Source organism: Hypomesus nipponensis, chromosome 19 (assembly GCF_054491055.1).
Source record: "Hypomesus nipponensis isolate SF chromosome 19, ASM5449105v1, whole genome shotgun sequence".
NCBI classification, from domain to species: Eukaryota; Metazoa; Chordata; class Actinopteri; order Osmeriformes; family Osmeridae; genus Hypomesus; species Hypomesus nipponensis.
Window position 1 is genome coordinate 9,704,213 of NC_140379.1, and position 69,004 is coordinate 9,773,216.

Consider the following 69,004-nt stretch of genomic DNA (forward strand, 5'->3'; position numbering starts at 1 on the left):
GTTAGCACCAGAGTGGAGTGTGGCCCAGCAGGTGACAGAGGCACCTGAGGCGGAGCTGCAAATCCAGCTCCGTATTTACAACCAGCTACCGGGGCAGCATCTGGGTGGGTTGGGGGCGGGTCTTCACCACTAAACACACACAGTATCAAAGACACTCAAGGCTGAGAGTAAGAAAACCAAAACATTAAAAAAAAACATTGTGATAAACAAATTCAAGAAAAACAATATTGTAAGAAACATTACATTCATAACAATGAACTAAGCAACTTATGATGCGACACAACTGTCTTTGTAACATATACTGCACAATGGAAAAGGCCTTGATGAGATCTTCTACTGTAGTTGTGTGTGAATATGTAAGTGGGTTCAACCTGAGAGCAGGACATCTGGGTTGAGGTAGGTTACCGTGGAAACATGCTTCAGAGCTCTAGCTATATGTGAGAGGGACAGAGTTGGCTGGAGGGGGAGAGGGAGGAAGGAGAGAGGGAGGGAAAGAGGCAGGAGGGAAGGAGGGAGAGGGAGGGAGGGAAGAATGGGAGGAGAAGGACGGTGAGGGCAGTGACTGGTAGCAATCTAGCGTTCAGCAGCATCTATGGAGGTGTGTGTTCATTATAGACAGGTACTGATGCATCATTCTGGGCTCTGCTAGTCAGGCCTGATCTCTGCTATGTTCTGGACCATGAGGTGGTTGACTGTCAGGCAATTACATTTGTGCTTAGTTTTCTCTTGATATATCTTAAAACATTTCCTCTCACACACACACACACACGCACACACATACACATTCGCACACACACGCACGCACACACACACACACGTAATAGTTTAAGTACCGGTGTGAGTTGAAGAACAAGTGTGTCCTGAACATCGTCATCAGCGTTACAGTTCACAACAGTCTTAAAAATCAAAACGCATAACTAAACATCCAAATAAAAACTTTATAAAACTACATGTACACTATTCCTATGGTATGCAAACAAATCAAAGATCTAAGTCTAAAATCTGCGGGGATTGTGGAAATTGGGAAGCTGGGTGGAATGCTGTTGTTCTCGTCCAACAGCAGAGTTCTGACCACCCTTGGTGGCAGTCTTACGGCAGAAACATCATTATATTATGGAGAAAAAACAACAACAACAACAACAACAACAATAATAATAATAATAATAATAACATGTTTATCTTGAGGTAGAACATTGAAGCGTTTGGAAGTGCTTTACGTTGGACTTACTCTTCTTTATTTTGAACAACTTTTTGTTTGGCGCTCTCTGTGAAGCGGGCGAGCGGCGGTGACAGCTGAGGTAGGACGGCGCGGTCATTCATCGTTCCGAGTTCGGAACAATAACGGAACACTAAGGGACCACCACACATTCATTCCGGCTGAGGTAGGTTTCAGTTGAGGCTCGTGGGGGCCAGTGCCTGTGTGAAGGCTGACAACTCATAAAAAAAAACACTGGTGTCACGGAAACACAAAGTCCTGAGACAGAGGACGCAGACACGCCCAATCCCTGGGAGAAGAGCCAGTCTTCAGACGGTACAGGCGGAGTCACCGGTAGGACATCCACACAGGAAGTACAAATAAGACCAGAACTCATAACCACTTAAGGAGATAGAGTGATATAAAAAAAAAAAAAAAAAAAAAAGTCCAGTGAGACGAACTGGACGTTCCAGGCTTGTGTTCTGTGTGCTGCCGGTCGCCACAAACCAGGAAGTACCAAACCAACAGAAACAGGAAGAAACACCGTCATTGGTCCACCGAGATGTCCATCACCGTGGTCCTGGGTTGTGGACATGCCCAGGATTGGTCCTCCAATCCTGGACCTACTTACTTAACTTACCAATAATACAAATCTCTGCAAAAAAAATAAGAAGCAAAACTACTATGAAAGGAAACAGCTGTAGACCTGAGTGAAGGAGAACAGTCTTTAGGGGCACAGGAGGGGGCAGAGCCTCCCCAACAGAACAGGGTCTCCCTGAGAGGGCAGTCCACCCCGAGGTGTGGCCTCTCAGCATTGGCCCCCTGTTGGTGGCTGCTGGAACTGCGTCTCAGCCTCTCCCTCCAGACAGAAGCCATCCAGCGGCAGAGATGACACCTGGGTGTCGTTCAGCACACAGGAGACCAGGGAGTTATCCAGCTGGGAACAAACAGACACACACAGGTCTTTCCTCTGAAGTTCTTAGTCTCCTTTTTCAATCTTTGATGTCTACCTTCTTCTCAAAGTGTTTGTTGTGCTTGTGTTTAAAACATAATCTGTTTGTGTGTGTGTGTGTGAGTGAGTGTGTGTCTCTCTACTCACCATGTGTGTTTTGGGTCTCTCTCCACAGTGGGAGGGGCCTGAGAAGAGTCTTTCCAACTCATTAGTGTCCCCCCTTCTTTTATTGGCTACGCTGCCATTGCCCTCGGCAACACCCCTGGTGGCCCCGTTTAGCCCAGGTGCACCCTGGGAGGAGGAGGAGGATTCTCCCATGTGACGCACGGTCTGGGGTGTTGCCTGCACCGTCTTACACATCACCAATCTGGGAAGACACACACATTGTGAGATTTTACACACACACACACACATACACAGATTGTTACATTTTCCCCACACACAGCAGCATGGTGTGGTCCACTGCCTACCTGCCACGGTAGCTGAAGAGCAGGAAGAGGACACAGAAGATGATGCAGGTGACACCAATGTGGATGCCGATGATGATGCCAGTGGTGGAGGACTTACTCTGGTCATCCTTCACACAGTCACACGGCGTGTTCAGGACTGAGGACACACACAGCTAGTCGGTCAGAGTGTGTGTGTGTGTGTGTGGGGTGTGGGTGTGTGTGAGTGTGTATGGTGTGGGGTATAATGTGGGGTGTGAGTGAGTGTGTGCCTGTCACCTGATTTCTCCACAGCCTCCCTGAGAGAGACGAAGCGCACAGTGGCATTGCCGTCTCCATGGTGATTAAACGCCAGCAGCTTGATCTCATAGACAAGTGCTGGATCTGGAGGGTGGGATGGAGGGGGGGGGGGGTATTAACACTGTAGATGGTTACACAATATAAGGTTGTTGTTATACATATGATGCTGACTGTATGCTTCCTGGGCTCACCTAGATTAGTGATGTTGTAGTGGGTGGCATTGCGGGGAAAGGTGATTGGTCCAGTGAAGATAGGTGTGTGAGCTCTCCTATAGAAGAGCCGGAAGCCCTGGTGAGGCCCCATCTTATTGGATGGCTCCCAGACTGCCTGAACCACACTGCTACTCACCACTCTGGTGAAGAGAGATGGTGGGGCAGGCACTGCACACACACACACACATACACACTTAGTTTGACTAAACCCAAAAGTTTGCCATGCGTGTGACCTGACATATATTTCAGACTATAACTGGCCTGTTTAGGAAAGCAAAAATTCGTAACGTAAACATTCATGGAATAAAGTGGCCATCATTTTTTTTCTTCAAATTGTGTCACAAATTCCACACAAAGTTTCTTCTCTCTCTTCAGAATGTGCGTACGCATGGTCTAGAGCTGGCGTAGGAATGTGCGTAGTCCAACACCAAGTAGTGTTTCATAAAAGCTAACTTGCGATTGCGTACGCACCCTTTCCAAAGAGGCCCCCGGTCAGTGTGTGTGTGAGCGTGTGTGTGTGTGGCCTCACCCTCCCCCAGGGTGCTGTGTGTGACCGCGCTGGAGGGCTTGCTGGCTCCGCGGGACGTGTAGGCTTTGACGTAGAACACATAGCTGGTGGAAGGATCCAGATCTCCCACCACCTGCAGGAGCGTTGCCTTGGAGACCGCCTCCTGGTATTCCATTTCCACTGGGTCTGGGGGGGGGAGGGAGGATTGCGGCAGAACACGGGAGGATGAAAGCGGGGGGAGGGGGGTGGAGGATAGGGGCAGGAGGGGTGAGGAAGGTGAAAGAGACAACAGAATTACAATATGTTTCTGTGCCAACAGGTTTATGGTTATAGTACTGGTTTAATTTCACACTCACATTTTACTCTCCCACAATGGCCCTGTGAGTGTGTGTTTTTGTTATGACCCTTATTGTTACGGCTCTTAAGTCAGATTTAGTCAGCCATAACCACTATCTCCCCGTCCCCTAGCCTATTGGCCGGCCTGTCTCAGTAAGGTAATTAAAGCGATCCTATTGGTTGCCCTGGGGGCCTTTAATTAGCCATCTGATAGTCCTGCAAAGAGGAGAACAGCTGGGCTGGGAACTGCCACCCGCTCACACACACACACACACACACACACAACCACACACACACACAACCACACACACACACACATACACTCTTACACAAACACTCACAACCCCCATCCCACAAACACAACCCACACACATTCTGCAGCTTTCTCACCCAAGGCAGATAAACATTAAAATGGCATTATAAAATTTAGTCTCGTTCAATTATCAATTAAAAGCTCCTTTTATGGTCGTGCAGGAAATACAGGTAGAGCGGCTCTCATCCTGTCTGACTGCAGAAACAGGTGTCCTTCTCTCCCCTCTTCCTCCTCTCCTTCCCCCTGTACCTTTCCCCTCTCCCCCCTCCCCCTCCTTCCCTCCTGCTCTCCCCTCTTCCTCTTCTCCTTCCCCCTGTACCTTTCCCCTCTCCCCCCTCCCCCTCCTTCCCTCCTGCTCTCCCCTCTTCCTCCTCTCCTTCCCCCTGTACCTTTCCCCTCTCCCCCCTCCCCCTCCTTCCCTCCTGCTCTCCCCTCTTCCTCTTCTCCTTCCCCCTGTACCTTTCCCCTCTCCCCCCTCCCCCTCCTTCCCTCCTGCTCTCCCCTCTTCCTCCTCTCCTTCCCCCTGTACCTTTCCCCTCTCCCCCTCCCCTTCCTTCCCTCCTTCTCTCCCCACCTCTCCTCCTCTTCTCCACCTCCTCTTCCTCACCTGTGGACCGGCGTATATGCAGAACGTATCCAATGATGTCCTGTGTGTTCTGGTTGGGTTCCCTCCAGGAGACCTGGATGGAGGTGGGGGACAGGGCATGGGCCTGCACCTCGCTGGGGGAGCCGGGGAGCCCGTCGGTCCACAGCACCGTCAGCCTGGCGCTAGCCTGGGTAGAGCCAGCACGGTTCTCAGCAATGCACTGGTAGATCGCCTCGTCATCCTGGCTAATGCCATTTATGGTCAACGTGCTGCGGAAGGAAGGTGAGGGAGTAGGTGGAGAGGAAGAAGGTCGGTGAGGAGGGGAGGATACAGGAAGAGAAGGAGGGTTAAACAAAGCAGTGAGATGGGAGAGAACACAGTGGAAGGCAGCACTGTGTCTCCTCACAGTCATGCTCCCTTGACTCCAAGTGTGTGTGTGTGTGTGTCTGTGAGTATCTGTTAAAGAAAGCGTGAGACAGTGAGTGTGTGTGTGTGTCTTCACCGCTTCTGATGCCAATCTGCATCAGTGAAACCTGCCATCTGTCACAAAAGCACACACACACTCACACACACTCTCACTCACTCACACACACACACTCACAGACTCCCTTCTCGCTCCGTTTTCCTTTTTCAGTTTGTCTTCTCAGTTCCTCTCTCTCTATCTTCCCCTTTAATGTTCTCTCTGCCATTCTCATATGAGAAAACGGAGAGATGGATTGATTTGATGAATCAGAGGAAAGAGGACGGAGGGATGGAAGGGCAGAGGGAGAAGGGCTGGAGGGATGGGGTGATGGAGGCAGGAAGGGGATGTTATTAGAGGTGAATACATAATGAAGCCCTTCTTCAGATAATCCTGCAGGGAGGACAAATCACATGCAACAGAGAGAACAGTCCCTCTGGCTGTCTGCTCCTTCCCTCCTTCCTCTTTCCCTCCTCTCTCCCTTCTCTCTCCCTTCTCCCTCCCTCCTCTCTCCCTCCTCTCTCCCTCCTCTCTCCCTTCTCTCTCCCTCCTCTCTCCCTCCTCTCTCCCTCCTCTCTCCCTCCTCTCTCCCTTCTCTCTCCCTCCTCTCTCCCTCCTCTCTCCCTTCTCCCTCCCTCCTCTCTCCCTCCTCTCTCCCTTCTCTCTCCCTCCTCCCTCCCTCCTCTCTCCCTCCTCTCTCCCTCCTCTCTCCTTTCTCTCTCCCTCCTCTCTCCCTCCTCTCTCCCTCCTCTCTCCCTTCTCTCTCCCTTCTCCCTCCCTCCTCTCTCCCTTCTCCCTCCCTCCTCTCTCCCTTCTCCCTCCCTCCTCTCTCCCTCCTCTCTCCCTCCTCTCTCCCTCCTCTCTCCCTGCTCTCTCCCTCCTCTCTCCCTCCTCCCTCCCTCCTCTCTCCCTTCTCCCTCCCTCCTCTCTCCCTCCTCTCTCCCTTCTCCCTCCCTCCTCTCTCCCTCCTCTCTCCCTCCTCTCTCCTTTCTCTCTCCCTCCTCTCTCCCTCCTCTCTCCCTCCTCTCTCCCTTCTCTCTCCCTTCTCCCTCCCTCCTCTCTCCCTTCTCCCTCCCTCCTCTCTCCCTTCTCCCTCCCTCCTCTCTCCCTCCTCTCTCCCTCCTCTCTCCCTCCTCTCTCCCTCCTCTCTCCCTCCTCTCTCCCTGCTCTCTCCCTCCTCTCTCTCTGCTCTTTCCCTCCTCTCTCCCTCCTCTACTCCTCTCCCCTGTGGGTTGCGCTCTGTGTACACTTGCTTTATTCAATATGGGGTCACACACATACACACAAGTACACAAACAGTAGCATGTAGGGTTCTGTTTGGAGAGAAAAAGTGCAAACCCACAATTGTGAACACGCACACACACCTCCTCATCAAAGTGTGCTGTTGGAGGGGCTGAAATTCCACACCCTCTGGTCACATTCCTGCCTGGTTCATATGGGGCCTGTTCTGGGGGCAAGAGACACTGTTCAGCCTGGTTCATATGGGGCCTGTTCTGGGGGCAAGAGACACTGTTCAGCCTGGTCCATTAGGGGACTGGTCTGAGACAGGAGACACTGGCTGACTGGCTGGCTGGCTGGCTGGCTGGCTGGCTGGCTGGCTGGCTGGGTGGCTGGCTGGGTGGCTGGCTGGGTGGCTGGCTGGCTGGGTGGCTGACTAACTGTAGGATTGCATGACCGGCTGGCTTACTATCTGTGTGTTTGGCTGGCTCTCTGGCTGACTGAATGCTAGCAAAACCTCTGAAATCTCCACATATTGGACACATGAAAGGAGAAATAAAGTGAAGTGAGTGAGAGGAGGAGCAAAGACAAACAGACAGACACAAGAACAGTAAAAAGGACCACCAATGCACAAAGGATTCGTAAAGAGAGAGAATGAGTGTGTGCGTGCTTGTGTGTGTGTGTGTCTGGGTGTGTAAGAGAGAGAGGCAACAGAAGGTTTTGTGCAGCAGAGGAGAGGCCAGTGTTTGGGCCATCTGCCTGCTCTCTCAGTCAGGACAGGGCAGCTTGACAGCATCGTTTACTCATCAGTTCAAGACCACTTCACAGATTGATGGATAGCCCCGACAAGCTGTGTGTGTGTGTGTGTGTGTGTGTGTGTGAGAGAGAGAGAGAGTGACTATGTTTGCCGGAGCACGACTATGAAAGGCTGTGGAGGCCATTCTAGTTTCACACCACTCTGAAGACGAGCGAGAGAGCAGACAAAAGGAGAGGAGGAGGAGAGGGAGGGGAGGAGCTGTCTGTGGTCTAAGGGGGATATGACTGATTGCTTCAGGGTCAGGGGTCAAGGCCAAGGCCTGGGTCCCTTCGCTGTGGAATGGGGGAGGGGGAGGGATAGAGGGAGCAGGGGAAAACAAGGAAAGGACAAAACAGAGAGCGAAAGAGTGGGAGAAAGAGTGGGAAAGGCTGCCTACAGCTCTACTTTGAGTAGAATAGAATTGAGTTGAATGTCCATCCAGTCAGCCCAACTCCTGGGCTTCAGAGAGGCAGCAGTCCCACTGCTCCTAGCCGGTACAGCAGGCTCAGACAAAGTTGGCAGGAGACACATGAACATGATGCTACTACAGTGGAGCTGTCTGAGGCTCCTGCTGCTGACGTCTCTGACACACACTGACCCAGGAGGATGTGTGAATGTTGAAGCGTGTGCGTGTATGTGTGTGTGCGTTGTAGTGCCTGTGGTTGATAATTAGCCAGCTATAGGGTCATGTTTTGGCCAGGTTGACCATTAACAAACTCCCAGGAAGCAAGTGTGTGTGTGTGTGTGTGTGTGTGTATGTATGTGTGAGTGTGTGTATGTGTACGCAGGGTAGATTGTGTGTGAGTAGAGGTTGAGTAGACTGTGTGTGTGGAGGTGGAGTAAAGTGTGTGTGTTTGTGTGGCCCGAAAAGGACATGGGGTATGTGAATATTAGCATGTTTAATCATGTTAGTGTATGCATGTCATTCATTATGTGTACTGGTGAGCTAAACTTGGTCTACGTGTTTGTGTTCATTTTCTAACATATCCTGTGGAATGTGTGTGTATGTTTGTGTGTGTGTGTGTGTGTGTGTGTGTATGTGTAGAACAACTGGTACCCTCTCCTGTTCGATGGTCTCTGAAGGTCAACAAGAATAAAGATCCCTGGGGGGAAAACGGTGCTGCAGGAGCCCAAGTATCACACACACATATCTGCACATACTACACACATACCACACTCTACCACACACATACCACACTCTACCACACACATACCACACTCTACCACACACATACCACACTCTACCACACACATACCACACTCTACCACACACATACCACACTCTACCACACACACACCACACTCTACCACACACACACCACACACATACCACACACACACCACGCTCTACCACACACACACCACACACACACCATACACATACCACACTCTACCACACACACACCACACACACACCACACACATACCACACACATACCACACTCTACCACACACACACCACACACACACCACACACACATATCTGCACATACCACACACATACCACACTCTTTACTCTATCTATTAAGTGTGTGTCTGCTGGATGTATTGCCATGTACAGCATAAACATAATAGCATTAGCATTTCTGTGTTGTGTTTGAGAGGCAGTACTACATGACCCAGGCTGGAACATAGTAGGATTAAGCTGTTCTTTGTTACACTGCCATAAGTGTGTGTGTGTGAGTGTGAGAGAGTAGGATACTGTAAAATTGTGATGAGATGGACCAGTTAATGTGCTACTATAATGAATTAGAATTGTAATGCCTCTCACTCACACACACCAAATTGAAACACAGACACACACACACACCTATCCAACAGTATGGACACACACACACACCAGAGTGACAGGATGTGCTAGTCGGGCTGAAAGCATTTCCTGGTCAGACTGCTGTAGCTGAGTTTATGAGCCAATTAGCTAATGGCTGATGTGGGGAGGTGGCTCCACTCTTAAACCAATCATAGGCCAGGAGACGTGATGCATGAACAGGTTTCCATGCATACATAGTGATGTCTGCCTACCTCCTCCACATCCCCCTCTCTCTACCTATATATTTCTCTACATCCTCTGAACATACCTTTTATCTCTCCCTCCATCTTTCTCTCTCCAAATAGCTCACCTTTATACAGCCCACTCCTTTCAACCTTCTACCTTTAATGTATCTATCTCTTTAGTACCCTCTATCCCTTTCTCTTCAGACAACAATGCCTACCACAGCACAGTAGCAGAGTTCATCAGTGAATAGAATGACTAATACACGGTCAACAGCATACTAGCAGACTGGACTGGAATAGAGAGAGAGAGCGAGAGAGAGAGACAGAGAGAGAGACAGAGAGAGAGACAGATAGTGTGAGAGAGAGACAGAGAGAGAGAGACAGAGAGAGAGAGAGAGAGAGAGAGAGAGAGAGAGAGAGAGAGAGAGAGAGAGAGAGAGAGAGAGAGAGAGAGAGAGAGAGGGATGAGGGAGTCTCCACCTCTCTGCTCCTTCCATGCACCCAACCTATCCATTGTCTTCTAAACTAGACTCACTTTATTGATTTTCCACTGCATATGAAATTGATTCACTTCATTTGAACTACTCTCTCTTGTGGGACACACCAACACAAACACACACACACACACACACACACACACACACACACTGTCACATACGTATGCCAGAAAAGGTTTCATGTAGGTTTTCCAACTTCCATAAATACCCTATAAGACCCTTACACCATATACCAACACTCCCATACATCGACACACACAAACAGGCCCTGTGCAGGCCGCAGCTGACCTGTTGTTGTTCCTCAGTTTGACGTGTCCTCCAGGCTCCAGCACCTCTCCGTTCCTCAGCCAGGTGAGCTGGGGCTCAGGCTCCCCCTGGGCCTGGCACGTAAACATGGCTGTGGTGCCCACTGGGCGTGAGATGGACTGGGGTGACTGCACAAACTCTGCTGGTGCTGGGGGGCAAACAGACAGACAGACAGACAGACAGGTAGTTCAAAAGGGATCTTGTCTGGTATGGAGTTAAACATACATTATCTCATTATCCCTGATCTTGCATTCGTTATGGGATCAACAAAACCCATCAGCACTGAGAGCATGTGGACACAGTGTGATATAATTGCTGGCCCTGGCTCTTTAACTGTCATTAACTGTTGGGCAGTTGGTCTCATGTCTCACATACGACCAAACGTCAATGCTATGTTTCATACTTTGATAAACTGAGTGATGTCTTTAGGTCAGGTTTGTTAATAGCACCAACTCCATTAAAACTGCATCAGCCAGCACACTGAGAGATCCTCCCACAGCCTGTCCCCTGCACACCGCCATTTCTCTGCTTCTCTCTTCTTACAACTCTCGGTCTTCTATTCCTCCTTCTCTGATGAAGATGAACTATGTTGTACAGTGCAGCACATCCTACTCGTCTCGCTGCGCCTTACTACCCCCTCCCTCTCCTTCTCTCTCTCGTCTTTATGTACGTATACTGTATAGTTATGTATCCCTCCCTCCCTCTTCATATCTATATATATTCCCTACTCAGCCTCTCCATCGCTCTCTCCCTGCGTTTCTTTCCCTCCCTACTTCTGTCTGTGCCCCCCCCCCTGCCCCCCGCCCTCAGTACTGCAGTGGAAGGACCAGCCCCTCCCCTCTCCTTCTCTTCTGCTGCACAGACAACAGTTATCTATTGCACATACTGCAAACTGGTTTCTTTCACATATAAATCTTGTGCATGTATCATGGAGATGCCCTTTGCTGCAGTAATGCAGACTGTACATATGAAGCACTGGACTGTTTCACTCTTTCAGTTGTCACTGATCAATAAGAGATATGAAATAATCAATAAGAGAAATGGACACATTGACTCTTAATTGCCAGCTAGGGTTACCTTTCTCTACAGGGAGATGGGTGGGTGGCTGGAAAATTCAATTAAATATTGAACAGGGGCATGGTTTTATTGGCTGGGTCCAAAGGCCAGGGTTTTCTATTGGCTTGTGCTAAGTGTGGTCCTCCTGATCCATTTAATCAGAAAATGGGAGGGACTCTTCCTGCTTGGTGACATTCACACAAGTACCTCCCAGATGCGTCTGTTTGATTTGTACAGAGCACCAACCCTTCCTGTAGCCGCAAGTGATTCCATGGTGGTTTTTCACCTCATCTCGCCATACTGTCTCACCTTACAGTTTAGTGGCTAGGGTCAAAGGTTCAGACTAAGGTCAGGGGTCAGGGCTGCTCACCTTGGACCACCAGTCGTCCCTGGGCCGTCCTGCGGACGCGGGTGCCAGGTTTGTTGGCGGCGCACACGTACACCCCAGAGTGCTGCACCCCGACGTCACTGATCATCAGGTTCCCCGTTCCCAACACCTGGATGCCCTCCACGCCAATAGGACGACCGTCTGGGGGGGGGGGGGGGGGGCGGAGAAACATATTAGCATCCGAGGGGATCAGGCTGATCTGGATCAGGCTGATCTGTAAGGGGGAGCGGTTCCCTTCATTATGTGCAGAACCCAGTTTCCCTCCCTTATGTAATCAAGGGAGTCCCTACCAGCATGTTTGCATTTCATCCAGGCAATCAGCAAGGATTATCCTCTCTACAGGGTGCATGTGTGTGGGTGCCCATGTGTGTGTGTGGCGGGAGTGCTTGGGACCGATTTGCATTTTGAACGGCTCATCTGATTAGATAAGAGCTCGGAAAAACTGATATCAGATTGCAAATTGGTAGTAGCAAAGTGGCGGTAAAGAAAAATGTGTTTGTGTCAGTTTGTGTGTTTCATCATGCATTAATAATGGGGTGTTGCCTGTGTCACACACACACACTGTTTACTGGATTCAGTACAGAGGCAACGCATGATACACACACACACTCACACACAGATCTGTGTCGTCTTACCAAGCCTGCTCCAGGACACAATTGGACGGGGGTAACCCGTGGCAACACACTCCAAGATGGCGGTTTGGTGAACAGTGAGAGTGAGGTTCTCGGGACCCACGAGGATCATGGGATCTTTGTAAACAGAAGACTGAGAGCCTGGTAAGAGAGAAAGACACAGAGAGAGGAAGGACACATGAGGAACAGATGGAGGGCATCTTTTCAACCTTCATGTAGATTTCAGCAAGTCCATCCTCTCATTGTGAGTTTGCGTACCTGAGACAGTGAGTCGCGCCCCATTACTGTGTTTGACCCCCGCACTGTTGTGGGCGACGCAGCAGAACACTCCGCTGTCCCCCTGCTGGACCCCGGTGATCTGGAGCACACCTGTGGGCAGGAGAGTGTACCTGTGGGGGGGGGGGGGGAAGGATGAGACTACAGCTGGGGGACTCCAGGTACAGTAGATAGATAGAGGTGAGGGAGTCAGTACCTCTCATCTGAGGTGTCCACTGAAAGGCCATCTTTCTCCCAGCTGATAACTGGTTCTGGCAGACCGTGGATCTGGCACTGGAACCTGGCCATGCCCACTTCCTCCGCATGCACAGACAGTGGCTGCACATGGAAGTCTGCCATTGCTGGGGGGAGAAGGAGTGAACAATCTTATACAGATCTTATACAGAATCAATAAAGCAAAAACACTGGCAGTGAATGAAAACCAGAAAATGAGTCTGCTGTAACACACTAATGTTTTCACCTTGATCATTTCCAGAAACAGTGATGAGCAGTAACTCAGATAGTCTAACATAACCTGGTCAAGCCCGTTCAGGTCACCACAGACAGTCTGGCATAGCTATGTTTAGGCTTCAACAGCTGGGTTTAACAGTTGGACAAGCTAAACAGTTGGACTAGCTGGGTTAAACAGCAGGACTAGCTGAGTTAAACAGCTGGGTGTGTTTCTGAGGTAATTAAGGCTCTCAGGACACCAACCAGGGCTCCCCATCTGGGACTAGCTACCTACTACCTACTAAAAGAGATAGTGCCTCTCGCTCGCTCACACAAGCACACACACACAACCAGCAAGCTTCTCAAGGCTCCTCCTTAACGCTGATGCTAGAATTGGTGAAGAGGAACAATGCGTACTCTGGCACAGCACGCACACACACACAGCCACACACGTCTGTTTGTGGAGCCTGTTCAGTGCGGTCACTCCACCAGAGGACCCAGCCACAGGAAACACAGGATGAGTGGAGCAGAAGAGAAGAGGAGGACAGGAGGAGAGAGGAAGAGAGAATCAGAGGGAGAGCAGGAGAGAGGAAGAGAGGGAAAGGCCGAAAGAGGAAGAGAGCTGTATGTTTCTGTTCCTGTCATGGTGTCCTCTGATCAGTGAGGATGTGTGTGTCCGCAGACCCCTCCCCCCCCTGACAGACCCCTGCCCTCAAACCTCATGAATAAAACATGAGAGGCACAGAGAGGCCCACATGCCTGCCCACAGCGCACGCACACACCGACACACGGGCAGGAGTGATCAGAGATAAACGTGAGTGTGCCAGCAGCAGACTCCTTCATTTCCTGTTTTATTATTCCTCCCCGAGTGTTCAGAAACACCACCCCTGCTCGCTGTGCCGCAGCACCCTGGGGGGGCAAATGAAGCCGATATAATTATGGGGATGGTGGAGGTAGGGAGGGCAAGCGGGAGGTAGAGAAAAGGGAGAGGAAGAAAGAAGGAGAGAAAAAGAAAGAGGTGTGAAGGGTTGATGCAGCTGGTTTCACAGTGGCAGTCACAGTGGGAGTAAGATCGTAGAGGATGTGACACGGGCTGGACAGGAAATGAGCCTGGTGATTTGGGTTGAAGTTGTAGTGGGTCGGAGAGGTGGTCAGTTTGCACGCATGCACACGCGATCAAAGACCATTTTCATGATACATTATATACTGTGTTAGGTCATATTCAAGACCTGACAGAGTAACTGTAAATGCTTTAAACAATGTTAAATGAGCCCAGCAGGAGATTATGTCACCCAGCAACGATCCCTTCTAAAGGAAACAAACCAAAGACGCACGTGGAGGATGTGAGAGCAATGATGAAGGCAGCGGGGGCAAGAAAGGCAGACACAGCTTCAACAATAAGACTTTGTGACTGAGGCCGTAAAAACCAGGGACCTGAGCACCAGAGATCCTGGCTGCATAGTAGGAGTATCTAGAGACCGAACATCCTCAAAATCGGGCCAAAAAGTATAATACCCCTCATATGGAAACAAGGACCTCTACCACACACACACCTACCACCTACATGCAGACACACACACACACAGACACACACATGCACACACACACACACTAATACCAGCCAGCTGCGGAGAAGGGTCAAGCAGCTCATTTCATCTGCCCCAGGGACTCCCTTACACACACACACAAACACATACACACACACACAACCTGAAACTAGCACCACAGAAGTTTTATGACACAGAACATGCTCAATGTCAGACGTGACCTGAAAATGTCCTCCACATGCACATACACTGACCCACACATTCATCCTGCATCCACGAGTGTGTGTGTGTGTGTGTGTGTGTGTGTGTGAGTGTGTGAGGGGGTATCGTGTGACTATATGGAGCTGCAGGTCAGAATAGGAGGACAGTCCCCCTCTGTTCTGGTTGTGGTGTGACCAGAAGCCCGCCTCCCCACTCTGGTGACATCACTTCATGTTGTCCTATCACAGACCAGCGCGGTTGGAGTCAGCAGAGCAGAGATGAACTCTATAAATAACAGAATTGCTTTAAGGAACTGTGAGTGTGTGTGTGTGTGTGTGTAGAGATGAGATCCATAAATAATGGCAGTGACGTAAGAGGCTGTTCCACCTGAGAGAGACTGCACTTACAGCCTTTAAACAGCCATCCTGGAATAGCTCCCCCCTCCCACTCCTCCCACACCTCCCCCCATCTTCTTCCTGGACTGGTGAGTGTATTATTACTTGGTGTGTGTATCTGTTGTTGCGTGTGGATACACAGGGGGAAGACAAGTTCTCTAGTAAACTCTGACTACCTCGTCAGTGTTTCCCTCGTTCCTGCCTTTCACACTGCACATCAAGCTCTATTACACTGGAAGCTACAGCCAATCCCACCACAGTGCTCTGTAAGCTTGACAGCACCAACACCAGCGCCAAATGCTGTCTCGGAACAAATTACAATGCAGGTAACTGTCGATTGTCATCACAGGGAACTGAGATAACACAAACCCTCTCTCCCCTGTCCCTGCCCCCCGGCCCTAGCCCCGCCCCTGATCCATAACCCCTCCTCCAAGCAGCCTAATTAGCGAGAGGCCCAATAAAACACAGCAGATGCTGGTAATTAAGAGATTATGTAAATGACTGACACAGAGAAGATGGAAGAGAGGATGGAATAGAAGTGAGAAAAACATAGAGAACTGTATTTTCTGTGATTCTTTTATAACTTGATCAATTACTGGTAACTGTGTAAACAATAATAAGTGCATTTCTGTTTGAACATAAGCTCTCCTTCATATCTGCATTCATACTGATATTGTTTCTTTCTTGAAAACAGCCCTGCCCGGCTCCTTTCAGTCTTCCCACACACCTTCTCTACTCAGTCAACCAACCATGCCCCTGTCTCACTTCCTCCATTTCACTCTTGTCCCTATCTCTCTGCACCCCCCCCCCCCCACACACACACACACACACACACACACACACTACTCTTCTGACAATGGACTGCCACTATCAAACAAATGATCATTTCCACCTGATTGTTGTCGTGACGACCGTCATAAATGTCTGTTGCAGTCTACTGTTGCCAGGGGCTACATATCTAATTAATATGGAATGGCCACAATGCAGTGTCTAACCAGGCTTTCAAATTCTAATGAGACTAGGTTTTGTAGTGCTGCAAGGTATTGAAACAGACTTCCCCCCATCTCACAGTCCCCCCTCCTCCTCTTTCTCTCCTTCCTGTATCTCTTTCTGTCTGTCAAGATGAGATCAAGGACTTACAGTGAGACAGACGGAACAGAGGCAGAGAAAGACAGAGCCGTAAAAGTGGCCCAGACAGAGAAGAAGGACAGTGCCAGTGATGGAGACTTGGGTCGGGGATGGCTGGGGTGGTAATGGATGATCCACATCTGGCTCTCCCAGGTCGGTCTGAAAGGCTCTGGGCGTGTCGGTGCAGTCCGCTCCACTGCACCTCACAGACACGCATTACTGACACCCCCAAATGTAGGCGGAAATCACTTCCACACCCATGCATACACATACACACAACAACAAGTATATACAGACACATACACAAAGATGCACAATGGTGTGCGTCAGAGGGGAGGGTCTCCCAAGTGGCCAGCGGCCATGTGTCACTGTCACTGGAACAGAGGGGGGACAGCCTCCAGCCCCAAAATGGCCTCTTCCGCAAAAGGCACAACAAAACCTCCCAACAAAAAAATATTCAACAGATAGGTAGACTGGCCAGCCAGCCAGCCAACCAGCCAGGGACTACAGCGCACCGAGGTAGTGAAGGCTAGAGGCTGGTGGTTGGAGGTTAGAGATTGAAGGCTGGAGGCTCATAGTAACAGCTCTTACCACAACATGAAAGGTCTGTCAGGTTGCCGTTCACACACACCTGGAGTGACCTTCTCTCTCTCCTCCTCCTCTCTTTCTTTCTCCCTTACACACACACACTGCTTAGTACACATGTGCTCATTCACATGCACATGCTCTGGACATGATGGTGCATTCACATATACATGCTATTAAACATAGATGCCACCCACACACACACCCACACCCACCACCCCCCCCCCCCCACACACACACACACACACACACACAGAGGCCGCTCCTTGCTCTGTCAACTCTGACAGCAGTAATGAGTTTCTTCTCAGTGTAAGCCAACTGGCACACACTCAAGGGAATTTTTCTGGCTGAATTGCGTCCATTAATCACAATCTAGAGCAACATAGTGGCATCACGTGTGAGTGTGTGTGCGCCTTTGTATGTGTGTGTGTGTGAGAAAGAGAGAGAGATAGAGAGAACTGTGCTTGCAGGGGGGCAAAGGGAATATAAGACAGATAGGTAGCAAGGGGTTCCAAAGAGGAGGGAGGGAAAAATGAAAGAGGCGGGGAAGGAGGAAGGGATGGAAGGAACGATGGACCTTATAGGATATCCTCATCGTTTCTTTGTTTGGATCCATTCTGGCAGGTAAGTGTAGAGGAGAAGAGATAAGACGAGAGGGATTATAAAAAACCAAGAGACATATGGCACACATGCGTCAGTGATGGAAGGCCATGGGCATCCATAAAATACATGACACAGAGAGCACAGACTCCCTATTTACACACACTCTCTCTCACACACACGCGCACACACACTATTCCTGAGGCACAGACCAATATAGGAGGACTCTGATGGAGAGAGAGGAGGGAGAAAGGGAGGTAGAGAGTGGTGTAACAGTGCAGCCATGTTATGGCCGCATGTTATCTTCTCCTCAGGCTTGTTAGCTGTTCTCAAGGCTATCCTTCCCTTCCTCCTTCCCTCCTTCCTCCCTCCCTCCCTCCTTCCCTCCTTCCCCCCACCCTCCTTCCTTCCTTCCTTCCTTCCTTCCCTCCTTCCCTCCCTCCCTCCGTCCGTCCGTCCCTCCCTCCCTCCCTCCCTCCCTCCCTCCCTCCCTCCCTCCCTCCCTCCCTCCCTCCCTCCCTCCCTCCCTCCCTCCCTCCCTCCCTCCTTCCATCCCTCTGTTCCTACAGACCTTCAAGCTGCCAGCTGACTGTCACCAGGGACATGAGAGTCACACACACAAGCATCACACACACACTTTAAATACACACAATCACACTCAAGAGCAGCCTAATCCAGATAAATGTATGCTAATTCATGTGCGTGCCCCCACTGTGTGTATGTGTGTTTGTACATCTGAGTGACTGTGTGTCTGAGTGAGTGATGCTGTTCAGAACCACTCTGTCAGACTAAACCACCAGCTCTGAGAGGAGGAAAAAGGGGGGGGGGGGGGGTCAGGGAGAGCTGGCCTGCTCTGTCAGCTCAGCTTTATGACTCACTAACACACTGTCTTACTGAGGTTATGTATCAAACAGACTACAGAAGCAAAAAACATGAGAATTATTTATGCCATACAGTAAAGCTCAGTGAAGACAGCAACATTGCACTACAGGGAGCAACCCCTGGGGTGGTTAGGGTCAAACACAACCTAGCATGTTGTGATGGTTGGCTGGCTGACTACCCGGCTGGCTGACTGACAACTTGGTTGGCTGGCTGACTGCCTGGCAGTTACAGTAAGAACTAGTAGTGTAATTCTGAGCTGACTGTCCAGGCAGCATTAACTGGTTCCCCGTGTGACCCATCCTCATCTGCCATTGGACATAACACACCAACCAGAGCTTTAGCCAGTCGCAAGATAAATGTAACAACTTGAGCCTGTGTGTGCATGTTTCTGTGTGTGTGTGTGTGTGTGTGTGTGTGCGTGTGTATGTTGTTGTTGTGCATGCGTGTGTGCCTGTGTATGTGTGGCTGTGTGTGTGAGTGTGTGTACTGCCTGTCGAGAGCTGTCCTTGAAACAAAGCTGGTGGGGTCAGAGGTCGTGGAGCAGTGGAGGAATGGAATGTTCCTTCGTGGTTCAAGGTCCAGCCTTCAGAGCAGACCACATGTTCCCTTCACCTCATCTTTCCCTCTTTCAGTCCCTTCCCTCGTCCCTTTTCCTCTCCTTCCTCTAACCTCACTCCCCTCCCTCTAATCATTCAACATTAACACCTAACCCTAAACCCAGAATAAAAAGAGACAATAGTGTGTTTGATAGAGCTAGAGCTCCAATCTTCTTCTAAATCTAGTGCTCCACTGCATGTGTCAGATCTTTTCAGAAAGTTAACCCTAACCCTACCTAACCGTAATATTACCCAATCCCATAACCATAATCATCACTCATCTTAAATTTGTTATAATTGTCAATAGTTTTGTATGGATGACAGTGGACACATTTATTGGAAAAGTCCATCAAGTTATGGGGTAACATTTGTGTTATTTATCCTTTTGCATTCAATAAATAACTCTTATAAGTGTTCAACAATTAAGATAAATCTCTCATGCTATTTGTATATTATTTAAAGCTTTGTTTTCTTAATAATTTTTTGTCACACCACCAGACATATTTATGGTGCAGTGAAAGAATTGACAAAGTTAGCGACCCCTTATATTTTCTCAAATAACAGATTTCACACTACATAAATACATGCTTTAAAAAAATTATTTTCAACTACCCATTTACAGTAGCATCTCCACTGAGCCCAGCAGGAGCTTAGCTGGTGAAGAGGCAATACACACACCTATGACTGCATTCAAACACAAGCTACTGATCAAACTGTGTATTTGTGTGTGTGTGTCTTAAAAAAAGCATCTAAGGACGTAATCAATTGCCAGTAATAGAAAATATAATTTGTGTTTCCTTAAGATCAGGCAGCCTATCCTCCTGTGACTGGACTCTCAGTCAGTGTGTGTGTGTGTGTGTACAACTTTTACACAAGGTTTATTGATATGGTCTCAGCAGGCAGAGGATAGGAGAGGAGAGAGAGAGAAAGAGAGAGAGAAAGAGAGAGAAAGAGAAAATAAAGCTCCTAGCCTTATGCGAAGAGGGGTATTCTGCCCCAGTGAACATACAGAGGTCAACGTCACCCCCTCCATCCCTCCAGTTCCCCCATCCCCCATCTCTCCCCCTGACCCCTGACCCCCCATTCCTGAGTCAATAGCGGGACAGCGCAGAGCCAGGGGGACCCTTCCCCCACCTCCAGCACAGAGTCACAAATGACAAAAGGGGGCCTCCCTCTCTTCCCCTCCCTCCCTCCCTCCCTCCCTCCCTCCCTCCCTCCCTCCCTCCCTCCCTCCCTCCCTCCCTCCCTCCCTCCCTCCCTCCCTCCCTCCCTCCCTCTCTCCCTCCCTCCCTCCCTCCCTCCCTCCCTCCCTCCTTCCCTCTCTTCCTCTCCCTCCCTCCCTCCCTCCTTCCCTCTCTTCCTCTCCCTCCCTCCCTCCCTCCCTCTCTCCCTCCCTCCCTCCCTCCCTCCCTCCCTCCCTCCCTCCCTCCCTCCCTCCCTCCCTCCTTCCCTCTCTTCCTCTCCCTCCCTCCCTCCCTCCCTCCCTCCCTCCCTCCCTCCCTCCCTCCCTCCCTCCCTCCCTCCCTCCCTCCTTCCCTCTCTTCCTCTCCCTCCCTCCTTCCCTCCCTCTATCCTTCTGTCCCTCTCCATCCCTCTCTACCAGTCACCCCAGTGAGCCCCCCAGTCGCACCGCCCCTAGAGAACCTGCTTCTGCTGCTCTGTCCACTGAAAGGGCTCAGCTTGGTTTGGTTTATGTGTGTGCACATAAGTGTGTGTGTGTGTGTGTGTGTGAGCATACATGTTTTTGTGCAGTTGAATGCATTCATGTTTGAGTGTGTGTGTACAGGGTTTGTGTTTGAGTCCCAGACATACACAGTGCAACACACTTCTCCTGCTCTTCCTCCTAGTTCATCTCCTCCTTGTCTATGGGTTCCACGTCTTCACCAAGCTCACTAGTTGCAGAACACGATGTCCACCAGGGGAGGACAGGAAGAAGTGTTTTTATTGGAAGATGGTGGGGGCCAGTAAAGCCTTTAAGGGCTGGTCTGGAGGGGGGGGGGGGGGGGGTCTGGAAGAGCGGTGACTGGACCCTGGGGAGAGCTGGCCTCATAGGAACGCACACACATAAACACACACTAGTTACACGTAGAGACGTACACACCCACTTACATGCACATGCATTTACAAACATGTGCAGTATTTCCAGACTGCTGTGTTTAATACGCCCCGCCCCTGTCTAGCCTCTGACCCCCCTCCGACCTGTGCTGTGACCTCTGACCTGTATTACTGAGGAATGCCCCCCAAGGCCAGTGTCAGGAATGTGTGGCCGGGCTGGTCTGGAGACACTACAGTAACACAACCCACCTTTCTGTTAGAACACACGCATACACCATACACACACCTCTCTCACACAAACACAAACACACACCTTTCAATGAGCCCACTCCCAGCCACCAGGTTTATGCCCTAGTCAAGTTTTGAGTGTCACATTCCAGGCTGACAAGGACACTGTACTAAACAGACAGGAGGCCTGAAAGAAAACTGACAGGGAGGGAGGAAGGGAGGGTGAGGCGAGGAGAAGCTAGGGAAAGAGAGAGGGGATTAGAGAGGGTAAGAGACATTAGGGAATGAGTGTGAGATATGATGAGGAGAGGCAGCAGAGGAAGAGAGACAGCTGTGCTACAATTCTCCACTCCAGCCTCTCTAATCTTTTAATTGGGCAATTTACTGTCTAGTATTTACATGTTTACTTTCATATATATATAGTATAGTGGGCGTGTATGTGTGTGTGTGTGTGTGTGTGTGTGTGTGTACATGAAGGTATAGCAGGCTGGCTGGCAGGCTGGAAGAGAGAAAAGATCTGGGGTTGGATGTTGTGTTGCTGCACTCAAGGTCAGTTGTGTTGAACAGAGCAGGTCCTTATTTAATGGACCTAACCTTCAGAGATACGGAGACTCACAGATAGACTATCAGGGAGCACTTTTGAGAGGAGGAGGGAGCAATGGGGTGGGGGGGGGGGGGGGCGGAGGGAGTTGAACAACATGCCGGGGAAGAAAAAAGTGTGAAAGAGAAGAAGACTAAGCCAGGCCCACTGTTGTGCTTCAACAGGTGAAGACGAGGTGGGGATGAAGAGGGCAGGGTTAGGAGATCTGACCACAGCAGTCTGATCTTCCCCGCATCAACACCAAGAGGAGGAGGGGGGAAGGGGCCGGCAAGCAGGCTGGAGGGAGGAGAGGGTTTGGGGGGATGGGATGAGAGAGGGGGGTTAAGAGGGGGCGAGGGGCAGGGTTTGGCACACAGACAAAGGAAGCCTGAGGGAGATGGAGGAATCGAGAGGCCAGGGAGGGGGGCAACACACCCACACACACACACACCACGCCCCTCTCTCCTCACACACCAGCCACAGCAACCGGTGACATCTGACAAAGCGTTGAGGACTATCCCTGACCCTGACCCTGAACAGTAGCCCACAACACACCACAGATAGAGTGTATGTGTGTGTGTGTGTGGACTGTATAAATAACCACACTCCTGAGTTAAAAGCACTGTCTGGTTAAAGACCAGTGTAAGGCTGGGTGTCAACCTGCCCCCACCTCTCATATGATCAAATCTGGAGTTGCTCGACAGGGTCTCAACTTGATGGCTCTCACACCTTATTGTGTAACTTACTGTGCATTGCTAGTCATATGTAGCCTGGCTGCCAGCCCAACTTTGCCCCGCCCACAAAAAAATTGGGTCGGGAAGTTGGGTCTGGAGGGTCTCGTATTGGGAACAACTACATAAAACCAGGATCTGGGCGGACCAATGAAATTGCCAGGGCGGGCTTTATACGATGATGGACAGGTGATCAACAGTAACGTAATCAACAGCGTCACGAAAGAGCCCTTGGGTTGAATTCGTTTTCAACAAACAACATATTACGTTGCTCTGATTGGTTGTAGGTCTATCCAATTGAGCGAAGAGGCATTTGTTTTACAAGTTTGGTTGAAACACGCCCCATAGTCACAGCCCAACGGAGAGTTTTCAAACTCATATTCTGACTAGAATTATGAGTATGACAACGCCAGGTTAAGTCATATGTTGATAAGTATGGGTCAAGATTTGGACTGATTGGTTGTTGTTGTGTATAAAAGGAATGGTGAAGCATTGCTCTGTGGATTCTTGATCTCCTGAGACCTTCTCCTCAGCTCTGGCTTGTCCTTGTACTCATTCTCTTTCCTCCCATCTTGCTTTCTATCTCTGGTTTACAATAATTGTGGTAGAGTAGGTAAGAGTTAACCTTTATTTTGTAACATGTTTGCCTTGAAATTTATTGAATTCATTTGCAACGTTATTAAATGTGTATTTCCTTATTAACTTTACTTTGACCATTCTTGCTCTGATTTAACCCAGAGTCAAATAACTGTAATTTCATTAGTATTGGCATTATTTGGTTCATGCTGTTCAGTTTCCTATCTACCTTTAAACCATAGGGAAATTAGTTTTGGTTGTTTGGCCAATATTAAACCCCCTACACCAGGGTGTTTCTGCAGGCATGCTCTGTCTCTCTCTCTCTCTCTTCCCCTCTTCTCTCCTGTCCTATATCCTATCTGTCCTCTCTCCTCTCCTCTCCCCCCTCTCCTCTTCTCTATACTCCTCACTCATGCTGTCAGACCCCTGGACTCAGCCTTTCTATTAAAGTCTCATTCAACAGAGTTGCGCTACAAAGACACTTCACCATGGCAATGAACCTGTTCACCCAGCCAGCCAGACAGAGCTGGCCCGGGTATAGACACACACACACATGCACACTAACACACACATACAAACATGCACATATATGCCATGGTGTTTTAAAGAATATCCTGTGTATGTATACTTATCTGTCTATTGCCCATTCCTGTCCCTCCAGCGTACCCCCCCCCCCCCCCACCCCTGCTGAGGTCAAACACTGCCCCTACCTCCTGAATAGTAACCACAAAAAATACATTTTATCCACATGAAGCTTAAACTCTTTCCAATTAAAGCAGCAGAATAGGACCAAAGCAAGTCATTACAATTCATCCTAAAGGCTATTTTGTAACATAGGCAGGTTGCCTGGCAACGGGGTATGTGAGTGGAAGGAGGGCGCATCATAGAGTGGTCTGGCTTCCTCTCTCCCCCCTTCCCTTCTCCCTCTATCCTTCTTTCCCCTTCCCTTCTCCCTCTATCCTTCTTTCCCCTTCCCTTCTCCCTCTATCCTTCTTTCCCCTTCCCTTCTCCCTCTGTCCTTCTAAAAAAAACATTTTCTATTTCCCTCATCTTCGGTCTATCGCTATCTTTTTTTAAATTTGTATTCTCCTTTTTCTGCCTTTCTCTCTCTCTCTGTCCTGCTCCTCTGCGTTCCTTTTCTCACTCCTTTTCTCTGTCTGTTCTGGGGCTCCAAGACTGATGAAAAGCTTCCTGAGCCCTAGCTAAAGATGCTCTGGGAAGGAGGGAGGAACTGAAGGACTGAGGGAACAGGGAGGGGGAGGAGGGCAGAGAGGGAGCAAAAAAGAGGCGGAGACAGATTTAAAAGCAGACGGATGGGGGGGGGGCAAATCCATCAAAGAGATAACATTTAGAAGAAGTGTTTCCTCAATAGATGATTGATTCAGCAGGCCATCAGGGAGCCCTACGTTTGCAGTCTTAACACACACACACACACACACATAGTCCAATATGATCTGTGTCTGTAGGATAAGAGCATCAGCCAGCCCAAGCCTCACAAGCCACACAAGCTTCACAAGCCTCATGCACCTCCCTCTGACATCCTGAGTTGACAGGGCGGAGGCAGGAGTCTGTCTGTTTGCCATCCTGTCTGCCACTCTGTGTGTGTGTGTGTGTGTCTGGAGTGTCAGGTATCTGACAGGACTTCACTAGGAAGCAGGCTAGGCTAGGTTCCAGATGCTCAACAAACCACCAATCCTGCACACACAAACACAAACAAGGAGGCATGGGATCACGCTCCCCTGGGAACAAGGGTCAGAATGTGACCTTTTGACCTTCTATAATCCTCTAATTAACAGCACAGTCAGTATTAACAATGTGTATGTTTGTGTGTGTTTGTGGGGAGGGTGACACAGCGTCACAGAGATCAAAGCCAGTCAGGGAGGAGAAAGACATAGATGGTAACAAGCTTGAACTTCCATAAGGGTCTGTTTTCCCCAAACAAAGCAGACCACAACTCTCAGTGACTTCCAGTGTTCCAGAGTAGCACTAAGGTTCAGCAGGGAGGTAGCTGAACAGCCCTAACACCCGTACCTGGGCACAGCCTCCTCTCTCTCCACCTTCTCCCCACTTCCATCCTTCTGCCTCTTTCTCTCTGCCTCCAACCCTACGCTTCCCTTGCTCCACCTCTCTCTCCACTTCTCTTTCTCCAAGCCTCCCTCCCTTTTGCCTCGTTCCATCTCCAGGGTGACCTTTGAGAAAGAGACCCCCTGCAGCGGGATTCAAAGGTTTCCCCTGTCTGACGGTGCCCAGACACTGAGCAGAGGCAACTTTTTACTCACACCTATACAAATACACTGTATCTCTCTCACTTACACACATACACACACTATTTCACCCCCCCCACACACACACACAGCTCCTGCTGAGAGAAACTGTGGCATTAACACAACAGCACAGCGGTCCTCTGTCCACACACAGCCCAGGAACCCCCCCTCCTCTCCCCCCAGTCTCAGCCGGCCTTTGTATTTGTATGTTGTGCGTTGTCATAGCACACAGCCTTCAGAAACACTCAACTCTACTGTACCACAAAGTCTACCTCCATTCTGCCAGCAGGACACCAGGCCTGTCTGTATACTGGAGAATATGTGTGTGTGAGCATGAGAGACAAGGATAACAATCCAGCCAGCCAGTCAGTCAGCCAGTCAGACAGTCAGCCTGCCAGAGAAGCAGTCCAGAGCAAAGCAGTGGCAGCTTTGACATGGACTGACATAGATGTCTACAGATCAACTAGTCCACACAGATAAGATTAACTAGTTCACTTAGAGCAGTTTCACTACTCTACACAGAGCTTCTTCACCAGTTTACTAAGACCAGATTCACTGGTCCAGTTTGAGCAGCTTCACTAGACCACTTAAAGCCATGGGCCTCATTAGCTACAACACCCACACAGACGCACAGCAGCACTTTGTCAACATGAGATCTGCTGATTGGCAGCTTCAGAAGGTGTACATACTGGCAGCTTGGACCCGAGCTCTGCGGCTGACCACCAGCCCAAAGGAGTTCTGCGCCATGCACTCGTAGTCCCCCTCATCCGACGAGCCGTCCGACTTGGTCTTCTGGAAGTAGCCAATCAGCAGCGAGCCATTGGCAAAGGTGGTGTGACGCCGGTCCTCTTGGGCCAATAATAGGCCGCTCCGCCTCCACTGCGTGGTGATTGGTGGGATGCCGTCCACCTGACAGTGCAGCATGAGGGGCTGACGCTGCACGGCGATGATGTCACTGGGCTCCAGGGTGAAGGAGAGCTCCGCCTCACACGTCACACCTGGAAGCATGAAAACACACAACTTGTTATATCTGTATAGTAATTCCAAACAGGGGAAACAAAACACCTGTGTTGGAAAGGGTGTTAGCAGGTGGAGACAACACATGAAATAATGACCTCAGTGTGGCTCTGATGCAGTAGTGTCTATTTTCTAACTCTCCTGACATCCCTCTTTCCCTGCTACCCTTTCTCTGCATTTCCCTCTCTTTTCCTCTTACTCCCTCTCTTTTTCTCCCTGCCACTCTTCCTCACCCTTTCCTTGCCTCTCGCCCCGACACTAGGGGATCTGGCTAGACCTCTGGGTAGGTGGTGTGGGTATGTGGATGTGTTACTGTATGTATACAGTATGTATTAGTATATTCATGTGTGTATCTCTATGTGGTAGTATATGTATGTGAAAGTGTGTCAGTGTGCATGTGTGTGTGGGGGGAACTTGGAAGAGCACCAGGGTTCAGGCCTGAGGACCTCCAGCATCAGGAGTCCTCCTCTTTAGGTGCCCACAAGGAATGCAATGACACGCTGCTCATCCCAGAAGATCACATAACAAACACGAGGGGAAATAGCCTGTCTCTCTCTCTCCCCCCACTCTTTCTCTCTGTCCCTCGCGTTTTCCCTGTTTCTCAATATATAGCCGCCCATCCCCCTTTCCCCTGGCTCATTTTCTCTGAGGTAGGGAGAGCTGCCACAGAATCAGAGAGACATCAGTGCTGCCGCCTCTGAAAAACAAGGGGCAGGAGGAGGTGGGGAGGGGGGACTGAACTATTTAACCCTTCCCCTCCAGCACTGGTGCCTCTCTCGGACTTGTGCTGCTCGTCAGAGTGTTGTGGGGCATGGCTCTATCTTCTTCTTCTATCTTTTCTCCTTTCTCTATTTTCCTCTGTCTCTCCTCTCCTCAAGATGGCCTGGACCCTCAGAGGGTAGAAGAGAGAGTGTCTGTTGGGGGAGGGGGGGGGGATCATGCCTCATATCTCCAGGCAGTCACAGGGCTGTGATTGATGCTACCAGGCCTCAGAGACAGATAACAGTTGAGTTGTGAGCAAGCCTCCTGGCCTGGGGCTCAATCAACAACCTGAAGCATCGTTATCAAGTCAATGATTCTTGAGAATAAATGTCCTATTAATAGGGTTTAGCTAGATTGAGTCGTTCATAGAAACATTAAGGGGCAGCATATTGCAGGGATGTGATTGGGTGAGTATGATGGGTCTTTGGTGTTTAGAGACTAAAGCATGTGGTGAGATCTGAATGATGTCTGATTGGTTAAGTAGGGTTGTCAAAGGGAGCCTGATAGGCCGGAAGGCAGAAAGTTGCCATTTAACGCCCACCTGCAGGTCTGGTGACAGGTAGGAACCTCCTGGTCTCAATCAGCAGAGAGGAAGAAAAAGAAAGAGACAGAGAACGAGAGATAGAGAGAGAGAGAGAGAGAGAGAGAGAGAGAGAGAGAGAGAGAGAGAGAGAGAGAGAGAGACAGAGAGAGAGAGAGAGAGAGAGAGAGAGAGAGAGAGAGAGAGACTATTCTCCCCTGCCCTTGTGTAAACCTCTGCCTCGGGCCTACATCCATTTCTACACTACAGCACACATGTTTATGTTTCTATACAGTATAGCAGCTTCAAGTACATTTTTAATCCATTTTCTTGGATTGAGGTCCCATATGAGCACACACTCACAATTTAGCTATATTGGTTTCAATAAGGTTACTTGTTCCTACCACCCCCTTCCACCTGACCAACACAATCATCCAACAACCTGGGATAAACAGTCTGGACACCACCTCCATTGACGTCACATGGCAAAGGCAGACTGGTGGTGGGGGTGGGGAGCTTACATTGTCAACACATTGTCACATCCCCTTCTAGTGATATCTTAGTAGGAGTAGTAGTATTTATTTGTACTGTTTAATTTTTGTCTTCAATATGTGACCTACTTCAAATGGCGGATAAATCATGCCAGATCTCAATCAAACGCCATTATAACTGCTGTTATCAAATTAAGGTGTTCGATAATTCCCCATACACAAATCAAACAAAAACAAGTTCAACCTTTTAGATGAAATTGTTTCTTTCTCAAATCAAATCCATACAAGCATAGACAAACTGGCCTATCTATATTGTGACGTTGCCCTGAACTACCCTCGGAGCATCCTCCGTGCCCGCCTGTCCCCCGCGGGTTGGCCGTGGGGCCTCGCATTCAGGAACCATAGCTGTCCATCACATTGAACAAAGGACCTCGGAACATTTGAAAGGGAGGAGAAAGACAGCCTTGACATTTAATATGGACAAATATGCTCCTTAGAAGGCAATAACCGTTGTCTTTTTATCCGATTTGCGAGTCGTAACCCCTGTCATTCCAACCATTCACAGGGCACAACACAGGATAAAGACAACGCCGATCTCAGCTTCAATCTGGGACTGATGACAGATCCCATTTAAAGCATCACAAACCAACATTTCACATTGATATAAAGCACTTATTACTTGCAGCATCTTCTGAATGGCTTTCAATAATAGCCTACATTCCTAGATCACATTTCAATTTGGACTGCAAAGTGTAGGCTACAAAAACAAACAAAAAAGGCTTATGAAATGCCATGCTTGTCAGGTTAGGTAGACCTACATGTGAATACACCTAATATTTGGGCCTGCAGGAATGTGTTCCTCGTTGATATAGTAGCCTAACCTAGTGTAAGTGTAGTGCAATAATCTGTTGTTTGACCATATCCCCATTCGGTCACATACACGGCAAACAAGGCCGGCGTAACCATTGACCGTAATAATATAGAAAAGACGTAAGCACGTGGCTACAGTAAAATGTTAAATTGGTAGAATACTACGGGCACACACAGGGTCCGCATTGTATCAATCTCTGCTCTTAACTAACGCCGTGAGAGGTAGGCAATCAAAGCGGACCTCAAACCGAATAAACACTTTCCCACCTTGACCGGTACAATTTCTTTTTTTACGAATTTTAAAATATTATCTAGCAATAGTAGCCTAACCTACAATTCAACAAACCCGCCACCAGAGAGACATCCGAGTTTGCTAAACTGGGACATAGGCTATAGGCTGTAGCAATTTTTGGGGACGGGAAAATGTGAGTCAAGTAGCTGTCCGAGGTGGACTGTGCGTCTAGTTTCAGCTATTTCTGCAGCAGCAATAGGGAACGGCAAAATGCGACTCCAGTTCTCCACTCCTCCACTAACACGGTGTTTCCAATAGCCTATCAGTCAATTACAAAGGGTTAATATTAAACACTTACCGATAAAAGCGTTAAGAAGTATCCCCCAAAAGCATTGAACAAGGCAACGCCTTCTGGTCGCCATTGAATCACTTTGTTTATATTCCGATAGGCTACTTGAAGAATGCAGCTTGGGGCGAAAAGAGAGGAAAAGGGCAGACATCCAACTAACTCCAGCACCTCATCGTAGTTAGGCTACAATTGGTGGCTCTCTGAGGTCGAACATGCTTGCGCCATTTTGCACATCTATCAGGAATCTGTCAGCATCTCGCGCTCTCCTCTACTCCGCTGTATCCAAAAGCCGCTGCCTCTCTCCTTTAACTCACCCTCCCTTACACAGCTATTCACCGTTCTATCCTTTGACGTAAACTCCCTCCCCTCCTCCCCCATCGACACTGGCTGCTGCGGAGACAAAAGACACAGGACCACTGCGCTCAAAGATGCGAGGTATGATGGAGACTGGAGTCAAAGAGAAAATTACCCGTTTTATTTCAGTGTCAGTGCGTCCATGTTTATATGATTACATTCAGTTTGACATGTCTGTATCATTTAACTTTGAAATGTATTAAAACCACAAATAGATTAAGAAGTATACAAAGGCGAAACGGTGTGACAAATACATCAAAATAAATAGGCCCTATTTGTCAACTAGTCGCAATTCCCGGTCTCATAAGGTCGGCCTTATACATCCATATAGGCTACTCTGCCTGGCCTCTGGTCCACATTCCCCGGTCTCACCAGGCACAAATCCTTATACTTTGCCTGGACTTTAGTCTACATTCAGACTCACGCTGCTATTACTGCCTGGTCCCTTTCCTCGGCCTGGCTGGCAGAGTGGAACAACCAGGAGGACATCTGACGTTGGACTGGGAACACTGCATTGTTGACAGGCTATGGCATGCAGAAGACCCTACACGTGAAATATGTTTTTTTAGGCTATTTGAGACAACAAACTAAGTAAAGCTTAATCCTATTACTAAAGAAAGATGAAGAACTAAACAAAGCAGAGCGTATACAGAAGGCTATAGTGGGAGTGTGATGTGCAGCTTTGTACCAATGTTTGGTTTGACCTCCCCCTGGCGGTGATGTAAGCCTACGTTTGAACAACTCGGATGCACCTGACCTTAATATAGGCCATAGGGTATGTAAGGCGAGTGTTTAAACTGGATTGTGCTATAGAATGGCACTAGTTTTAGAGTAAAATGCCCAAATGTCTCAGTGGCACATACTGTATGGAAGTTTTTTCCAGCCATAATAAAAATGATAAATTACATGCTAATTTCAACATTTCATATTTGATTTGAGCACTTAATTATTATTTGAATTATGGCAGGAAAAAACTTCCATGCAGTAGCCTATGTGCCACTGAGATATTTGGGCATTTTACTCTAAAACTCCTTATTAGCCTACTGGACTAGGAAATTGCCATAAACACCACACTTTTTTCGCCTTTTGATGTGTAGGTGTGCTTTGAGTCTATGGGGTAGTGAATGCGTGGCGTAATGATGATTTTGTGATTGGTGATTAACCGGACTGAACACATTTCTATAGCTATGCAGATCAATTCTACTTGCTCTCATGCTCTCGCAGCCCTCTCATGTTTTCGTGTTTTCACCCCTTCTAGCTCACCTGATGAACGGAAGGAGCGACATACTAGTAACCAATTAGATTCGACTTTAGGATTAGGCGCGGCGTAACCAAGACTACAATAAGAAAAACAAATGGAGACGCATACGAAGTTGGTGCTAGCTAGCTGACGACGTTCTCCAAATAAATGCATCATTCCACAAACCGTACCTAGGAATACATTACGGGATCAATAAGGATTTCGACAACGCAGATACTATGGTAGGCTAAACCTGAGAGGATAATGTTTGTCTACCAACTGTTAGCTCGCCGTCTAAAACACATTACCCAACTAGTCTAGCTAGATAGGCTACTTTAGCTAGCACCACTGTACTGGTACGGTTAGAGTTAGTGGCCAGTACTTGCCAATGTGTACACTCACGCAGTAGCTAGCTAATGAAACACCACCGCGGCTACTGTACCAATACTCAATTCAAAAACTGGATTATATGATAAAGTATTAATCACTTTAGTATCTAATAAAAATCAGCACGTGTATTCATTGGTTTTTACTAGGCTTCAATGAGCCAGCGTCGCAACATGACGCACAGTCAACAGCAAAGGATGCTGACAGAGCTTCGACGGCAGGAGGATCAACGAGAACAGCAGACCAAACTCATCACTAAAGAAAGACAGATTCAAGCCAACCTTATGACTGAGGATAGACTTGAGAAGAAAAGGTACCTGCGCAAGGTGCAAGATGAGCTCCATGAAACACAAATCGAAGATGCTCTTCTTAAGGTATGAATCCAACTTGCAAAGGTGACGTTAGTCCAACTAGTGCGGACACCTGTTACAGCTCCAAACGTGATCTCTGCCTCACTGTCACAGGCTGAGGAACATAGAATATACAAGCAAAAGCAACTCGAACAAGAAGAGAGACTGGCACAGGAGCTGAGTCGCATCAATCATGAAAAGTGTAGAGATGAGAAGATGAGGCAGTACATCAAAGAGAACAGGTAGTTGCTTCTGTCGGTATTTTCGATCATTCTCATGTCTCAAGTCAAGACAATGTCCTCACCAAGTAAGGTTGGGTTTTCTTCTCTACATTTCCAGTGTTGAGCTCCGTGAGCTGGAGGTAAAGCTCAAATCTGCCTACCTGAACAGGGAGAGGGCAGCACAGATAGCTGAGAAGGAGGCCATGAGATATGAGACAATGGTGAGTGGATGTGGTGGGGTCGGGATGGGGTGTAGCCTAATGTTGTTTGTTTGTGTGTTGTCATCTATTGTTTCTCTTTTTGACACCAGCGCCAGGAAGCAGACACAGCCCATAAGATGAAGAGTGAGCACGAGCGAGCGTCTGTAGAGCAGGAAAAGCAGGATCAGCAGCGGTACAACGAGTTGGTCCGCTACCAGCAGGAGCTGGAGCAGCAGCTGGAGGAGAAGGAGCGTCAGAGACAGCAGGCCTATCAAGAGTTCCTCAAGGAGAAGCTCATGGTGGACGAAATCGTCAGGAAGATCTACGAGGAGGACAGAATGTGAGTAGACTCCCAGTCCCTCATCCTCCCTGCTTCTCATCCTCCCTCACCCCTGACTCTCACGCGCACGCCTCTCGCCGAAGCAGACTCATGCTGGATGATCCTTGATCTTGCAGGGAGATGCAGCTGAGGCTGGAGAAGATGACGGCCACCCAGAGGTACATAGAGGAGTTCAAGAAACAGCAGGCTGAATGGAAACGCATTGAGCGGGAGAAGATGGAGGCCGAGAACAGACGCATCATGGAGTTTGCGAGTTACCAGCAGAGGAAGGAAGAGAACAGGATGGCCAATGTGCAAGAACGAGAGATGGCCAAACAGCACCTACACCAGATGGTAGCTAAGCAACTCCTCGATGTCTGTCGACAGCATGAGCTGTGTTTTTTGTTTGAACTGCAAGATTGATGCGTCTTTCTTCTCTGCAGCTCACTGAGAAGATGGAGAGGGAGAGGCAGCAGCGCGAGGAGATGGAGCGTGTCCGGGAAGAGCTCTGCATGGAGGAGCAGGCTGAGGCTGCAAGACAGAAAGAGATTGTAAGCTAGTGTATCTTCTGTCTATCCTCTGTCATCGGTTCACCATATGTCTACAAAACTGGCCAATTGGAGTTGGTGGAACCTGTTTTCTGAAGTTAGTAAGAACATACTACTGCATGATTGTGGTTAAACAGGAGGAGATGGAGAAGAGGATCAGGCAGAGGCTGGAGATTCAGCAGACCTGCCAGCAGCAGATGGCCTTCAAGGAGCTGCGTAGGCAGGCGGAGAAGGAGGAGGAGGAGGCCTTCCGACAGATGATGATGGCCAAGTTTGCTGAAGATGACCGCATAGAGCAAATGAACGCCCAGAAGCGGCGCATGAAACAGTTGGAGCACAAGCGTGCTGTAGAAAAGCTCATGGAAGACAGGAGGAAACAGTACCTGGCTGACAAGGTACATGTTTACACCGGGCTTTATTATACAGTGTTCTGCTGAGCAGCAAAATAAATACTATATTAAATGTGAATGCAATTCACAGGAACGCGAGGCTGAGGAGAGAGCCATCGAGCAGCAGAGGGAAGACTTACGCAGGCAGATCATTGAGGAGGAGAGACAGAAGCTCCTCAAACTCCATGCAACTAAACTGCTGGGTTATCTTCCTAAGGTACGTACTGGAATACTGCTTAGTTCACAGTATTGTATTTGTTTTTACTTTTAAACTCGACACAGCACAACTTTTGTGAATAACAGTATTGTCATCAATTCTAGGGGATATTCCGTGAAGATGACTTGGAACACTTCGATGAAGACTTCAAGAGCAACTTCAAAAAACGTCAGGTTGACATCTTTTCTGAGGAAGGCTGGGGAGAAGATGAATGAAGTCTTTATTTACCACTAGATGGCAGTGTTAAGTCTTTGCTGAGTTTTTTTTGTTTGTTGAGAAAAGGGGTAGAGGTATTGAATTAATGGAGTGATTAGCTGCTTACCACAACATGTTAATCTTATTTCATAGACACACAATACACATTTAATACAGGTCTTCTGTCAATAAAAATGATTAGTTTATTTCTGTAACAAAATTATTTTTATTACATTAATAATGCAACTACTTTGGAAAATATGAACATTTTAAAGGCATAATTAAAATAAAATGAAAAACTTTTAAAACAGTATAAAAATGTTGTTTTTCAAGGGTGACCCCTCCATGTGAAGCCCTGCATTGACAGATGGGCAGGCCAAAGAATGCCAGTGGCTTAGCTGGAGATGAGACCCAACGTAGACATAGGTCTGGGTTTTCAGAATCTTTTAGAGGTCATTATTTCCCCCAGTCCAGAGCTTTCATAAACTCTTCTTCTGTAAACGATAACATCTTGGCAGCTTCAAAATGCATCTGATTAGAGGGATGTGAATAGGAGGGATGAGGAAAACGTTAGGAGGGCGACTGGTATTAGCAGGACGATTACCCACTACTGAATGTAGTACCGTAACTTACCTTCTGCCTTTTAAGGATATCTATCAGTTTGAGTTGTTTCTTAAAACCCACAATTAATTCAGCTTTTTGCTTTTCCAGCCTCTTGTTCTCTGCTTGTAGGACTTCCATCTTTTGATGCTCCTGGGTTACATTATCCTAATATGTTAGGATTACATAAATATAGCAAACGTGTTTGTTACTGACAACCTGTAGAATGTGGAATCTGAATGCGTACACTCTTGAAGCTGGTCTTGGCTGTGGATCTATGTGGCGGTGGTCTTTACCTTGCTCTGTTGCTTGATCTTATTCAGCTGGGTCTTGGACCTCTCCAGCTCCTCCAAGGCCCTGTTCAGACGCACCTCCACAGCACTGTGGTTGCTCGCTGCCTGTGTCTGGGCTCTCTTCAAGCCCTCCGTTTCCTAAGATACACAATAACAAAGCAAGCAAAGGCATTTGGACTGTTTTAGATGTTCAGTGATTTACTGGAGCACCGTCATTGTTATTAGCCCTGGGTGATTAACAATGGTGCTTGTATGGATTAAGACAACACCATGTGTACTGACCAACCCGTCAGCCGTCCTGCCTGTTGGACAGCCATGTGTTGGTGTTATGATCACTAACGCAGTGAGTCATGTTATACAACCATGGTTCACCCTTCCCTGGTCACAGCAAGGGCAGCGTTGCCGGGGGATTTCTCTGAATTCCAAAGATATCTGTCACCGGATCTGTGTGCTATTGGCAGCCTGAGGAGAGGGTCACTTTCCATAGCCAGGCTAAAGCTTTTAATGAGCCTATGCCTGGCATTCCCCTTTGAAGGCTTGGTTTCAACCTTTATTAACCACCATGTCTGTGCTATAAACCCCACTCAGAAATGGGACATCAACACATCTCTATATGCTGTATGTGTACTCAATGAGTACTACTCATGAGTGACTAGTGATCTGAGGAGCCATGGTGATCACTCACCTTCTGCAGAACTGCAAGCTGCTGCTTTAGTCCTTCACACTTCCTGGCAGACTCCTCCGCTAGAGTTCTGTGCTTTTCTATCTGGTTCTGCTGAATGTTAGTGGTCTTCTGTAATCTCATTCGATCCTCCTCCAGCTCCTTTACTTTGGAGCTTAGACTGCTATTTTCATCATCCTTTATAAACCGATAGATTTTTTTACTTCAGACTTTTTTTATTTAAATAATTGGTCAATGTGCAACAGGAAATGCATATCTCCTTACCTTCTTGTTACATTCATTTGATAATTGATTTAGCTCTTCCTGCATCACCCGAAGTTTTGCCTTCAGAAACCGTATTTGAGAATCTACAATACCAAAGGTAGTCATGTTTATTGCCAAGCAACAAATAAGCATCGGCTTACTAATGACCAATTAGTTAATTAAATTGAATTAATTATCCATTGACCTGATCCCATCTCTTCTCCAACACTTGGCATGACATCATCTGCGACATTATCATGAGTGTCCCCATCATCCAGCTTCCCCTCAATATTCTGGATGGTTTTAGCCAAGGAGAAATCCACAAAATCCTCAAGAATGGCCACATCATCAGCCACATATGCCTTTGTAGTTCTGACACATAACAAGGAATAACAAGGAAACAAAGTCAAGCTATATAAACAGGAGCAACCTGTCCTTGTTCTTAAACATGTTCTATTACCTTCTATCGTATTAGTGTAAATACAGTGGCAGGATTACAGCTGTAATCCACATTGATTCTTACTGTGTCTTTCTTTGGTTTCCGGGAGAGTGTCTTTTTGGAACCAAAGTTTTGGAACCAATCTGTTTTTTTGTCACCACCTATGCAAAATAAATGTTTAATGGATGATAACAGCACATAATACAGTTAATATGCTCTTGGGTTTGGGTGGCAGACCGGCACTACGTTTAGAATATAGACTTGGATGGATGAAATTGGCTGCTGCATATGACAATACCTTTGCACTGGGCTGCTTCAGAGCTGGTTCCAGCAGGTTCCTACTCCTTAACACAAACCAATAAAAGTTATATATTGTTCTTACTCCAGACAGTTTATTAAAATTAAATATGTAGTCCTCACCTAAAATCTTCATTTTCATGCTCAAGGTCAACATCCAGGTGGGAAAACGGAGGTTTGGACAGGACTTCATGTTGCTCCCTCTACAAGTGAAAAGGCCGAGAAGTTTGAAGACCAACAATGCCTCACGTGACAGGAAATGTATAATTTTTTTAATGTGTGTAGCTAAATTCAGTAGGAAAACGTACCATAACCTGTTCCGCTTGTCTCACAAGCTCAGCCGTTTTCGCCTCCAGCTCAGCGTTCAGACGCCTACGATTGGTAGAAACGATGTTACCATTGAATGTCTATCTACCTGGTCACTTTCTATATGTAACTTGACAATCAAATGGACAAATTGCCTTACTTGTATTCCTCCTCTTTAGCTAGAAGGTCCATAGCATGTGGTTTCCTGGATGGAAGTTCAGTGGCAGGACGTCTCATAGTCCTAGACATTTGGGAGTGGGACTTTTCTGCACCACTTGACAGCGGTCTTTTGACACTCTTGTTCTACAAAAACCCAGAGAAACAGCATCTATAAATATATGTATCGGAAAAGGTAACGGCCTTTTTAACCAGTATGCAATATTGAAAGATGACAGTCAAATTGCGCTGGATGTTATCTAACGTTTAGTTTGTAATCTAAACCAAGCAGCTGAGCATGCAGCTAAGAAAGCAGCTAAGCTAAGCAGCTAGCGTTACAGTACTGTAGCGTAGCTAGTTTTAGTGGAGCTGATCCCTTCTAAAGGTTGCTTATCAGTGCGTGTTCGTTTCTGCCGCTACAAATTGAATTTTAGCTCTACAGAATCAGCTACAATGGCCAGGCAGTATGAAAGTAAAGTAATTACAGCTAGTTCCGTACCTGCATTGCCATCGCTGCTAAAAGAGGTTAGCGTCCAATGTTGCATAGCAACGACTGTGAGGGGGGGGGGGGGGGTTCTACACTCCGGTCATGCTGCCAGGGACGGAAGTGGTACTCCTACTTATAATTTAAGACCATGCAAACTTGGCAAATGTGTGGATTTACCATATAGTATTCCGAATAATTTCTACATACATTTGTTAATGTTTGACTGTGACTCGATCCCCGTAAAAACTGTGGTTGACGTCTACGCTACTACTACTACACACACTGCGCTTGCGCAGTACCGTCCTTGCCTGTCAGCAGCAGAGCAACAACAGTGTGCAGCATCACCACCAGTACTAGGGCTCGCGCACGCACACACGGCTCTCGAGGCTGCGACGGAATCCTGCTTGAAGCGTACATTTTCTACTCATCTGTTTTATATTTACATGCATTTGATTTTCTCTATGCATATGGTCGGAATTTAACCGTTGGACCATGTTTTGTTGTCGCCGTTACTCTTATCGGAACTGAGGCTAATTATCTAGCGAGCACATCGAACGGAGTGACTCCGTAATGCTCCACAGTAAGGACAGAACTGGTTTCCTGAAGTCTATGTTGGGGCCTGCTTGTTGAGATCCTCCTCCTCCTCCACCCATCCTGAACCTCACCGTGATGGCAGAGGATCAACAACAACCCGGTCCTTACCGAATAGGCACCTTACCACCACTGGTCCCTGGTCTGCAGGGCACTGAGGCGAGTGCACTGCAGCTCAAAATAAAGAACTCTATCTGGTAAGCAGCTAATGGTGGCTAGTTACCATCTTCATTTCATTAGCTAGCCGGCTAGCTAGCTACTTTACTTGCAACTGGAACGCCTCCTGAATTGGTGTAGCTTGCTGGATAGACATTTAATAAGCCAGCTCTCAACTCGCCTCCACCTACCCCCTATCATATCCAGCGGCGTTGAACTTGTCAACAATTTGTGTCTGGGACAAGTTCTCATTCTAAAAATCGTGGCTACATTAAAATTATTATAACTATTTTCAATAGCAGTACAGTATCCTAGCTAACTGTCGATATTGTGGGCCCATTCGGTGTATTTCGATAACTTGTAGACCCCAAAGAAATGTCCATGTGGCTAACTAGTTTGCCGTGTCCCAAATGTTCTCATTACATCTGACCGGCGGGTGGGCAGCATAAGGTTACTTCTACTGTGCCTAAGCTCGAGTGATAGGCGATACTAATGATCTACATTTGAGAATCGCAAGCACTGTAAGTAAACGCACCATGAAACGATCTGTCCTTGGCTGGCAGTTTTGGACAAGCCCTCTGGAAAGTTAGGATTACTATGTAGTAGAGGCTGAGACTGAGTAACTGGTATCAGTTCAACTGTCACATTTAGCACAATAATTGAGTGCTAAATGTATTGTTTGTGTATTCTTATCTTAAATAGCAACAGAAATTCACACAATGAATATATAGTCATTTTTATTGTAATAGTATAACACGAGAAAATATCGTCTGAACCTATTTACATTTAGTCATTTAGCAGACGCTCTTATCCAGAGCGACTTACAGTAAGTAAAGGGACATTCTCCCAGAGGCAAGTAGGGTGAAGTTTCTTGCCCAAGGACACGACGTCATTTGGCACAGCCAGGAATCGAACCAACAATTAATTGATTAATAGCCCGACTCCCTAACCGCTCAGCCATCTGACCCCCTACCTATTAGTTGTGTTGAATAATGTCAAGTAAAGCTTCAAGTGTATTTTTGACTGTGAAGCTGGGATACAGTTGTGCAAAACTTGGCCTTCACGCGCCCTATAGACATTAAGTGTTCTCTCTGTAGACCAGTAGAGGGGGTTATCAGAGTAAAACACAGATGAACAGGATGCCAAGACAAGAACCATGTCACACACTTGTCAGTGGACATTTTTAATTGACTTTAGATTATAGATAATCTTAGATTATGTGTTATACCATCTGAATATGGTTGTTCCGTGTTTATTGATGTGGGGTTACGTATTAAACAACTATTATTGTGTTTGCGTAGTTTTGTTCCAAAGCAGCGTAATATAAAAGAATAGAGCTGTGGAATGCAGGCTTGTCAGTGATCCACTGTGGTCCAGTATGCTTTAGTGAAACATGCTAAGTGAAGGAGGCAGGCTGTAGAGATACAGTGTAATTAGAACAGTAGGGGAAGTCGAACAAAATAGGAAGCCGGAGGTAAAATCACAACACAAGAGAAGGATAGTCTTCAAAGAGAATAGGAAAGGAGCTTCACCACTGGCAAACATCACATAGGATGCAGGGGGACCAAACATCACATAGGATTCAGGGGGACCAAACATCACATAGGATGCAGGGGGACCAAACATCACATAGGATTCAGGGGGACCAAACATCACATAGGATGCAGGGGGACCAAACATCACATAGGATGCAGGGGGACCAAATGCAGAAACTGACTTTCTGCTTTCTTTGCTTCCATCGGCTAAGAATTTAGGCAGCAATCTAGATTCTAGGTTTGTTTGTAGGAGGTTTATACAGCTCTCCATGCTGTGTGAACTGTCAGCATAGTAGAGCTGGGTGTCTACTGGCGCCGGGATGAGGCGGGCTGGGGTCAACCCACTCCCCTGATGAATTCTTCAGAATAGCTGTGTCGCCCCAGAGTCCAACTACTGTCAGTCCTCGCTGGGGTGTAGAAGCTAATTGCAGGCAATCCTCTTTCTGCCTGAGGCAGCCATGTTGAGGGAGGCGGGCAGACAGCAGCAAGGCTTGTCCCTGGCAGCCACGAGGGTTGTTTACGTTCTGGAGGAGGGGATGGGGAGGGGCGGAGGGGGATGGGGAGGGGAGGGGGAGGGGGAGGGGAGGGGGGAAGGCGGGGTCTGGCTCATCTGCTGTCTTTGGGATTCAGGGCTTTTTCAGAAAATGGTACAGTAAGTTTATTTAAATGAAAAGAAGTATAATCATTCCCCCTGTTCTTATTATTCTTTAAATTATATTTCATTTAAGCTTTTTAAAATGATCTTGGTAATATAGGGTGTCATGTAAAATGTGTGTTGAGATTTGGGCATTTTTTGAACGAGAATGATAGTATGAAAGAAATAGGTGTAGAATGTGCCGTTAGTAAATAAAGATAGGAATATGAGACCTGAGGATGTTATCTTCCATGAACTGATTGTTTAGGCTGAATGAGGTCATGCCAGGCAGGGTGAGTGGGTTCATTCTGGAGCTGATCTCCTGCTGCCACAGGCCAGCCTCACACCCACACACAAGCTCTCCCTCAGCAGGTCCTGGGCTCCAGACCTACAGGCCTGGATGCCTCAGGGCCACAGAGGCTCATATCTTGCTGTCATACACCAGTTATCAAATCTCAGCGAGGCAGCTGTTGGTGTTACTAGCAGCGTGGTATGTCGCTCCATGTGAAAGGTCTGGAGTCTTGTTTAGCCAAGAAAAGAGTCATGTCCGACGTGCGCTCATGGAATCAAAGTGTGGCCATTCTGAATGTGGAGCAGTGAGCACTTGGAAGGTAGAGATCTATCTTAAGCATCTTCTCTTCATACAACAGTGGCTTAGCTAGCAGAACTCTCTCTGTCCAACCTTACCTAGTAACAGCTTAATAAGCTCTCATCAGCAGAGAATCTTTACGTCACCTGGTAACAGTCAATTACAGCTATCTCCCCCTGGTACCTGCTAATAACAGACCTGATTCTGACTTAGCCAGAGTCACCTAGCTACAGTCTAACCTGCCCTGTCTCCTAACTCAAGGCCTTCCCGAGGACGTGTTCAGGAGGTAAACAACCGTCCTTTCACCCAGTGCCCAAGTCCTTATGTCTCTCCCTATGATTCATTGTACTTTGCGATTCCCTCCCTCCCTTTCTGTTCTCACACACATGTATGGACACACACTCATATAAAATTGCAGGCCTGTACAATCACACCATGAGCCTGCCCTCTTCTCGCATGACATTTCTGAAGGCTATGGAGTTGTGGAAATAGGTGTGAAGGAGAAGTTACGTGTCGTTTTAGTGTGTGGGGGGGAAGGGGTAGGGTGGTGGTGTAGAGGCTGGGTGTGAGGAGGACAAGGAGTGTGAACTACTACAAACCCAAGTATCTCTGACAGGGATCTGGGTAATACGTGTACAATATGTCAGTGTAGGGTTGTGCTGTGGGACACAACGTGCTTCACCGTTCTGTCTTTGAAGAAAGGTCAAGTGAGATCTTAGTGTTCCCCTTTTTGGGGTTATATACTGGTTCATACTGGATTGTCCAGCTCCCTCTTTGGCCCCTAGCCTTGCTGGGGGGCTGATATTAATAGTTCTGTCAGACAGGACGTGTGTGTGTTTGTGCCTGACAGCATGTGTTCCTGGGATATATTGGTGAAGCGGATGGGAGGTCGTCGTGTGCTCAGCATTCCTCATATGTATTAATATGTATGTTCCTTGCATGTGGCTCTCCCATTGGTCTTGATCATCATTCTAATGTTGTGTTTGTTTTCCTTTATTTTCAGTAAATCTGTACAATCAAAGGTGGAAAACATTTTGGTGAGTATTCTGTGGATGAAATGTTGCTTCCAGTTCTTGTTTGGTGTTCTGCAGTGTTCTAGCAAGTGTTCCATGTTTTGGTGGTAGGCCTAGCCCATTTCCACTATCACAGTAGAAAGTATGTTCTATAGCTTATCTACTAGAGTCAGACTGTCAACCAGTCAGTCAGCCCATTAGTTTGCCAGCCATTGAATTAGCCATTCAACCAGACAATCAGTCAGTCATTCAACCAGCCAATCAGTCAGTCATTCAACTAGTCAATCAGTCAGTCACCCAGTCAGATGCTAACCCGTGCTTTCCAGACAGCAGTGCTGTGTTGCAATCCCATTTGCCACCTTGCATCAGATACTGCCATTAAACTTTAATGTCTTCAGTTGTATTCCTCTTATATTCATTTAGATTCAAGAAACCGTTCATTTTTATTTGCCTCTGAAGGATGTCTAGGGGAGAAACAGGAGCCTGAGTGGGAACCTCCTGGTAGCCAGCGCCTCCAGCTCTGTGTTCCTCCCAGTCCCCTGTTGTCTCACTGCTCTCTGGATCACATCAATAATAAATGCTGTGTTGATATTCTGCTTTAGTTTCCTGCCTCAATACAGTGTCCTACAGTGATGGCAGAATGTTCTCTCGGGAAGCCCCGCTTTTTCAGTTCTGGTGTGAATTCTGGCTGGAGTAATGTGTGTGTGTGTGCAGTATAGAGTTGAGGGAGGCGCAGGCAGGGTTACGGTTGGGCGGGGACCATGTTAAGTGTCCCTGCCTAAGGTCAAGCTGCAGGTATCTGGAGGAGGTCAGGCTGCAGGAACTGTATCTGGAAGAACTCCAGGGAGGATGAGGTCATACACATTGAGCAGCTCTGACGGTGTTTTCCCAGTTAATACTCTGTTATGATGCTCTTGGTGCCCAGACACACACAGACAGGAACATCTCCTCCCCTATATGTGTTCCCTGGCTGTATAAAGAACAGGCACCACCATGGCTGGGGCACATTCTAATTTACCTCCCCCCCCCCCCCCCCCTTGCTGATGCTGCTCAGTGGCTGATAACTTTAGCCATTGGTGAGCTGCTGTTCCCCTAGCAACAAAGAGGCGAATAGAAAAGATGGAGGGGACGTGTCTATTCTTAGAAACCAATAGCTGGTGGGTGGGGAGCTGGTGTGTGTGTGTGTATGTATGCGGGCGTGCGTGCGTGCGTGTGTGTGTGTACTCCTTGGTGTATGGTCCTGGGTCCCCCTGCCTGCCCATTCTGAGGGGCGTGTGTTGGCAGCGGCGGGAGGCGGGGCTTCATCATTCATGTTGTGGAACACGCTGGGCAGGATGACAGAAGAGCTCATCCAGTCCAGCGGCGCCTCAATCAGAACCCCCCTGCCTCCTGAAGGGCGACCATACCTGGGCTGTATGGCCTGCAGCACACCCTCTCTAACACATCCCAGGTGACCAGGTTCTCTCTGGCCTGGTACAGGCTGGTGACCAAGGCCTCTCTGGTCTGATACGACCGACATGGGGAAAACAAGAGCTTGTTTACGCTCTGCTGAGCCAGACCCGGATTAGTGCTCCCTGGGATTACTGCTACCTCAGAGGACCTCCTCTCTGGGGGCGGGGGTAGTGTACCTCCCCATGATCACGCTGGCTCTCCTTGCTACTATCACTGTTTTCACTGTCACTGGATAGTATTACTACCACTCTCACTGCTGGTTTCCTTATCGCTGGATAGTAGTGTCACAGCTGGGTAGTATCCCTGCTGGTGTCATAGCTGATATCACTCAGAGGTGTTGCAGTGCCCTCCAAATGCAGCATTGCATTCTGGGATGTGTGTGTGGCTGCTGGATGTCTTCTAGGATCAGCTTATCTGGACCTGGGAGGTAGATGGGTGGTAGCTAGCTCAGGTATCAGCGAGAAGCTGGCTCAGGACCTCAGCGGCCTGTGGATCTGATACAGTCATCAGCCCTACACACACCCTCTTTTTTTCCCCTCACACAAACATTCTCTCTTACTTACACACAAGTTTTCCCCCCACGCCACCCTCACAATAGAAACATTGTGATCTCATTAAGAGATTTCCTCGCTGTGTTTGTTACTGCTGCAGGGATGAGGACCCCCTGTGGAGATCTATGCACACACACGCACACACAGGCAAGCACATACACACATTTTAAAAGCTTTTTACACTCCCAGTGAGCCAAGGGGGTTAGGACCGCGGTTTTAATTTGACAACTATCCCAGTGTATCGGTGACCTGGGACGGTGGGACCTGATGGTGGCCTGTCTTTGCAGCCTGTAGTCGAATGTGTTCTGTATGTTCGACTGTAGGTTCCTCTCTGCAGAAGGCAAAGGTAGGGGCATAGGAGGGTTTGGAATATCCAGGTCTCTTAGTGTGGATATGATTCAGTTGGTGTGGCTTCTATAACTCTAATTTGTATTTTACCTACAGCAAGATGTGGAAAAGTTTACAGACATCGAGAAACTCTACCTCTACCTTAAGTTGCCTTCTGGGCCCAGCAGTTGCACTGAGAAGAGGTGAGGAGTGTTTCAGTTCAATACCTGACTTTGTGTAAATAATTGGAATTTTTGGTCACATGACTGTAAACACACAAAATGCCTCAAGTTACACCCTATGTTGTCACAGCAAGAAGTCACAAACTCACACACACACACTCCCTATCTCTCTTACTTTCTCTCGCCTCTCTCTTACACGCACTGATAGTAGATAATGACAATATCATACCTTGTTAATAACGTAATTATCCATAATTCCTACTTGTTCTCCACCACCTCTACTCCCACCACCTCAACACCCCACCCCACCACCTCTACACGTGGCTGCAGGACTGAGAGAGGGTCTACCAGTCCTGGAGCTCTACTATGGTACATTAATTCTGCCTTCAGACACACACATAGGGGGTTGGGGGTGGTGTGGCTCAATAAAAAGGCACAGAACGTAGAAAGAAGGAAGAATCAGACTCTCTACCCAGGACCCTTGGTGCCAGGGTTCCCCCATGGTGCCAGGGTTCCCCCTTGGTGCCAGGGTTCCCCCATGGTGCCAGGGTTCCCCCATGGTGCCAGGGTTCCCCCATGGTGCCAGGGTTCCCCCTTGGTGCCAGGGTTCCCCCTTGGTGCCAGGGTTCCCTCTTGGTGCCAGGGTTCCCTCTTGGTGCCAGGGTTCCCCCATGGTGCCAGGGTTCCCCCATGGTGCCAGGGTTCCCCCATGGTGCCAGGGTTCCCTCTTGGTGCCAGGATTCCCTCTTGGTCCCAGGGTTCCCCCTTGGTGCCAGGGTTCCCCCTTGGTGCCAGGGTTCCCCCTTGGTGCCAGGGTTCCCCCTTGGTGCCTGGGATCCAGGCTGGTTCTGAGCAGGCCTTCCCTCTACGCTCAGTGGACAGTTGACCTCTAGTTTGAACTCTGTCTCTACTCAGTCAATGATCTCCTCTGTTCTCCTCCGCTCAGCGACCAAAGCTCCATGTCCTCCAGCCGCACACAGCAGACGCACGCCTTCAACTGGATCAAGGGCCAGCTGGAGGAACACCCAGAGACCTCGCTGCCCAAACAGGAAGTCTACGACGAATACAAGTGGGTGTCTCACTGTGTGTGTGTGTGTGTATGTGAGCGAGTGAGAGAGAGTGATGTGTACAGTATGTATGCATGTCCAAGCAGGGCGATGTGTATGTTGGGTGTCACTGGGACGATGGAGAGGTTATACACACGGGTCATCATTAGTTATGAATGTGTAAAGCTGCATTGTATGTGGTTCATATTGAGCAATTAAGGAACTCATTCTGATCCCTTGTACTGGATAACTGTACTGGGTGAGTGTTTGAATGCAGGTGTCCAATGTATTACTGACTGGAAGTAGTGTCTGTTGCCCCAGACCAGAACCCCGGGGGTACTGATGAACTGATGATGCGGCTGGGTCCTATTTTAGAGTCCTAGAATACCAGGCGGTTGGGTTTCATGGAGAGAGGAAATAGAACTGTTTGGTATTTCAACTGTGCTCTGCTTCAGGGTGATCACCTGGAGTCCTTTCAGACGTTGTTTTGTTACACATAAATGTGCTTTGGACATTTCTTGATGTGAAATCAATGCTGCAAATGTGGTTCATGTAATTGAATGTAAACGTTCAATACAATTTGACCATATCTTCAGCCAACAACAAAGAGGTTATGTATGTATTTGTTGTATTTAAGTAACTGTGAGCCAGACCATGGTTATTAATAGTGGTCTAAAGCTTGGGAAAAGTTGTCCCCCATGTGTTGGTAGGAATGGAAAGTGTGTGTCTTTGAGCTGCTATGTGTTCTGTTGTATAAGAGTTCAAACTCGCTGTTCTGAGACCTTCTCTGAGGTGACATTTACGTTAGAGTTTGGTTTGAAACAAATTCTGTTTCTTCTGACGGATATTTCAAATGTCTTCTATTAACAAAAAGTTTATGTATGTCTTTTCAGGAGCTATTGTGACAATCTCAACTACCATCCACTGAGTGCGGCAGACTTTGGAAAGATCATGAAAAACGTCTTTCCAAACATGAAAGCTCGGCGACTGGGCATGAGAGGCAAATCTAAATATCCTTTAATCAGTGGCTGCTACTGTCAGTCCTGTCTGGATCATGGCCCTGTCTGCTACACCAACATCTGTTGTCTCTGTTCATGAAGCTGCTAAATATAGAGCTAAACTTAAATCAAATAAAGTCTCCTCTCTTAGAGTACAGGAGAGGAGGACTCAGTTACCATGTACCACCATGACCTTCACGAAATATCTCTGACTCTCCTTTTCCATGAGGTCAAACCTCCAAATGGACCACAGAGATCTGACATTACTGGGCCACGGTGAAGGGTGAGGTCAGGGTTGTCCACATAGGCTGGCTGCTAGACTAGTTTCAAACATGACTTTCCATGCAAATCACTCTCTCGGTTCTGGACTTGTGGTCTTGCTGAAATACATTGTTTGTGATGGTTGTGACGGCAACTGATACCCAATATCTAGCCCCCAAGTAAATAAACCCCCCTCAAGTTGTTCACACCACCAGCCCCTTTTCGCTGTCCAGTTGGTGAAGTGGCTGCACGCTAGCGTGTGTGGAGGGACTGGCTGGGTCATCGACTGCTTTGGCGGGACCTCCGGGGGGTCACGCTCGTAGCTGTTTGATAGCGTGACCCTCGTGAGTGTGTGGGAGCACCTGCTGCTCCCCTCACACGCAGCCCTCTCTGCAGTCACTTTCACACACATCTCTAGTACATTTACATTTAGTCATTTAGCAGATGCTCTTATCCAGAGCAACTTACAGTAAGTACAGGGACATTCCCCAGAGGCAAGTAGGGGGAAGTGCCTTGCCCAAGGACACAGCGTCATTGGGCATGGCGGGGAATCGATCCGGCAACCTTCTGATTACTAGCCCGAAACCAATAGCTCCCTCACCGCTCAGCCACTAACTCCCCCTGAGTAGGTCGCCGTTCAGGCTGGGGTGGGGAGGGGTCAGAGGGAGAGGGAATGTCCCTCAGCTGGGTGTGTGTGTGAGAGTGACAGCTGATCCCTGACTCCAGTATGATGTCCAAGCGTACATGCTAGTTTGACCTTAACCCCGGCCCCCTTCTACGTACTGCTATAGTGGACTGAGAAAGAAGGCCTTTGTACACATGCCATCTCTCCCTAACCTGGAGATCCACCAGACAGGAGAGGGGGTAAGTTCTTTCACAACGTCCTCATCTTTCTCTCAAGATAACACCATGAAAGTAGCATACCCACTGAAACTCAGATCACTGCACTGTATATATTTCAATAGTACTAGTTTAGGCCCTAACTGTGTGTGTGTGTGTGTGGCACCACAGTGTGAGGTGCTGGAAGCGTCAGGCCAACTGTGCGGGCCGGAGGAGGAGGTGAGGTCGGCAGCCTGTGGCCTGGTGTGTGAGTGGGCCCAGAAGGTTCTGAGTCGCCAGTTTGATGCTGTGGAAGACTTGGCACGCTTCCTGCTCAACAGCCACTACATCGGAACCAAGTCTGTGGCGGCACTCACCGTCATGACTAGCACGCCCACAGGTATGAGAGGAGCCCATTGTCCCACAGTTAGACATGCCCACAGGTGTGGGAGAAACCTATTGGGTGCGGGCAGGAGCTTATAGGCTGACAATTACCCTGACAGTACAAGAGGAGCTACTTGTTCCAGAGTGTTGTTTGTACTTCTCACAGAGGTCAGCATGCCTGTTCAGACTGGGGAGCCTGGTAGTGATGTACTCTGACCTACCAGTAACAAAATGTTCAGCAGCTCGACCATGTGCTCCTTTGCTCTGTTGCAATGACAGTAGCCTTTTTTCTACTCAAATTTGCACTGTGGTAGCCAGTGGAATGGCTCCATCTGGTGTCCATATTCAGTAAATCCTCCAACTCTGGAGGTTCCTTTTGTTAATGTGTTCTCTGTGCGTTTTGTTTTGGTGTGTTCAGGGGTGAAGACGCCCCTGCCGAGCTCAGCCTTCGTCCCCACAGCGGAGGCCCACCCCTTCCAGCCACAGGTGAAGACGCTGCCCTCGCCTTCCCCCTCCATCCATGCCAAGCAGCAGCTGCAGCGCAAGCTCCAGAAGAAGCAGCAGGAGCAGAAGCTCACCTCCCCCCTGCTCGGGGACACGCACGGGGGCACAGCGGCCTCCACCTCCCTCCCCTGCGGAAGCCCCGCCCTCCTCTCCCCCCAACCCACCATAGGGATTGTGGTCGCCGCAGTCCCCAGCCCCATCACGGTTAGCATGTGGAATTGGCCAATTCAAGAATGAAACAGTTTGTAACTTTCCTCATGCATCATGCGTTAAAGCTGTGTGTGTATGTGTGTGTGTGTGTGTGTGTGTGTGTGTGTGCAGGTACAGAGGAGCCGGCAGCTGATGTCTCCCAGTCCGGTGGGCTCCACAGAAGGGAAGGTTCTACCAGTCAACTTCCAGGTGGTGACCCAGCCGGTGCAGTCTATCCGGCAGAGCCCCAAGCCGAGCCCGAACTTCTCTGCCAGCCCTGTGGGCGACCGTTCCGCACGCCACCGCTACGCCCAGATTCTGCCCAAGCCTTGCTCCACCAGCGCCCTGGCCCTGCGCTCCCCCCCCACCCTGGTGTTCACCAACAGCCCCATCCAGACAGTGGTGCCCACTCCCCACGTCAGCTCCGTCAATGTGGTAAAGATCTCCCTGGCGCCCAGCAGCAGCACCCCCACCCTCAGCAGCTCCACCCTGCGGCCAGTGTCTGCCTCTGCCGGCCTGGCTAGCCCCGGGGGCTTTACTGGCCCCCTCCTGGCCCCTGTAGCCAGGCAAGGCAGGGCCCCCACCACCCCCACCATGGAGGTTAAGATGGAGGCTGAGGCCTGTGACACTCAGGAAACAGTGCCAGTCCAGAGGATGGTGCCCCGGGCTGCCAGTCTGCCCGCCCTCCAGACTAGAGGCTGCCTGGGCCAAGAGGCTGGGCCTGGGGTGGGGGTGGGGTGCACACCCCCCTCAGGCTCCCACAGCACTGTGGCAGCTCCAGCTGGCAGCAATAACAACACTAGTAACAACAGCACTTTGTATCTGACGGCCTCCAACCAGAACAGTAGTTATGCTGGGTCACCAGTGGGTGACTCGTTGTCCTCCAGAGAAGGCTTCCAGGCCTTAAGGAGTCCCAGAAAACGCCCCGGCATGGGCCCAGAGCCCTACCCCTCGCCCGTCAAGAGGGTGTTTGTCTCCCAGCAGGCACTAGGAGGCGGCAACGGGCCGAGGCAGGGGATTGGTGCTGCAGTGAAGAAGCTCCCCAGGTCTGGCGCCCCTCTCCGGCCAGAGAGTGCTCCAGCCACCGCCATCAGCAAGGTGACTGTGAAGCTCAACTCCAGCACCCCCACCAGGATCTTGGCTCTCTCTGACCCTCCCATCCGACGCTGCGGCTTCCAGACCGTCCGTCCACAGAGCGCCCTGCTGGGAGGAGCCACTCCCGTTACCATGGACACCAGCAACATGGGGGCCGGTGGCGCCCAGCAGCAGCAGCAGCCCCTGCCTGCCCCGCCCGTCTGCAACCAGCTCCAGAAGATTTCCTCCATGGGAGGGATGGGGAACTCCCTGTGGCCCGGGGGCACTCAGCTGGAGGCGGGGCAGCAGCAGCAGGCATTTCCCCAGCAGATGGAACCAGCAGACCAGAAGGAGACCCCGGTCCTGGAGCCTCTGCTGGTTCAGAAACAGGACTGCGGGCCGATGCCCATGCAGACGGACATGGACTACTTTTTCAACGACGACGACATGACGCAGGACAGCATTGTGGAGGAGCTGGTTCAGATGGAGGAGCAGATGAAGCTCAACGGCAGCCTGGCTTACTGTGCTGACGTCGATCTGCCAGGCCAACAGGGGGCAATGCAGGGAGGCACCATGTCCTCCAACCAGACCGTGACTCCATACTACCACTCGACACACAGCAGCACCACACCTATACACACCCCGACCCCTACCCCCACCCCCACCTCTGAGATGCTGGGGGGACAGGGCCTGACCAGGGAGAGCCCTTGCTCCCGTGTAGCCCCCAGTACCCCCGTGGACAGCGCCTTGGGCAGCAGCCGGCACACCCCCATCGGCACCCCCCACTCCAGCTGCAGCAGCGTGCCTCCCAGCCCCGTGGAGTGCAGGAACCCCTTTGCCTTCACGCCCATCAGCTCCAGCATCACAGGTTACCATGACGGCAGCATGGTGTCCAGTAGCCCGGTCAAGCCCATGCAGCGGCCCACAGCCACCCATCCTGACAAGGCCCGGCTGGAGTGGATGAGCAACGGCTACAACACGAGCGGAGCGGCGTCCGGAAGTGGCATCAGCATCCTGCCCAGCTACCAGGACCTGGTAGACGACCATTTCCGGAAGCCCCACGCTTTCGCTATCCCAGGACAGAGCTACCAGCCCCAGAGCAGGCACCATGATGGGCACATGGGCCGGCTCACGACCATCTCTCCCCAGCAGACCTCCAGTCCCGCCAAGCAGGAGGGCTTTGCAGTACCCGCTCCTCTCGACAGCAAGGCCACCCCCTCCGCCGCGGGTGCCGCCTTCCGCTGCCGCAGTGTGAGCCCTGCCGTCCGCCAGCGCAACCTCAGCGGGAGCACGGCGGCGCTCCAGAACATCCCCCGGACGCTGGCGTCCCCCTTCAGCTCCCCCATCACCCCCGAGGTGCTGAGCGTCCTGGCCGACAGCCAGGCGGAAGCGTGCTCCCGCAGCGTGGCTCAGAGGAGCCAGTCGGTGCCATTGAATGTGATGATGCAGACGGAGGTGCTGCCCATGCAGGCTAACAGCCAGAAGATCACCAGCGTTCTCCTGAGCAAGATGGACGGTGATGGGGACGACGCAGTGCGAGGGCTCGGCATCAACAACATGCCCTCCAACTACACTGCCCGCATGAACCTCAGCCAGATCCTGGAAACCACGCCCAGCTATCCCAGTAATGCCAACCATCACACACTGGCCACACCTGGCAGCAATGCGTATGAGTTCCAGAAGCCAGGCTACCTCATGAGGAAGGAGCAGATGATTCTGTCTACAGTTGACAGCCACTCACAAACAGCTCCTGGAGAGCATCGGCTACACCAGCACCAGCCACAACAGCAACTTCAACAACAGAACCAGCCACAACAGCAACTTCAACAACAGAACCAGCCACAACAGCAACTTCAACAACAGAACCAGCCACAACAGCAACTTCAACAACAGAACCAGCCACAACAGCAACATCAACAACAGAATCAGCCACAACAGCAACTTCAACAACAGAACCAGCCACAACAGCAACTTCAACACCTTCAACAACAGCTCCAGCCACAACAGCAACTTCAACAACTTCAACAACAGCACCAGCAACAACAACAGCTTCAACAACTACAACAACAGCTTCAACTACAACATCAACAGCAAAATAGTCAGCCCATGCTACCAGTAAACAACACACTGCAACACCAGCAACAACAACAACAGCAGCAGCAGCGGCAACAACATCAACAACAACTCCAACATCAACGGCAGCAGCTGGACTTTAGTACCACAGTCAAAGAGCTACTGGCCTCTGACAGCCTTCCTACTGGTTCTGATCTGGCGGGCCAGGCCTCAGAACCTTCCACAGGGTCACCAGGTTTCCCTGGCGACATGCGTCTGACCTCGGAGCTGTCCAGCAGCATCAATGACTTGAACGCCCTGGACACCAATTTGCTGTTTGACCCCTCCGGCCAGCAGGGGGCATACGGAGACTCCACCCCTGAGGAGCTGCTGAACGATCCTCTGTTCCAGCAGATCTGCAACGAGACTGCAAACTCCAGTGGATTTGATTGGTTGGAAAGCAAAGACCAGCCCACTGTAGGATTGATGGGTTAGGTGAGGTCAGGGTTCTCTTGTATTTTTACTGGGCTGGGTTTTTATTGTTTATAACGTTTTTTTACCTGTCTTTGTAAAAAAATATATGGTTGTACAGCAGGTGCAACGCTCTGGGTACTGTGACTGTCCAATTGAAGTGCCCAGCTTGATGGTCTGTCTTTAATGATGCAGGTTATGTATCCCCTCCCACATCACCACCCATTGCTGTACAGAGCCTTTAAATCAAAGGGGGGAAGGGTTTACTTTTAATAAGATGGACGTATGATATCACTGCAAGATATATCTGTTTAGATGGCTCTGTAGCAGCTAACCCAATCCTTTCATTCCATGATTCTATTAGAGGAATGATGTCATAAAAATGTAATCATTATATAATAGTAGCCTACAGCTTGTTTCCCCCCTCCCCTTTAGATCTTTTATTTTCAGCAATGCGCTGACTGCATTGATTTGGATAATGAAAGGTTGTAATTTTACCGTTGGAAAGAATGCATCAACTCGTTGAGAACGGGTGATTGATTACAGGTGCACTAGTGAAGATCAGAGTGTGAATAAGGCATAAAACCCAGGGATAACGACAGGTAATCCCAGCAGGTGCTTCTAGAACATCCTATTGTTCTGGAATTCTAACCTTCAGGGCCTTATATTCATACCAAAGAAAAACCGGTCAATCATTGAGATGTAGAAATTCAACCAATAGAATCTTTAAATTACAATCACTGTCTCAAGGTTGAGGTCCTTTCTGTAAGATGTGAGCTGAAACCTTGTTGGCTGTATATAAATGTCCTTCAATAAGAAGAAATATGAAGAAATAGTTAACTGACTGACAGTTAACTGATAACTTTGTAGCACTGGAAGATATGCTGAGAATCCCACTACTGGTCTGGTTAATGTAACCTGTGTAGCAGGACAATGTCTGGGCTTAATTGGTTCACTGTTACATGAGTGTTCCTCTCCTTACAAAGCCCCTGGTTGTAAATATGAAAGCTCAACATTAAGAACTAAAATGCACTGTATGGACCTGTATAAACTGATACTGTGCACCCTTACTAACTCTCTCTCTCTCTCTCTCTCTCTCTCTCTCTCTCTCTCTCTCTCTCTCTCTCTCTCTCTCTCTCTCTCTCTCTCTCTCTCTCTCTCTCTCTCTCTCTCTCTCTCTCTCTCTCTCTCTCTCTCTCTCTCTCTCTCTCTCTCTCTCTCTCTCTCTCTCTCTCTCTATATATATATATATATATATATATATATATATATATATATATATATATATATATATATATATATATATATAGGGGACTTTTAATCAGGAGCCAGCAGATGTATGTGTTGCAGCTGGCACCACATATGTATAGATAAGGCTGTGTGTGTGTTTTCATTTGTTTCTCTGATCTTTTTTGTTTGTTTGCTTCCTGAGATTTTTGAGGGCCCTCCTAATGCAGAGGAAGACACCTTGAGTGAGAACATAGCATGGTATTTGATAGTGGCATACATAACCAGGTTGCATATCTTCCTCTGACAGATGTAAACAGGAAGTCTCAGAGGACACAATGATTTCATGGTTCATACAGTCCGCTCAAAAGGTTCATCTTATTGCACTAAACTCCCCGTGAACCTGAGCACCTCTGATGGGACAGAGGTATTGATGGAGACCCACAAAATATTTTAAGATCTGAAATAGAAAAGATAAATAATTTAAAGTCAATCAGAAATATGACAAAGTAAATTGTCTTCTTATGTAGCAATGTACATGAATCTCAATGAGATGACTTATCTACTGTATTCTCCTATATGAGAATATAAAACTGTCTAGTTATATAAAGGAGAAAAAAGGACAAATATTATCAAAAGAATCATTCAGTGTTGATCAATGTGTGCATGCATGTTTAATTCTATTGTATAGAGTATTGTAACCACTGTAAACAAGGACTGGTCCTGTCATACAGAAAGTTGGAACTTTTTACATGAGTTTCTTGCATTGTTTGATGTTTACTAACTCAAATCTTTTTTTGTTTTGTTTATGTTCAGTTTATGGGTCCGTTCAGTTTAAAACTTTTGGTGTTTTTACTTTATCTGTGATTTTTTTTTTTTACAAAAAAACTCTTGCATTTGTATTTTTAAGAAACCCTTAAAAATAAGCACTGATGTTTGTACTTAATTAAAAGGAAACAGCATTAAGTAGTGACCCCCTGACCCGGTAGAGACACCCTTCATCCTACACTTCATCTGTCACAACTATCCTTTGTGTTGTTGTCCAAGTACAGTGCTCAGCAGACCGTACAGTTGTTTGATAACGTTGCCATAGCATTTCAGCCAATGTTATCCTCTTTCTTTTTTTATTGGGGGTGCTCAATGATGTTGAGATTTTTTAAGTGGTTTAAAAAACCAATAAACTTTTTTTTTAAGTACATAAAGCACCTTGATTGCAGTGTGTTTATTTCCATGGAATGTATGATTTGGGGTTCAGTGATCAGTCAGTAATTTGATAACAGCCTGACTGGTGGAGCTCAGAGAAACGATGCGCATGTAGCCTTGCTCACACCATCTGTTACTCGGTGGACTGTTTTGAAGCCTATGCTGATTTTAGTTTGTCAGATGAGGAATGATAAAGACCTGAACCGTAAGAGATTAAGAACACTATAATGGGCAAAAAAAATAAAAATAAACATTTCCCAAATGATCATACATTGTTGTGACAAACACATAGTTTTGAGAATAACATAAAGGCATCGTGTATGGAGGTCTCTTAAAGTAAATAACTTTACATGATAAATGGATTTCTGTACCTTTTCAAATGACACATTTGTGTCATTTGGAAATGACACATATAGCAAGTCTATCCTTGTAGAACCAGCTCGACTCGGCCTAAGTCAGAGGACTTTCTGCGACCGTCTCCTTTCAATGCTATGTCAAACTACGTGAGTAGGAGGCGTGGCAGGGTGGCAAGGGAGGAGGAGGAGGAGTGATGGGTGATAATAACACGACGTATCTCGAACAGTGTTCTGACAGTAGTTACTCTATCTAACAAACGGACTGACAGATCTCTCAATATCTGCAGTGCTGTCACCTGGTCTTTTTTATAAACATTCACTGGGTGGCTGTAATACATCCATCCGCGAGAGAAGAGGACACAGCCTGCTCGCTAGTTAGCCAGCTCGCTAAGCATGGCCGCACTCACACCCGAGGTCCGAGGACTTGAGACAGATGAGGTAAATGTGGATTTATGTGTCTGGATTCTTTGATATCAAAGTTGTTTGATAGGTAAAACTATTACTTGTTTTGATTTCCTATGTGTTCTGGTAGTCTAATGAGTGCCCTAATAGCTTGATGGCACATTAGCCAGCTACCAATTTTTGAAATTATAGCTAAATGTGGTACATTGTTTTGAATGCCTGGCCAACTATGTTCCGCCGATGCACTTTTGGCATTCACGCACTGGCACTGGTAAGTCAACGTGTTGAAAAGGGACGTTATGAATAGTGCTAGTCCACTCATTACTACGTTATCTGGATTTACAGCGAAAGGGGCGGAATGAACTTGACTGTAAGAACATTTTAGTTACTGGTTTACCCGTACACGTGACGTTCATTCACTAGGTGAAGTTCAAATGAAACAGGGAGTTTTTTTTTTAGAGATGGTAAGGGTTTGGGAAATTTCCCAATCATCTCCAGGAGTTGGATACATGCAACAGACAACGTCACACACATGTAGATAACATGAATAAGATATAGTCAAATAACTGTAAAAGTAATATTCACTGCCGGGTTTCCAATAAATCAAGTGAACTCATAAGGGGTGTATGCGACTGTGGCGTAATGGGTACTTGTGTTGGCGTGTAGTCGAGGCCAGCAAGGAGGGGCACGTGCAGCACAAAGCTTTAGAACCCCTCTCTGATAAAGGCCGTCCGCACACACAAAAAAAAGAGGTCTCAAGGACTCAGGAGGAGCTACCATTGGCAGTAGATTAATGATGAGGCATTTCTTCTTCTGGCTCTAGTCTTGTGAGTTATTGCGAAATAGTATAGAGCCCTGTGTATGACTAATATTTTCTGTAAAACAGTGTCCACGTGGTACCTGAGATGTCAAACACCAGGATGATACAATGTAGTTTCCTGGCTGTGATTTGCTGTGTGTTTATGTGCTGTCTGAAAGATCAGTGAGTGAGTTCCAAACGAGATGTGAACGTCTTGGAGTTACCGAGTTGGGATGTTAGAAACGAATAAACACTGTACGCACAATTACATTAGTTGTTTCAGTTCAATAAAATAAAAAAAAGTTAATTGTTTTACTCACCACTAATAAGTATAATACATTTCCACGCTACGAAATATCAAAGCTAATTCGTTATTGATAGATCTGGATACATCGGGTACCACATTCTGGTGCACATAATAGCCTACCTACACCAAACGACTTCTCAAACTCTGGACAGGACGGCCCGACCAGGAAGTATAATTTACAGTTATGGCAATTCGATAGATGTTAACCCACACTCCCAATGAATCATTACATTGTTACTTGAATCTGTCAGTCGGAGTAACTGATGTTTCCATGTGACTTTAAATTAAATATGGTGTCATTACAGGTGGAATCAAGGATTCTCAGAGTTAAAGTCATCGCTGGAATCGGGCTAGCTAAGAAGGATATCCTTGGGGCCAGGTCAGTCATAGAAATAGAGTCTAACCACACTGCCCTCATACAAGTAAACTTGTCATGCTTTTTTACAACATTTTAACTCTTTGAATGTGAAGATTCAATGAAGCCTTGTATCTCACGGTGCTGTTTTGCTCAAAACACAATCAAGAGTTCAATAGGCTGTCAGTGGGTCCAGAGTGTTTGTTTATACAGGACACTTTACATCCAGCTCAGGCCGTGATTTGTTGCTGGTTGGTAAGTCTGATGTGTAAACACTGTGGACCTGCCAATGTGTGCAGCCATGCTGTGTGCCAACCAGCAGGTAGAAACATGAGCTGCTTTGTGTAACTGTGCTTTCTTATCAGCGAGGCTCACTCAAGAGGAAGTCTAACATGTCTGTCAACTGAGACCTACACAACATTACTCTCATGTTAGCTTCATAGAGAGGGTTAAGGAAACTCATGGCACGAACCCAGCTTACTGCCATTACCAACAGGCTGTCAGGAAACTGATTTGCCTGCACAAATGGAGAGAGCTGTCAATCTTCAAAAGATATCCATAAGTGGCACCTGTAGATGGTGCTAGAGGTAGTGGTTGGTCTCTTTCCTGAATCCGCCTGCACTATATTCTTTCCAGATCAGCTCTCAGTAATGGGTGCCACCCAGACCCTGGCCCACAGGGCTTGTTTGTTTTTTATTGACACAACTAGACTACTTTAGGGTGTGGTGGCTGGCCCCCGTCTTCAACGTGATGTACAGTGCCGTCTAGGAAGTCTTGGGTACATAGGAATTTAGTGTCCACAGAGGACCGTAACCCGAGTCACATTATATTGTTTTTATATTATTTTATTGATAAAAAAAATATATAATATACATATTTATTATTTAGTGAATTAAAGATGCTGTAAATTGGAATTGAAAATTAATTTTAAGTTCATCAGCAGAAGAGTGTTGGTAACTACCCATCCAAATTTGAATGGAAAAAAACACTGACAAGTATGTTTAATTAGGGTTTGAATTTGTGAGAAATCAGCAGTCTTCTCTGCTTGAGATTGGGTGGGCGTGTCACCTGAAGGAGCTTCAGCTAAAGTTAAATACTTTGTCTTTGCATCGTACCAGCAGAATGACAGAGTAACAGAGTGCAACCGTCTGTGATCTGACGTAGATAAGTCACTGTGACGTAGATAGGTCGGGTTTTGGCTCAGCCTATACAAAACCTGAGCTGGAAACGGATGAGAAACAAAGTTTTCGCGCTTTGCACATCCTTTCAGGAACTAATTTCACACGTATATAATGTAGTAAAAAACAAATCATGAAATTTGCTTTACAGCATCTTTAAATTATCCTATATATTCATTCATGTTAATATAAGGCTGACAATGAGAAGCTTGTTGGTGATTATTTAACATTACATTCTTTTTATCAATTGAATATCTACTATATTTTATTTTACCATAGTGATCCATATACAAGAATATCTTTGTATGACCCTGTCAATGGAGAACTAACCAGCCTCCAGACAAAAACTATCAAGAAAGTAAGTAGCCAAGTTGCTGACTGTGTTGGTATAGGATCTACTGTTTTATACATTTTTCTTAGCCTGTCAGGCAGCAACCCCTTTATTAACACCTGTTATTCTGCACCTGTTCCTCCTCCTTCCATGAAGACACTGGACCCAAAGTGGAATGAGGAATTCTACTTCAGAGTAAGTGAATTATGCTTTCAGGCAAAACATTGATGTGTATGTGTGTGTGTGTGTGTGTGTGTGTGTGTGTGTGTGTATGTTAAACAGGCAAGGGCAGCACCTTGGAAACCTAGTCTTTAGCATCTGGTCACCTGTCTCCCTCCCCTCTGTAGTTGTCCCCTCACCCTTCCACATATCTGAATGGACCTTTAGTGGCAGGTTCCTCTTCGGTAGAGCGATCTCTTTGACAGGTGGAAGCTGAGATCCAGACCAACAACATTCCAGCAGTTTTTCTTACAAAGCATTACAGAGCATGTTTTTAAAAGCCAACCTAGCTAAGAGTGTAAGTGTGTGGTGTCTTGGTTGGTGTCTGCTTGCCTGTGCAGGGTTGGTCTTGCCTGTGCAGGGTTGGTCTTGCCTGTGCAGGGTTGGTTTTGCCTGTGCAGGGCTGGTCTTGGTTCGGCGTGTCTGCTTGCCTGTGCAGGGCTGGTCTTGCCTGTGCAGGGCTGGTCTTGGTTCGCGTGTCTGCTTGCCTGTGCAGGGCTGGTCTTGCCTGTGCAGGGCTGGTCTTGCCTGTGCATGGCTCGGCCCTGTTTGAGCTCTTGTTGCTCTACTGGTTGCATTTGAACTTTTTAGTTTTGCGTCCTTATTTTATTTTTTTATTGGGGTGCGCTGGGGGTGTTAGTTCTTGTTACAGTGTCTCACCCAGCCCTGTTAGCTAAGTTCTTTATGTAACAAAGTGGTGTCTGTTCCTAAAGAATCAAAGTGGGGGGTGGGGGGGGGGGTAACTAGCTGGAGGTGAACAGAATCAGGAGGTGATGAGACCAGATTGTGTTCGCTACTTCATTGTCGTCAGAAATCCAGGCTTAATATGTAGGGTCAGGTTATTGTGTTGATTTAAATTGGATTTCTGTTGATGAAGGGTACATTAGTATTATATAATGGGGCTATCCTTGCTTTCACTGTCGCTGGATTTCTGGTGTAAGGATAGTGAGTCACAGTCTATTTGTGCCCCTGAAGCCTGTGGGCTATAGGACTCCCTCCGGCTGGACTCCTGGAGCTGGAGGCAGCCTTCACCCCCACTCAGAAGCGTCTCATGTTTTACACCTCATAGGCGCTATCTTCCAGCATGGCTAAAATCTGGTTGTGACTCAACGCTCAGACACCACCTTTATGTACTGTAGGGGCTGCTTGGAAATGTTCTGCCAAGCATGTATTCACTGTTCTATAAATGAGTGAAAGAGCCGGCTGTATCTGACAGAATGTCTAATGATTCACCTAACCTTTGTCTTTTCTAACCTTGATGGAGACTCAGTGAGTCATTGTTGGCCACACTGTTAACATGGTTAGAAAGAGCATGGTTGTTGTATAAACACGTACAAGGATAACTACTGTATTACTAATATGGAATTATCAGGTCATGCAATGTGGCCTACTTTTCAAGGACATGGACACAAAGCCAACAGCCTTTGTGACTACAAAAGCGTCCGAACAGAAGTGCACATTTTCTTCCTCCAGGTGTGCTGTATGTAGGGCATGTTCTGCAGATGTATTGATCAGTTTGATGTTGTATTCTGTGTTCCAGGTTCACCCCAGGAAGCATCGTCTGCTGCTGGAAGTGTTTGATGAGAACCGCCTGGTAGGTAGATTCTGGTGGAGGTGAAACTGCTTCCACAAGGACATATTCGCATATATTCTCATCAATATTTGTGTATTAGCAGTAGACTGATATTTACAGTGACCCAGGTGTGTGAAGGAAACTGAACCAATTACCAATGGGCTTTTGTGACTGCAGGGATGGTTGTATGTGAAGTAGTTATATAGTATATAAGAAGAAAGCCAAGTGATTAGGTGTAGCTGGGTTGTTTGTAACCTTTGGGGTTTAGCCCAGCAGTGCCCCAAATACACCCTGGTCTGCTTGAATTGCAGGTTGCCTCTTCAAAACAGATCTAGGAAATGTAAATGAAACACTCTCCTCTAAAGAGTTAAACTGCCTTGATCTCATAAAAAGTCTGGAGTGTGACCGGGTCAGCTATTAATTTTGTTAAGTGCTTATGTGCCCGGGGACACCTGACTAATGGGGGTAATGGTTAACCAGAAGTCCCCATAATAGACTCTAACAGGAGATTATTTAGTTGTTTAAGATATTGAGATAAGGTAGCATAACACCAGGCCTGAGTGTAGATGTTAGCAGATGGTAGCATGCTTATGTAGTCTACGTACACTGACGTGGGGTAGTGTGTGAAGGGTGGCATAAGCCTGCCAGTGTTCCTATAGAACATCCTCCCCTTCTTGGAGGCAGTGATGGTGGACATGTTGGAGCAGGCCCAGACCCATCAGGCCAGGGTCTCCAGATGGTGTGGGTCTAACGAGCCACAGCTCAGACCTGCTGCTGACTGGAGCGATGTCGCTGTCTCTGACACCAGACACCGTGGAAGGGCTCGCTTTGAATTCCCAACACCAAGATTAGGCCTAATCCCTGATGGGGAGGGACTCTACATGCTAGGGAAAATCAAACAACTTTGGAGTGGTCTGAGATTCCCTGAGTGGCAGAATGCCACCAGACCACATATAGCCTGATGTGATGTTGTCTAGTGCAGACCTGTGTCTAGGTGCCTTTTAGGGGTTGCGGTGCGGGCGGGAGGGAGGGAGGGAGGGATTCATAGTATACAGTGAGGTGGGAATAGTGTCACGCGGTGCCAGGGGTTGTGACGTAGGAGGGGTCCCTGCGTCACACGCGCTCTGCTGGTGAGTCATTTCCTCATCTGGACTCCCTTAATACCATCACACTATGTCATTGACCTGCCGGCCAGCATGGCTACAACCCCCCAGAATAGCTCTGAACTCACATAATAGTCCTGTGATGGGTGTGTGGTGGATCTACTCAGCTTTTGGTTGTTACATTCAGAGTCAGATTACAGGTGATGTAGCTGACCAATGTGTGTGTTCCCTGACCAGAGTCTTGACTTGAGCTACACGTAGCTACTGTATGTTGAGCAAGGCTGGATGAGTAGGAATGTTTGATTTTAATATGTCGAGTGGGGGATCTTCACCACAGTAGTACGTCTCCTTTTCTTCCTCTGTTCATTATGGAACAGGGCCGTCATCCTAAAGCGCTTGTGGCTTTATCTGTGGTTCAGAGGGATGCTGCAGAGCTCAGGCAAGCAGTTTTATGAGCTAGCTGACTTCTGCAGTTATCATAACCAGCAGAAGTAGCTTCCCTGTAAATTGGACCAGGCTGTGGTGTTTTCCCAATATGGCTACTACAAGGATACCCTATCCATTAAGGTTGATGTAGAATTATGTTGAAACTCATTCCTCTTGATTTCCTGTAACTCTATACCGGTGGGTAAAAATATTTGCGGGACGCGGTACAGGCAGGGAAACACTATCCGCCCGACAGCGTCGAGAAGGCAGAGTCTTGAGTGAGTGGTCTGAGAGGCAGTCCCTCTACTGAGCTGGTACATTGCTGGGCTCTTTAATCCTGTCAGAGGGTGACCAGGAGCTGGGCCAGGGCTGTGGCAGACTCTGTGAGGATAGACGGCAGAAGACACAGATTCCGTGAGGCTGGGGCCGAGCCTGGGTTTGAGGCTTGGCTGAATTTCTTTAGTGAGTTCTACCCCTTAAAGTGCCCGTGCTGCTCTGTGTGGAACAAGTGTGGATCTAACTCCTTAAAGAAGTGAACCACAGTGGTTGTTTCGGGCTGAGGCTGAGAAGAGTTCTTTTGACCTGCCTTGACTAATAGCCTTCCAGCAGCAGAGGAATGCAGCTTGTCACAAGAGCTATTTTGGCTATGTGCTGCCGCTAATGCTGGTAATCACGGAACAGGACTGAGCAGTTGCTTCACTGTACTTTCTCAGCCGTGAGGCCCTGCCATGCAGTGCCCCTCGGCTTGGATGGGATTAGAGAGCTAAACGGATGGCACGCCAGCTCCGTTTGCATTTTGCGTCGAGGAGAAGCAACACAGACCCTCTGTCAGAGAGCCTGAGCAGCCATGGTGAGGAGAGCGGCGACACTGGCCGCAGCCCCACTGAGAGCCCAGCCCACAGCTCCCTCCACATGAAGGTGACTCCTGGACAGTTGGCTCTGCCCCCACTGTCGCCAGAGGACGCTAATCTGCAGCGCTACTCCTCCGTGTTCATACCCAAGGTTTACCCCGCCGGAGGCAGCAGGAAGAGCACCCTGCAGATCTCCCTGCAGCCCTGCGCCAAGCTCCACGGAGAGCAGGAGTCGGGAGCGGAGGATGGGGAGGCTGGGGGCAGTGAGGGGGGGGCAGGGTGCGTGTCTGACGGGGGCTCCAGTAGTAGCAGCAGCACGGCCAGCGACGCCGGGTACTGCAGCAGCGGCAGTATCTTTGAGCCGGAGCTCCCAGAGACGCGGCGGGCGGCCCAGTACAGGAGTGTCCCCCGTAGGAAGGCCCGGGTGCCACTGAGGCGTTGCTCCTCCCTGGTCATCTTCCCCCGGAGCCCCTGCAGCACGCCACCAGCCTCCCCCGTCAGCCCGGTGGCTCTCCCTGCCCTCCCACTGGCCAGGGGCTGCTTCCAGACCTCCCACCAACTCCAGCTGTCCGCCAGCGAACCCTCCACAGACGACGACACAGTCGCCTCCAAGGGATCCATCGCTACGGCACTCAACGGCCTGCGACTGTCCAAGAACAGTTGTCCATCATCCGAGTTCAGGGATGCTAGGCCTGTGGTGCATTTCAATGTTCCTGTTTTGGATAAACTGAGATACAATATGGAGGACGGCGGGACACCTGACAGGTCAGCTACTTTAGACAAGCCGCCAGGTCGCCACTCCAGTGTGCTGTTGCACTTTGCCCACCAGAGGCCTGCAGTGTTGTTTGGGAAGGGTGTGCCCGCCAGGGCCGCGGTCAGTGTGGAGCATCCTGAGAGTCCACAGCAGGAGGGGGAGAACTCTCACCGGCACATCAGGCTGTTCCGCAGCACGTCCGCTAGCCTGCCGCCCTCTGCTAAACTGTCTGAAAAGAGCCACCACCCTGCCTGCCAGACCGGCAATGGACAGGAAATGCCAGGTCAAATCGCTGGTCATCATGCTTTACAGAGGAGCTTTTCCCTGGAAGTCCCCTACCACAATACCGGAATCTCATGTCACGTTTCCAACCCCAAGCTGGCCAGCTCACAGGCTGGCTCTCCACATGTTCACATACGAGTGTCTCACGGCCCCGGGGCCAGGGTCTCTGGCTCTGTTACTGATGTAAACACTAACCAGAGAAGTGATCATGTTCATATGAACCCTGGATTCAACACCAGGGTGAGTCTTTCGGTTGTTCTGTGTTTTCAATTTAGCAAGGTGGTTGTCAAGTGATAATAATGACATGATATATAATACTTAATAGAATGGGAATATACATTAGAACTTGGCATGTTATTGATGGTGTTACCTGTTGCAGTGCAAGACTGTGACTGTTTTGTTGTGACATCAAGACACATCAAGTTTGACATTACTCAGAAAAGCTTTGAGGTGTCAGGTGAAAGTGAATGCAGTGAAGGGGTGTAATGAGTGGTTCCTAGAAAGAAAAAAAGTGTATTGTTTGTTTATTGTACATAGAAACTGCAAAGTTTCCATGTTGCAGTTTTACCTTTGACAACGTCCCCTCCTTGACATGGGTCTTAAGAGGTTCCCATAGCTAGCTGTGTAGGCTAGTGCTAGCCAACATGTTAGCTTACATGGAGCTAGCTATGTTAGCATACAGCTAGCTGTGTTAGCATAGCATACATGTTTATGTCTCTAAATCTGTTAACTTCAGGACTACTTGTTGTACAAGCAAGCCCAAGTTTAGCTTAGCTGCTGAACATCTACAGCAGTCTTACAAATACCATGCTCTATGTGAACAAACTTTGTGAGGCATTTGGTTGCGTCATAGTAAGCCAGGCTAGATCCTGGAACAGCAGAGAGAAAACAGGATTCATTGGATAGCCTACCTTGTGAGTGCGTGTGTGTGTGTGTGTGTGTGTGTGTGTGTGTGTGTGTGTGCGCGTCTACATGCATGCTTTGGTTTAGTGGGGTTCTCCATTTTTATTATTCTGTTAACGCTTTGAGTAATCAGTTTAAGTATTTACCCCAAGCTAATTTTAGTTTTGGAAAGGCAGCCGGAGCCCCCCCCCCCTTCCACCACCACCCCTCTCTATAAATAAAGCACTTCCAAAATATTCCCCCTGACTCCAGATAGTCTGGTGGCTGAAGCACTGCTGTGGGCAGGGGACTCAGATTTACCAACGTGACACCAGAGCACAGCCCAGTCATCTCAACCATCTTGGGTGGCTGTAGGGGAGGGGGGCATGTTATGCAGGCTTTGGAGAGACTGAGCCTTTTGCAGTAAAAGATTGCTGTGTTCCCTTCACTGTGGGTGCCCCTGCTAGGCCATGTTTGCAAAGCATCAGGTGTCAGATCCTCTCTCTCCCACCCTCTTCCCCCTCTTCCTCTCTCCATTTAGCAGCTTGTCAGGAAAGACCTGCGCTAGCAATTAGCCAAAGCCGTACCAGCTAAACTCTATATGCTCATTAAGGACAGAAGACCTCGCAGCTGCATAGCTCCTGCTCCAGTCTAGCAGGTCATATAAACCCCTACTAGATAATCTACAATGCTGATTCATCATGTGTTTTTTGAGAAAAACAATTGACCTAGAGGTCAGTTGAAAATAATATTTGGATATTTAAATTGGACCTGTGGGTGGGACCCGTCAAGCTGTGATCGTGACACTCTGGTATCTGACCTTCTCTATGTAGTGTTGTTGCAGGCTCGACAGTAAGACAGGTTAAAAGCAGTGCAGCTGTGTTTGGCTGGCCCTGTTGGGTTGAATGCTGTGGAGGTGGTCTGTTGGCAAACACAAAGACACACACGCACACGGAGACATAAACACAAACCCATGACCACTAGAGAAAACGCTTATCTTTCCCTGCACAGGTCGTTAAATCCTAGCTGTTGAACTAGCAGGCTGTAACACAGGCCAAGGCCATGGTCTGTGCCCCCTCACTCTCTTTATTGGCTGCTGGTTGTTGAGAGTCTCTGCTGGGTTATTGCTACCTGCTGGATGTCTTATCTGCTGACCATCAGCAGGACCTTGCAGCCTGTGTTTTAAGGAGACGGGCCTGACTACACTCTCTAGGATGAACGGGCCATGGACCCACAACTCTACTTTAGTACATTTGTTTGTAGGTCTTTAGTAGTTTTTTTTTAAACTTTTGCCTATTTTTCCTGACCATGTGATGTGTTGAACAATAATGGCATCACAGAGACCTCAGTGACGTAGGATGACCTTCATTTGGTGTTGTTCCTTAGTAACACAGCGCAGAGCGGGATAGCCCCAGAGCATGCATGTGTGGTCAGAGAGAGACTGGCCTGCCTGGTTCAGCCCAGGGATCTACGGGCTAACTGATCTGTTGCATTGTTACGACCTGTTGAGATCACAATAGTTTAGAATGTTGAGGTTTATGGTTTGACGAGTCGTTTTTAAGTGGGGCTTTAAAGGTGAGGTCATGGCTTGTATTATCTGTGAGATAGTACAGGGTTCTGTGGGGCAAGTCAGTACCACAGTAGAGGTGACCATTCGTGGAGCACAGGTGTATCTAGACCAGTCATGTGATGTAGCCTCTTGACATGAGTCATCCTTTCCGCTCTGTGGGTGTGGGTGGGTGTGTGTGTGTACCTGTGGGTGCCTGTGTGTGTGTATGCCTGTACCGTAGATAACAACCACACCCTTTCAAATGAGATTGCCTGTAAATGTCTGTTTCCCTTTCTCTGGCAGACGCGCGATGACTTTCTGGGTCAGGTCGACGTCCCGTTACAACACATCTCGGTGAGAGCAGGACTCAGTCTCCTCCAGAACACCTTCACCGTCCACTGGGTTTACGTCCCCGAGTCTTGGTTAACTCACATTCCATCACCTCATTAGTGTTGATGTACTGTCGTTTATAACCGTTGGGTTTTACCTTGACCCAACCATGACCTCTTCTGACCTCATGTAAACATTAAAACCCTCATCACTAAGTGTCTCTGTGTCCCTTATGGAAAAAGAGCCGTCTTGTTTGTGCTCCTCGCTCCACACGGCACACAGGCGCCCTCCACCACAAGGCAAAGTGCTGTTGTACATGTAGTGCTACTCCACATGGATACAGACTATGTAGAGTAAAGCCTGCATAGTAATTCTACTCTTACCATTTTTAAAGTGCTAAGCTTTTTTGTTTTGTTTTCAGACAGAAAATCCTAACATTGAAAGGCCATTCACATTCAAGGATTTTCTACTTCACCCAAGAAGGTTAGCATCCTCTCATCGTTCTCCCTTCTGTTTTCAGCTCCACATACTCATATTAGCATTTGAAAAATATATAATTTTGTTTGTTTTTATTACATTTTGTTTGATTTAAATTGTGATATGTTTAAAGCATATATAAAGATGGCACCGTTTGAGTTCATTGTTGACTTTGTGCTTGTCGTGCAGCCACAAGTCCAGGGTCAAAGGTCAGCTGCGTCTAAAAATGACCTACCTGCCTAAAACTCCTGCCTCAGAGGAGGAAGCTGCAGACCAGACAGATGACACTGATGTAAGACCCCATGGATAAACAAATCGTCTAATTCATGTATTATGAATGCATTAATGAATTAGACATTGTAGCTAAATGGATAAAGCCACCGTCAGCTCGAGCAGTTTTGAAAACACAGCGAGCACAGCTCCAGGGTGTGACAGGTGAGCCTCTCAGTGTGTGTCGCAGCCCTCAGCCCAGGGGGCCTGATGTCACCAGCCCTGGAGGCTGACTGCTTGCTCCCTTGGTATTCATAGAACCATTCATCATTCTTCAAATGGATGCTAGTGCTGGCTAATTTGATAAAAAAAAAATGTCCTATATTAGTCCCTCCACGAGCCTGCCAAGGTGAGAGTCCAGACCACTTTGGGAGATCGGAGGGCAGGGAGCACCCGGGGAACACCCGGGTCTCAGATAAACTGCAAATCTTTTTGAATCGAGAAGACATTGGCTGCTGGAGAAGGATTGAGTAACATTTGTTTATGTGTTTCAGCCCGGGTGGGAGTTCCTGGAGGGGCAAGACATGTCGGGTCCCAGACACAACCACCTGCTGCCTGCACTGCCCCCTGGCTGGGAGGAGAGGCAGGACAACCTGGGCAGAACCTACTACGTCAACCATGACACCAGGACCACGCAGTGGCACAGGCCAATCATACAGTAAGTCTGATCACTAGAAACTCTTCACTGTCCAAATGGATTGTAAACTTGTGGTCTCCTGTGGTAGTACTCTCAAGACTCACTGTGTGTGTGTGTGTGTGTGTGTGTATTCCCACTGTGCAGAGACAGTGAGGAGGAGGCAGAGCAGAGACAGACCATCCACATGGAGGCCCAGCATGCCTTTACAGCTCGCAGGCAGATCTCCGACCACGAGGAAGCCATCGACAGACACGAGTCTCCTGAGGTAACACTTCCTGTCCTTGACCACGTTCTCTTAATGACATCTTCCTCTCCATGACTACTTCCTGTCCATGATCACATCCTGTCCACAACCCTTTCCTGTCAAATCACACAATCAAGTCTTGTACATGGCAACGTCATGTTAGTAACTGCCATCTGTACACAGCCACTGTTCTGTAGCTGTACAAAGCTGTAGGTCAGTATGTGTTTTAATGATCCCGGCCAATAGAAGCTGCATGTTGGTCAAATATGTGGCTTTTGCGTGTCCAGTCTCTGAGGATAGCTAGCTGTCACTATCAAATCACTCTATAACTCATAATCTATGTTCAGGCTGCCTATAGTTATGTCTGTACGATGTTTGTCTTTGTGAAGCTGTAGATAGAAATCATACCTGAATATGACTCTTATTTGTAAATTGAATCCTGACCCAAGCCAGAGGTTTACTGAGGCCTCAGTGTGATTGGATGGAGAAGAATATTCCTGAACAATATGTAGTTGTTCTGAACCGCGTGTTGTATTTTTTAATGAGGCGCGTGTTGTGGTGTTTTTGAGCGTAGTGGTGTTTTTGAGCATTGTGGTGTTTGAGCATTGTGGTGTTTTTGAGCAATTTGTTGTTGTGCCTGTGCTCTCCTCCAGAGCTGGGAGATCATAACAGATGATGACTCCACGTTGTACAGTAGCAGTGGTCTAAGCCAGTGCTCCCCCCCCCCACCCCACTCCCCCATGGGGTTCCACTTCCCCCCCCCACCCCACTCCCCCAGGGGGTTCCACTCCCCCCCCCCCACCCCACTCTCCCCTGGAGTTCCACTCTTTCTGCGAGGAGCTGAGCCACCTGCAGGCCACTGGAGCCACACCCGGAGACAGACGCACCTCCCTCACGGTGAATAATGCACTTTCTTGACGTCCTCCCGTTAACGCGGCCCCTGTTGCTACGACTCTTGTTACCACGTCTCCCGTTACCACGACTCCCG

The 69,004-nt window shown here is 48.3% G+C and overlaps 5 protein-coding genes across 10 annotated transcripts in view; 3 read left to right on the forward strand and 2 right to left on the reverse strand.

Annotated features, from left to right (window-relative positions):
- Positions 1-1,706: 1,706 nt before the first annotated feature.
- Positions 1,707-29,665, reverse strand: igdcc3 (immunoglobulin superfamily, DCC subclass, member 3). The gene is made up of 14 exons (XM_084682573.1): positions 29,520-29,665; positions 25,959-26,267; positions 12,669-12,813; positions 12,455-12,585; positions 12,200-12,337; positions 11,547-11,705; positions 10,103-10,268; positions 4,870-5,117; positions 3,635-3,799; positions 3,085-3,273; positions 2,873-2,977; positions 2,618-2,753; positions 2,295-2,514; positions 1,707-2,132 (listed from the first exon to the last, which is right to left on the reverse strand). Exons 1-14 carry the CDS (start codon positions 29,659-29,661, stop codon positions 2,004-2,006), a joined length of 2,382 nt encoding a protein of 793 aa, XP_084538699.1. The 5' UTR covers positions 29,662-29,665; the 3' UTR covers positions 1,707-2,003.
- A 1,522-nt stretch (positions 29,666-31,187) lies between these two features.
- mns1 (meiosis-specific nuclear structural 1) lies at positions 31,188-33,978 on the forward strand. The gene is made up of 10 exons (XM_084681821.1): positions 31,188-31,346; positions 31,641-31,865; positions 31,956-32,083; positions 32,181-32,283; positions 32,373-32,602; positions 32,719-32,935; positions 33,025-33,132; positions 33,267-33,524; positions 33,610-33,735; positions 33,840-33,978. The coding sequence occupies exons 1-10, from the start codon at positions 31,344-31,346 to the stop codon at positions 33,948-33,950; spliced, it is 1,509 nt and encodes a 502-aa protein (XP_084537947.1). The 5' UTR covers positions 31,188-31,343; the 3' UTR covers positions 33,951-33,978.
- Positions 33,979-34,110: 132 nt separating this feature from the next.
- On the reverse strand, positions 34,111-37,596 carry tex9 (testis expressed 9). 2 transcript variants are annotated; one of them, XM_084681823.1, is made up of 12 exons: positions 37,446-37,596; positions 36,951-37,093; positions 36,793-36,856; positions 36,608-36,687; positions 36,486-36,525; positions 36,272-36,348; positions 35,954-36,120; positions 35,770-35,852; positions 35,509-35,682; positions 34,827-34,961; positions 34,564-34,698; positions 34,111-34,461 (listed from the first exon to the last, which is right to left on the reverse strand). In XM_084681823.1, the coding sequence occupies exons 1-12, from the start codon at positions 37,455-37,457 to the stop codon at positions 34,387-34,389; spliced, it is 1,185 nt and encodes a 394-aa protein (XP_084537949.1). In that variant the 5' UTR covers positions 37,458-37,596; the 3' UTR covers positions 34,111-34,386. The 2 variants fall into 2 exon arrangements, with proteins under 2 accessions (XP_084537949.1, XP_084537948.1); XM_084681822.1 differs by having other exon boundaries at positions 36,486-36,531.
- A 136-nt stretch (positions 37,597-37,732) lies between these two features.
- LOC146246900 (DNA-binding protein RFX7-like) lies at positions 37,733-53,405 on the forward strand. Of its 2 annotated transcripts, XM_084681818.1 has the most exons (10): positions 37,733-38,221; positions 41,942-41,975; positions 44,399-44,484; positions 44,794-44,832; positions 45,410-45,532; positions 46,403-46,519; positions 47,548-47,632; positions 47,780-47,987; positions 48,390-48,679; positions 48,797-53,405. In XM_084681818.1, exons 1-10 carry the CDS (start codon positions 38,103-38,105, stop codon positions 52,283-52,285), a joined length of 4,590 nt encoding a protein of 1,529 aa, XP_084537944.1. In that variant the 5' UTR covers positions 37,733-38,102; the 3' UTR covers positions 52,286-53,405. The 2 variants fall into 2 exon arrangements, with proteins under 2 accessions (XP_084537944.1, XP_084537945.1); XM_084681819.1 differs by lacking the exon at positions 44,794-44,832.
- Positions 53,406-55,197: 1,792 nt separating this feature from the next.
- The window catches only part of nedd4a (NEDD4 E3 ubiquitin protein ligase a), a 19,280-nt gene continuing 5,473 nt past the window's right edge, over positions 55,198-69,004 (forward strand). Inside the window, exons 1-12 of one of the 4 annotated variants that reach the window (XM_084681980.1) lie at positions 55,198-55,485; positions 56,861-56,934; positions 58,368-58,446; positions 58,576-58,614; positions 60,179-60,232; positions 66,362-66,412; positions 66,810-66,871; positions 67,055-67,157; positions 67,630-67,793; positions 67,917-68,037; positions 68,670-68,715; positions 68,795-68,913. In XM_084681980.1, coding sequence (XP_084538106.1) covers positions 55,441-55,485; positions 56,861-56,934; positions 58,368-58,446; positions 58,576-58,614; positions 60,179-60,232; positions 66,362-66,412; positions 66,810-66,871; positions 67,055-67,157; positions 67,630-67,793; positions 67,917-68,037; positions 68,670-68,715; positions 68,795-68,913 — 957 coding nt within the window. In that variant the 5' untranslated portion in view covers positions 55,198-55,440. Of the gene's footprint in view, positions 55,486-56,860; positions 56,935-58,367; positions 58,447-58,575; positions 58,615-60,178; positions 60,233-62,016; positions 63,868-66,361; positions 66,413-66,809; positions 66,872-67,054; positions 67,158-67,629; positions 67,794-67,916; positions 68,038-68,669; positions 68,716-68,794; positions 68,914-69,004 lie in introns of those variants that run through there. The other 3 variants (XM_084681978.1, XM_084681979.1, XM_084681977.1) reach the window with 3 other exon arrangements.

Excerpts from the sequence above, each read along its gene's own strand:
- tex9 (XM_084681822.1), bottom strand. Across the intron at positions 35,853-35,953 it reads TGGAGAAGAGATGGGATCAG|ATTCTCAAATACGGTTTCTG; the intron begins GTCAATGGATAA and ends TTGGTATTGTAG. Across the intron at positions 35,683-35,769 it reads CAAATGAATGTAACAAGAAG|GATGATGAAAATAGCAGTCT; the intron begins GTAAGGAGATAT and ends CGGTTTATAAAG.
- LOC146246900 (XM_084681818.1), top strand. The coding sequence starts at position 38,103 with ATGGCAGAGGATCAACAACAACCCGGTCCTTACCGAATAGGCACCTTA. Across the intron at positions 45,533-46,402 it reads GAAGTCTACGACGAATACAA|GAGCTATTGTGACAATCTCA; the intron begins GTGGGTGTCTCA and ends ATGTCTTTTCAG. Across the intron at positions 48,680-48,796 it reads CAGTCCCCAGCCCCATCACG|GTACAGAGGAGCCGGCAGCT; the intron begins GTTAGCATGTGG and ends GTGTGTGTGCAG.
- mns1 (XM_084681821.1), top strand. Across the intron at positions 31,866-31,955 it reads TCGAAGATGCTCTTCTTAAG|GCTGAGGAACATAGAATATA; the intron begins GTATGAATCCAA and ends TCACTGTCACAG. Across the intron at positions 33,736-33,839 it reads TGCTGGGTTATCTTCCTAAG|GGGATATTCCGTGAAGATGA; the intron begins GTACGTACTGGA and ends CATCAATTCTAG.
- igdcc3 (XM_084682573.1), bottom strand. The coding sequence starts at position 29,661 with ATGTCTGCCCTTTTCCTCTCTTTTCGCCCCAAGCTGCATTCTTCAAGT. Across the intron at positions 12,814-25,958 it reads AGCTCGGGTCCAAGCTGCCA|CAATGGCAGACTTCCATGTG; the intron begins GTATGTACACCT and ends TTCTCCCCCCAG. Across the intron at positions 2,133-2,294 it reads AGAGACCCAAAACACACATG|CTGGATAACTCCCTGGTCTC; the intron begins GTGAGTAGAGAG and ends GTTTGTTCCCAG.